The following is a 72,089-nucleotide window of genomic DNA, read 5'->3' on the forward strand; positions in this document are numbered from 1 at the left end:
GCGTATTTAAGGCAGAGATTGATCGGTATCTGAGTAGCCAGGGCATCAAAGGTTATGGTAAGAAGGCGGGGCAGTGGGACTAAATAGGATAAAATGGATCAGCTCATGATAAAATGGCGGAGCAGACTCGATGGGCCGAATGGCCTACTTCTGCTCCTTTGTCTTATGGTCTTATGGACATCTCCTCTGTACCTACTCCGAAGCACCTGAAACCTGTGCCCTCTTGTGGCAGTCATTTCAGCCCTGGGAAAAAGCCTCTGACTATCTACACAATTAATACCTCTCATCATCTTATACACCTCTATCAGGTCACCACTCATTTTCCGTCGCTCCAAGGAGAAAAAGGCCGACTACACTCAAACTGTTTTCATAAGGCATGTTCTCCAATCCAGCGAACGCCCTTGTAAATCTCCTCTGCACACTTTCTATGGTTTCCACATTTTCTCTGTTGTGAGGCGTCGAGAACTGAGCACAGTACTCCAAGTAGGGTCGGACCAGGGTCCTATATAGCTGCAAAATTACCTCTCGGCTCCTAAATTCAATTCCACGAATGATGAAGGCCAATACACCGTATGCCTTCTTAACCATAGAGTTAACCTGTGCAGCTGCTTTGAGCGTCCTATAGAGTAGGACACTACGATCAATCTGATGCTCCACACTGTCAAGAGTCTTACCATTAATACGATATTCTGCCATCATATTTGACAACCAAAATGAACCACTTCACACTTACCTGGATTGAACTCTATCTGCCGGTTCTCAGCCTAGTTTTGCATCCTATCAATGTCCCGCTGCAACCTCTGATAGCGCTCTACATTATCCACAACGCCTCCAACCTTTGTGTCATCAGCAAAGTTACTAACCCATCGCTCCACTTCCTCATCCAGGTCATTTATACGAATCACAAAGAGTAGGTGTCCCAGAGCAGATCCCCGAGCCACACCACTGGTCACCGAACTCCATGAAGAATATTACCGTCTACAACCATGCTTTGCCTTTTGTGGGCAAGCCAGTTCTGGATCCACAAAATAATGTCTCCTTGGATCCCATGCCTCCTTACTTTCTCAATAAACCTTGTATGGAGTACCTTATCAAATGCCTTGCTGAAATCCATCTACATCTACTGCTCTTCATTCATCAATGTGTTCAGTCACGTCCTCAAAAAATTCAATCAGGCTCGTAAGGCACGACCTGCCTTTGACAAAGCCATGCTGACTACTCCTAATCACTCCTAGTCATATTATACCTCTCCAAATGTTCATAAATCCTGCCTCTCAGGATCTTCTCCATCAACTCACCAAACACTAAAATAAGACTCGCTGCTCTATAATTCCCTGTGCTATCTCTACCCGCTTTCTTGAATAAGTGAACAACATCTGCAACCCTCAAATCCTCCGAAACCTCTCCCATCCCACTGATAATGCAAAAATCATCGCCAGATGCTCAGCAATCTCCTCCCTCGACTCCCACCGTGGAGTACATCCTATCCGGTCCCGGCAACTTATCCAACTCGATGCTTTCCAAAAGCTCCAGCAGATCCTCGTTCTTAATATCAAAATGCTCAAGCTTTTCAGTCCGCTGCAAGTCAGCACTACAATCACCAAAATACTTTTCCGCAGTGAATACTGAGGTAAAGTATTCATTAAGAACCTGTGCTGTTTCCTCCGGTTCCATACACACTTTCCCACTGTCACACTTGATAGGTTCTATTCTTTCACGCCTTATCGTCTTGCTCTTCACATACTTGTAGAATATCTAGTGTTTTGTCTTAATCCTGCCCGCCAAGGTCTTCTAATGACCCCTTCTGGCTCTCCTAATTTCCTTCTTAATCTCCTTCCTGTTAGCTTTATAATCTTCTAGATTTCGAATATTACCGAGCTCGCTGAACCTTTTATAAGCTTTTCTTTTCTTCTCGACTGGATTTTTACACCACGGTTCCTGTACCCTATCATAACTCCCCTACCTCATTGGAATGTACCAATGCAGACATCCACTCAAATATCCGCTGAACATTTGCCACATTTCTTCCGTACCTTTCCCTGAGAACATCTGTTCCCAATGTAACCTTCCAAGTTCCTGCCTGATTGCCTCATAATTCCGCTTACTCCAATTAAACGCTTTTCTAACTTGTCTGTTCCCATCTCTCTCCAGTTCTATTGTAAAGGAGATAGAATTATGATCACTATCTCCAAAATGCTCTCTCACTGAGAGATCTGACACCTGACCAGGTTCATTTCCCAATACCAAATCAAGTACAGCCTCTCCTCTTGTAGGCTTATCTACATATTGTGTCAAGAAACCTTCCTGAATACGCCTAACAAACTCCACCCTATCTAAACCCCTTGCTCTAGGGAGATGCCAATCGATATTTGGGAAATTAAAATCTCCCATCACGACAACTCTGTTATTATTACACATTTCCGGGATCTATTTCCTATCTGCTCCTCGAGATCCCTGTTACTGTTGGCTGGCCTATAAAAGACCCGGTAGAGTTATTGACCTCTTCCTGTTCCTAACCTCCACCCACAAGACTCCGTGGATAATCCCTCCATGACGTCCATTTTTTCTGCAGCCGTGACATTATCTCTGATCAACAGTGCCACACCCCCACCTCCTTTGTCTCCCTCACTGTTCTTTCTAAAACATCTAAAACCCGGCACTTGAAGTAACTATTTCAGTCCCTGACCCAGCCAAGTCTCTCTAATGGCCACCACATCATAGCTCCAAGTAGTGATCCACGCTCGAAGCTCATCCGGTTTGTTCACAATACTCCTTGAGTTAAAATAGACACATCGCAAACTGTCCGTCTTATTATGTTCCTTCTCTATCGCCTGCCTATCCTCCCTCACACACTGTTTCCAAGCTTCTGTATTTGTGAGCCAACCGCCTCTTCCCCAGTCTCTACAGTTCGGTACCCACCCCCCAACAATTCTGGATTCAACACTCCCCAGTAGACTTAGCAGACCTCCCCGCTAGGATATTGGTCCCCCTGGGATTAGTCATAGTCATAGTCATACATTATTGATCCCGAGAAGGAAATGCAACTCATCCTTTTTGTACAGGTCACACATGCCCCAACATCCCGGAAGTCATAGACTGGTGAGCCCCGGTTCAGTGGTGGTTTACCACTTTGTCTTGGCTGGAGATCACTCCTGATGATCCTCGCTCTTCAATAAAATTGTTCAACCACACACTTTCAGAGAATATCCTCTCTCGGATTAAACCAAAAATTGTTCCCAATTCAGCAGCATCTGTAGAAAGAACTTCACTTTTCTGATGCAGGTTAGTTTACTAACGGAGAGAAATAATAGGAGAACAAAAAGGCATAAAGGGTAATTTTATTTTGTATATATCAGTAGAATATGTAAAACCGTCGATACATATTTTTCCCAAAGTTTTCAAACATCGACTGATGATTGAAAATATACATGACCATCTCTTCAATAGAGTGTCCAGGATTATCTAATACATGCTGTCAGGATGACAGCAGTGACACGAATACATTTCTATTCAGCACTTAGTTAGTATACAAAAAAATATGAGCATAAGATTAAATAAGACAAGATAAGTATTACACTTTATTTATCCCGATGGAAAATATTGTTGCAAAGTTGCTTAGTCGGAGATATGTAATTTAAAATATGTACATTAAAAAGTAATAGTGCAAACTACCGATGTGCAATGAAACCAGGAAGTATATACTTAAGGGTTGGGGGGGGGGGGATTGTAGATTTGCATAGCCACAAGGAAAAAGGATCTCGTGTGGCGTTCAGTGGTGCAGCTCGGTGGAAACAGTCCGCTACCAACTATGCTTCTCTGTTGGTCCAGTATGTCAGGGAGGCGGTGAGAGTAATTGTTCATATTGCTCCGTAGCTTCTGCAGAATCCTCGGCTCAGACACAGCCACCAGGGAATCCAATTCCATACCCTTATCAGAAAGTATCTTCCTTACGAGCTTATTAATCTTTTTGGCGTTAGCTGTTCTCACCCTGTCGCCCCAGCAGACGACGGCGTGCAATATAATGCTGGCCACCACTGAGTCGCAGAACATCTGCAGCATAGTATCGCGGACAGTGAATGACCGGAGCCTCCTCAGGAAGCACAGCCGGCTCTGCCCCTACCCGTTCTGGTACAGAGGCTCTGTCTTTGTAATCCAGGAAAGTCATGAAGCATCCACCTGCATCTCCGTAAACTCACACCCTAGTAAAGCAGGCCGTGTGGTATTTAAACACTGGAGAAATCAAGAAGCGTGATTCTCAGTGTGGCCTGGCTCGCCTAGATCGGTGTATGCCCGTTGAAGCAGGAAAAAATGGTGTACTCGACTCCAATATGTGATTAGTAAGCAAACTGCTGGGGACGTCCAGTGATGGATTTACGATGGTCTGGATGTGTGTCAGAGGCAGCATTTCTAATGATTTCATAACATGTGAAATCAGTGCCAGTGGCCTGCAGTCCCTGGGCGTGGTGTGATATGTCTTCTTGGAGTTCTTGAACTAGGCAGAGCGTTTTCCACAGCAAAGGAATCCTCTGCAAACTGAGGCTCAGATCAGAGATGTATCGAATGACTGCACCCAGCTGAGTAGCACACACATTGCGTGCCCTTGGGCTGATATCATCCGGGCCAACAGCCTGGATTGGATGAAGCCTGCTGTTCTCGCTCTTTACCTGTTAGAAGTGACAGTCCACGTGTCTGTGATCATTGGTTCTACGGTGTCCTTGGAGAGAGACGGAGGGAAAGGGATGAGCTGCGGATTTAGTTTGGTTGTAGAGGGTGAACAGAAGCCTCCCCATCAAACCTGTTGAGAAAACAATTCAATTCGCTGGCCCTGTCCTGGACCCTTTCGATCACTTTTCTCTGGTCCTTTTGTACACTGTGATCGTTTTTGTACCAATCCACACGTCCGTTGCGTTGTTCTGTTGTAGTAATTGTCTGGGAAGCATCTGTTAAATGTCAAGTTTCTGAACGATTATTGCTGTGTACCTTTAAAGAAAACATGACTTGACAATAGGAAAACAAGACATAATGATATCAGTACTATGTGGTAAACACTTCGTGATTTAGGAGAACGGGATGATGTTATTTCAGGAAGGAACCAGTCAGGTATTGCAGGGACACCAGAGGAGTAACTGCTACAACGTCAATGCAGATACATTTTGTAAATTAAAAAAGCAAGCCAATATATGAAACATCAACAATAGTTTCGGACGAGCTGTCATTTCAATGTTAGGTCTCCGTTCGTTCCGAGGGAGTGATTTATTTGTGCGTTGGGATATAATGCATTTTATCTGAACAAAATGTACACATGACTCCACGTGTGTGTGTGGTTGCAAGTCATTCAAATTAATGACTTTGGTGGATTTATGCCAGAAGAGACAGGTAAGTTCCTGAGAATTTTTCCATGTAAAACAAGATTCGCAGTGATGATATCCAGGACTGAAATAACCCGTGAAGCGAGTCCGTGGCGTGAATCGACCGGATTCGAAATAAAAGCCGTTCCCTCATTTTACCATTCCACGTGTTGCTCTGCTAGAATGATTATGGTCACATGGGGCAAATTCCAAGTAACATTGATGAACAGAAGAACTTTATTCCAGCAACAGAAACCTCATGACTAGGACAAACCTTGCAACCCGAAATTGAACAAGTTTCACAAAGAAGTGTCCATACTCATTGAGCAATAAGATACATTTCACAATGCCACAACGAGCAAAAACAAAGTTAATTGTGTTCGTTCAGTGGGTTGTGTCTGATTGGAGTGACGAGTCGCTCCCGGATTGTCCCAGTGGATCTCCCTTCTACTATATAAAAGCTGCATAAGCATTTTGCCAGTACGCGGGGCATTTGGAACAACTTTGAACAACTGCTCGCAGCGCGTTACTGAAGATGGTATATGTAACTATTTACCACGTAGCCCGCATCTGTTATCCGATCCTTGCAGCGGCCGGAATTCCGGGTAGGGCACACATCGGTTGTTATTTGAGTGGCTTCGTCTTCCTATTGCTTGTGGCAATTACAGCAAACTGAGCTGGCTGCTGTCCAGTCACCAATTTCACCATTTTAGTTAGTGGTAATGCTGTTTATTTTCCGACTGCTAACACTGCTTGAAAATCGGAGATTTTTTGGAATGCATTCCTTCTGCCCGAGTCCGTATATTTACTTCGAAACAATTGTTTTAACGGGACAATCCTTCATTTGGAGCCGCAGCAGCTCTTCCAAACTGATTTGCCGTGAATTGCGGAGGTCTGGATATATCATCCACAACACAACGAATTTGATCGCCATCACAAAACTACGCAAGAGCGAATTACATTTCTGTTAGGTTGGCACTTTTCTTCCAAACTACCCCATTGTGGGTTCAGAATGGTCCATGGTCCATGTGCCCATCCATCTGACACAGTCCGAGCTCTCCGCTCTTTTCCTGACGAAACAACTGAGATGTGGACCGCTCTGGACACAAAACAGGATGTTCCTCTTCCCTGAAAAGCCGCAGTAAAAGATTGATTGCACCTGCACGAAGTGTCAATCTTCCACAAACATGAAGGTGACCAAAGCGACCAATCTGACTTGGTTCTCATTTTGGGTGATCAGAGCGATGAGAGTCACTCCGTTGCTTTATAAATGACAGTCAGAACAGTGCGAATGCAGACACAATGAAGAACGAGAGCAATTGAGGAAACAAATGATTTAGGAAGGAGAAAGCAGAGTTCACGACTTCAGTGAAAACAAAAGCAGACATAGCGTTTGGGATCGTAAACTCGTCATGGGCACTGGTCAAACGAGAAACTTGTTTCCCGGAGATGAAGATATATCAAACTGTATATCCGCTCTAGAAAGACACCGGGGCGACTGTAAGTGAGACTGTGTTCACCGAATCTTCGAGAGAGCGGGTAACTTTGATTTAATTACACAACATCAAGCACATTGTACAGTTCGAGAGCGAGAGCACTGTTAGATGAATGTAAAGATTGTGAGATGCAGAGCTGCATCATATGCCCCTGTCAGACCGGAGGGGAGGACTGGGTCAGGGTCACAGATGGATGACTTGTCATTGCGATCAGATGGAGAATGAGACAACTCGCTGCAGAGTAGTAACCAAAGAAAATTGGATGAGCGTTTCGAGAAGAAGCTGGATAGTAATAACCTTTTCGGTACTGTGTTCAGTCTCATTCCATTTTTGAAAATCTCCGTCTGTGGTGCCATGGCCCTTCTGAGCGAAGCTCAGCGCAAACCTGAACCACACCAACTCCTCCGCACGAGACACACTGCAGACTTCAATCATGAATATCCAGTCTCCAATTTCCGGTATTCCGCTCTTCCGACTGTACCTCACCACCCCGTACTACGACAGTGAAACCGTTTCGCTTTTCTTTATCTATCAGCACAAAGTCGGCAACAGGTGATTTGTCAGCTCTACGCCGTGAAGCTCTGGCAGTCTGCATGTCAAAATCTTGTATTCACAGCATTTTAACACATTGGGATAAAAGCAACATGTTTTAGGATTCAATTGACAGTCCATTGAATCCCCCAGACAAAGCTGTTTATCGCTACTGCACCGTAGGAGTCGCAGTGTCGAAGACGGCCCATTTCCTCTCTTTCTCACACCCCATTCCCGTTGCAACACAACAACAGCGCGTTTTCCTTCATTTCTAATTTTACTGAAGGATTTATCGACTTGCATCATCAACCGTTTATTTCCACATCTTTCGCGTGACCAGTTAAGCATTTTGCTTCTTTTTTCAATATTTCTTTTGGAACATCTGCAACATTTTCGAGAGTCCGATGCACCCCAGCATATTCCTCCACGTGCATTACATCTCCACCTTACGAAGCATTAGTCAAGTCTGATATTCGCATCCTGAATTCTTAAGCGCAAGTACGCCGATAAAGCAGATGATTGGTGTGTGCTCAGAGCAATCAGCATCTTTCTCACTTATTAATGAGGGGGAAATGATTCGTCTGAACTTCTCTAAAGTTACCCTCTGCTTTCTCTTTATATTGCAGTGAATTTAATTGCGATTGTGATCCTGTCCCGTGGAAAATGTGGACTCTCTAGGTGTGTCACTCGCTACCTGGTGGGAATGGCTGCGGCAGATCTCACTGTCGTTGTCATTGTAGTTATTGGGCAGGATATCAATAATCTCTACATGTACGCCAGATTCTTGCTGGTCACTCCGGTTTGCGCTCTGACGCTTGTGCTTACAGTTGCAAGCTTGGATTTCTCCGTTTGGCTCACAGTGGCTTTCACATTCGATCGTTTCGTTGCGATCTGCTGTCAAAGTTTTCGGAAAAGATACTGTACAGAGAGAGTAGCGACCATCGTCACAGTAATAGTAGCGTTTGTGGGCCTTGCGAGGTGCATCCCGTTTTACTTTGTAGTGGAGCCTCATGTAATAATTAATAAAGTACCGTGGCGTTGCATCTTCATACCTGAATACTTCACTTCTGCAGTGTGGAAGGCCTACGAATTGCTTGACAGCATCACCACACCGATACTACCAATTTGTTGAATCCTTCTGTGTAACGGTTTAACAGCGAGACACATTATAGCGGCAAATAGAGACCGCAAGGGACTCCGGAGTAACAGTGAAAATCAAAAAGATCTAGAAGTGGAGAACCGGAGAAAGTCTATTATCCTGTTGTTTGCTCTGTCAGGTAATTTCATTTTACTGTGGATGCCCCACATAATACAGTCTATGAATTGGCAAGCGGTGAATTATTCCTTCACAGACAAATATCTGAATACTCCGATTTTCATCTTTGAAACATGTGCTATTATGCTAACGTCTCTCAGTACCTGCACCAACACTTGCATCTATGGGCTGACGCAGAGGAAGTTCAGAGAGGAGCTGAGCAATGGAGTGAAATATGTGTTGACATTAAATGGGTTGCTATGTAAATAACAGAAATAATATCCGACTAGAACATGGTGGAAATTGCAAATAAATATCCCAAAGACTTCATTAATTTCGTCAGCATTCCATAAATCTAGTAATGTATATTGAGAGGATTCGCAGTATTGAAGGAAAAAAAACACTCTAAGCAAATGGAATAAATTGTTTCATTGTTGTAACTTTGCCACCCCAACAACATTAGTCACGGGGTTGGTTATGAATAAGAGTTTTTCATGCTGGTAACATTAACGCCCGCAGTTGCAACACGATATGTCTTATTCTCTAATTCTACGATTCATTGAACGTCGTCATTAAAATGTGCTTTTTAAGAATTCATTTTATAATAATGAGGATAGAGATTGCTATCAAATTCCTAATAATCATTATTCTCTGTGAATTCGCCCCCACTGGAGTGGCCGGTTGCTTTGCTGCATTGTTTTATGTTCAATGTGCTACGTTCAGGACTGAGCACAGTACTGTAAGTGTGATCTCTCACAATTGTTGTGTAGACCTGCAGCGTTACGTCACGGGAAATGGACTGGCTCTGGAGATAGTGCCGAGGAATTGATTGTGGAGATGACGGGGTTAACCCTATGAATCTCCTGGGAGTAAACTGACTGCAATCCAGAAGAAAGAGAGGGGATCGGTCGGAAATGTAACAAATGAACCTGTTGACTCCTCTGTAGTTGAGGCTACTTCAGTAAATACGCAGTCAGTGGCCGGGTGGTCAGGTACAGGAGTGGAAGCCCGTGCGGCCTTTTGCCGCTGCAGCCCAGCCACTTTTGGTTGGACGTGCTGTGCGTTCAGAGATGCTCTTCCGCACGCCGCTGTGGCAACGTGCGTTTATTTGATTCACTGATGTGAGTGAAAATCCCAGAAGATTAGTCGCTTGAGAAATTCTCAAATCATTCCGTCTGGCAGCAATAACTATCCCATGCTCAACGTCAGTTCAATCACATTTCTTCCCTTGTCTGACGTTTGGTCCCAACAGGAACATCTTGATCATGTCTGCATAACTGTAATGTGTTAAGGTGCTGCCGGATGATTGACTGATTCGATATTTGCATTAATGAACAGGTATACAGGTGTACCAAAGGCTGTGTGCATTTTAGACACGGGCAGATTTCTGCATAGCGGGGAATTGAAGACTTCAGGGTGAAAGGCAGGTAACGTCACTGTGGCCGCTGGCAGGACATTGGAGAAATGACAGACTTTGTCACGGCGAGCGGGGACAACGACTCAACGCAGGAGCGGGGTAATGGCAGATTCCTCTGTAGAGACAGAAACCAGAGGTCAGACAAGGGAATAAAAGCAGACAGCGGAGGCAGGACTAAGCGGCAGCGCGAGGAAAGGAATTCTCCCAAATACAAGGATCCCGCTGCAGCGCAATTAATCAATGCAGAGACCCCTTTAAATAATCGAGGTACCTGGGAAACCGGTTCAAATGTTCAAAAAAGGTTCAAAGGTTCGTTGGGAACTGGGTGGGTGGAAGCAGAGCGAGGCGGAAGTGTTGGGGAGTGTGTGGTGAGTCCTCACTCTCTCCAGACGAGGGGAACCAGACAATCGTTCCCCATGTAGTTTCCTTTCAATGCGATCAACAGCGGGTCTCCACAAAGCGGAACAAACATTTCAAGTTGGAAGTACTTGTGTCAGTGTGTGATATCGACCTCTGGAGCAGAGAGGGAAGGAGAGTCGGTGAGAGATGGGCATTCCTTCGTCGGTCCTCACCATTTCTACCACCCCTACTCGACTTCCCATATCCTCTACCCGCCTCCACAAACCTCCCCATCTCGGTCACCCTCATCCTCCCCTACGCCACACCGTCTCCGAGAACTCTCTCCTTCCCCTAAACAGTTCCCACTCTCCGTCATCTCCTCCCCTCCTGGCACGCCTTCGTGCGTTCATCACTCTCTCGCTCCCCTGAACCCCTCTCCAGTTTCCTCGTTTCTGCGCTGAAATAAGACAACAGTGATGACTGCCTTGTGGCTGTGGACGCTCGTACACTGTAGCTGTTTGCACGATATTTTTCTCTCTGCAAATTTGGTGTATGATTGTCTTTTTTTCTTTGCTTTGCAGAGAGTTTGATATTGTGCCCGAATGCCTGAACTATGGCCAGTTAGAAGATGAGGTGTTGTTCCTCCAAGTTATTTGAAGTTGTGACAGAGTTTGTATCAGACATCACCATGGAGTCCAAAATTATCTCAGCTGAAGTGTTGTCCTTGACCAACTGGCTATGCTTTGCAAACTTTTAACAGGCTGGAAAGGTGAAGGATTTGTGTACGCGAATCTCAAGTCCGTTAGTTCCGCTGTATCTGTCAGTTCACCAGCGCTTGAATGCCGCCGATCCTTGAATGTGCAGGCGGAGATGCTGGAGAAGACAGCGCCCCACTCGCTACCAGGAGAGCCCGATCACGTGCCCATGTCCGTGATCTGATTGGATACATTACCATGACGTTGATAGCAGTGTGACGTCATGCACTGGCTCTCAGTTTGGAAGGGATTCAGTCGGCCATCGCAGATACACCAACAGCTTCGCACTGGGAAGCAGCCGTTCACCTGCTCCGTGTGTGCGAAGAGTCTCATTCAGTCAACCCACCTTGTGATGCTCCGGTGAGTTCACAATAAATAGAGGCCACATTTCTGTCCGGAGTGAGCAAAGAGTTTTACTCAATCAGCCCAACTGCTGCAACACCAGCAACTTCACATCAGGGAGGAAGATCAAATCAGCTCTGTGTTAAATGTTTAACCATCACGGTGACTGAAGGCAGCTGCAGGTTCATGAGGGACTGTTACTGTCAGATTCTGCAGTTCTTGCGGCTGCTTATCGCACCCAGGACTGAACCCTTGTCACTGAGCATTGGGGGAGTCCGTTCTGCAGTCTAGTCGTTAAACTAGACTGATGTTTAATATTGTGGATCTGAGAAAGATAGATCAGTTCTGTATTAATCTCGTGTTTCAGGTACATACTGTCTCTACCACACTCACAATGTTCCATATCAGTATTTTAAAATCACTTCAGCACTGAGCGGAAAGGCAAACACCTTCCATCTGGAGACTGTGAGCAGGCGCGGAGTGATTGTTGCGTCATCCGGAGGGCGGGGCTTCGGGAACAGACGCGTAGCTGCTGCCCGTCTGCGGTTCAATGGGAGGGGCGAACGGGATCACGTGACCTGTGGGGGGCAGAGACTCCAGCTACCCGCCACTCTGTGGAAAGAAACAAACTTGTGTTATGTACCAGCAGCAATAGACCACAAACTCAGTTTTAATGTAAACTACTGTCTTTATTAGTATATAGAAAATTAAGCAAACTACTCTTCGAAACAGTTAACACTGTTATGCGTTTGTGCCTCCCCCACTGTCAAGTTTAGGAACAAGTACTTAAAGTCTCTCTCTCTCTCTCTCTCTCTCTCTCTCTCTCTCTCTGCTCCAGCAGTCGGTGTAGTGACGTCATACTCCCGCCTCCTGCAGGCTCTCTTAATGTAACACCCACAGCAAAATGAAACCTGTCATCACGTAACACTTACCGCTCACATCTCCTCTCACCTTAAATGTATTAGACATTTCAACCCCCAGGAAAAATACATCGTCTCTCCGCTCTATCTATTCCTCTCATAATCTTATAAAGGTCTATCCAGTCTCACCCCAGCCTGCGCCGCTCTGGAGAAAACAACACAAGTTTGTCCAACCTCTCGTTATAGCTCTCTTAACCACCCGATCAATCTGTGCAGTCTCTTTCAGGGAGCTGTGAACTTGGATCCAATATCCCTCTGCTCATCGACACTGTTCAGGGTCTTGCATTTAACAGTATACTGTCTCTTTACATTTCACAGTGCACTGTCTCTCTACATTCGACCTACCGAGCTGCCAAGATGATCATCACTAATCAAATCTCACTGAGATTTCTCAGGTCCTGTTGAATTTATTGCCAAGTGCACAAGTACGGGCAAGTGCAGGTACAGAGAAACACTGACTTGTGGCAACATCACAGGCAAGTACATTCAGATAACACACGGAACACAGATTATACGATTCTCTGTCGGTAACAGCCTGTAAATTTGTTGTGTCATGATCAATATTGAAATGTGCATTTTGTGTCAATAACAGATTTGAAAATGTTGAATTTGGTCCTTGTCTCCATTCCTCCTGCAGTCCACAACCAGCTCCTCTGTTTTTGTCGCAAAGAGGGAGAGATTGTTTTCTTGACACAATTGTGTCGGAGTGATGACTTCTTCTCCGTTGGCTGCCTCATTATTATTTGAGATTAGGCCAATCAATGTGGTGTCGTCAGCAAATGTAATCATCAGATTGGAGCTGTGGGTGGGGACACAAGTCATGGGAATACAGAGAGTAGAGGAGGGGGCAAGGAGACAACCCTGTGGGGTATGACTGCTGAGGGTCAGAGAGACAGAGGTGAGGGAGCCCACTCTTACCACCTGCCGGCGATCTGACAGGATGTCCAGGATCCAGCTACACAAGGCAGGGTGAAGGCCGAGGTCTCTGAGCTTCTTGTCGAAACTTCACGCCCTCGTATGGCTACTGCTCTGCCCATGACTGCCAGGAACTGCAGAAAACTTTGGAGAGCAGAGAACATCAGAGAAACAAGTCTCCCCTCCATGGACTCTTCCTACACTTCCCCTGCCTCGGAAAAGCAGGCCGTGTACTCAAAGATCCTCACAACCCGGACATTCTTGCTGCAAACCCGCTCCCCCATCGGGGAAGAGATACAAAAGCCTTAAAGCGCGTACCACCAGGCTCAAGGACGGCTTCCTGTCTGCGGTTATAAGCCAAATGAATGGTCTCCAGTTCAATAAAATGGACTCAACCTCGCAATGTAACTCGACGTGACCCTGCACCATATGTCTATCTGCACTGCACTTTCTCTGCAGCCATAATGCTTTGTTACAGTTATTGTTTTGTCATATATCAGATCAATGTACTGTTGTAATGTATTGATCTGTGTGGATGGTACATCAGGCAAGATTTTCATTGTAGCTCAGTACGTGATTAGAAGAAACAAATTCCCCATTTTAATTGTGTGGAAATATTAGACAGACTGAGCTTCTTCTTTGCAACGTCAGTGGGAAACTTAACTGAACTGAGGAACACAAATAATGGAAAAGGTTTCAATCTCACATTACGATCTGTGGTAACTGGGATCAGGTGACCCGTGGTGGGTCTCCCATACTAATGATCAGAACCTGGTTTGATAGCACCGGCATATGTCATGAAATTCGTTGTTTCTGCGGCAGCAGTAGAACCTAATTCATAATAAGGATGTTAACAATTGTGAATTACAATAATATACATATTAAGTAGTTCAATTATATAAGTGGTGCAAAAAAATCTAATAAACTCTTTTAATTGTGTGGAAATTCTGGAGCAAAGCTTAACTAAGCTGTACACATTTATGAAAAGCTCAGAAAAATAGAAAACGCTAAATTCTCATGTGAATAGGTCATATACCCAAAAATATTGGCTGCACTTTGACAGGTCAAGACAGTGGAATAGACTATAAGACCATAAAATATTGGAGCAGAAGTAGGCCATTCGGTCCATCAAGTCTGCTCCACCATTCAATCATGGGCTGATCCAATTCTTCCTGTCATCCCCACTCCCCTGCCTTCACCCCATACTCTTTGATGTGCTGGCTAATCAAGAACCTATCTATCTTTGTCTTAAATACACCTAATGACTTGGCCTCCACAGCCGCTCATGGCAACAAATTCCACAAATATACCACCCTTTGCCAAAAGTAATTTCTCCGCATCGCTGTTCTAAATAGACGTCCTTAAATCCTGAAGTCGTGCCCTCTGGTCCTAGAATCCTATACAACGGGAAATAACTTTGCCATATCTAATCTGTTCAGGCCTCTTAATATTCAGAATGTTTCTATGAAATCCCTCCTCATTCTCCTAAATTTCAGGGAATACAGTCCAAGAACTGCCAGACTTCCCTCATATGGTCACCCTTTCATTCCTGGAATCATTCTCATGAACCTTCTCTGAACCCTCTCCAATGTCAGTATATTATTTATAACCTCGCTTAGTCATAGTAATAGTTATAGTCATAGTCATACTGTATTGATCCTGAAGGAAATTGGTTTTCGTTACAGTTGCACCATAAATAATTAAATAGTAATATGTAAATTATGCCAGGAAATAAGTCCAGGACCAGCCTATTGTCTCAGGGTTTCTGACCCTCCAAGGGAGGAGTTGTAAAGTTTGGTGGCCACAGGCAGGAATGACTTCCTATGACGCTCTGTGCTGCATCTCGGTAGAATGAGTCTCTGGCTGAATGTACTCCTGTGCCCACCCAGTACATTATGTAGTGGATGGGAGACATTGTCCAAGATGCCATGCAACTTGGACAGCATCCTCTTTTCAGACACCACCGTCAGAGGGGCGCTTAGCCTAGTGGTATGATCGAGGGGTGATATCTCGTGTCCAGCCAAGCCTTAGAACTCTCGTTTGGGTGGATGCTGTGCGATGTGTCCCCTGTTTCATATCAGTACCCCGTAATAACAAGCAGTACACAGTATGCGGTTAAACAATTAAGACTTTATAACTCTGACTTGAACTATGGGGTTAGCAGAGAACCAAAATATAAAATAAAAAGGTGCCACTATATCTTTATACAGTTCGTGCACCTCGTTGGAGCTCATGCAGTATCCTTGGTCCACCATTCGATCTCCTCTGAACTCTGCCAGGTGCTGAGTCCCCGCTCAGGGTTCGCTTCAATTGCCAGGTCACAACATCTCTTCGGGTGCGTCTTCTCTCTTCTTTCCCATGGCGCGTTCTGGCCAAATCCCACGCAAACAACAGCTTCAGATACACAAAAAAGAATAATATCTCTCCCATTGGATAGCAAATGAATACAAGTCCCGATATCACTAATTATAACCCAAACATGCTGCTACAGAGAACCCCTTACCTCAGCAGTTAACATGACAGAGGAGCCATTTTATTATAACACTACAGAAAGGCCATTTTATTAGTCTTAGCAAATAACATGAAAGAAGAAACCCCTTACACTTTTCTAAAATAAGGATTCCAATACTTCACACAATCGTCTGTGTGATCTCACGAGTCCCTTATAGAGCCTCACCATCACATCCCTGCTCTTATATTCTATACCTCTAGAAATAAATATGCCTTTTTCACCACCAACTCAACCTGGAAGTTAACCTTTAGGGTATCCTGCACAAGGAATCCCAAGTCCATTTGCATCTCTGCATTTTGAATTTTCTCCTCATATAAATAGTAGTCTGCCCATTAATTTCTTCCATCAAAATGCATGACCATACACTTTCCAACTTTGTATTTCATTCGCCACTTCTTTGTCCATTCTCCTAAACTATCTAAGTCTCTCTGCAGGCTCTCTGTTTCCTTAACACTACCCGCTCCTCCAGCTATCTTTGTATCATCGGCAAATTTAGCCACAAATCTATTAATTCCATAGTCCAAATCATTGACATGCATCGTAAAAAGCAGCGGTCCCGCCTATAGAACTTCACTGGTAACCGGCAGCCAGCCAGAAAAGGATCCCTTTATTCCCACTCTCTGTTTTCTGCCGACTAGCAATGCTCCACCCACGCTAGTAGCTTCCCTGTAATTCCACGGCCTCTTATCCTGCTAAGCAGCCTCATGTGCGGCACCTTGTCAAAGGATTTCTGAAAATCTAAGTACATTATATCTACTGCATCTTTTTGTCTACTCGGCTTGTAATTTTCTCGAAAAATTGCAGTAGATTTCTCAGGCAGGACTTCCCTTTCAGGAATCCATGCTGGCTTTGACATATCTTGTCATGTGTCTCAGGTACTCCATAATCTCATCCCGAGCAATCGATTCCAACAACTTCCCAACCACTGACGCCAAGCTAACAGGGCTATAGCTTCCTTTCTTCTGCCTCCCACCCTCCTTAAATTGCGGATAACATTTGCAATTTACCAGTCATCCGGTACAATGCCGGAGTCTATCGTGTCTTGAAAGATCATCACTAATGCCTCCACAATCTCCCCAGTTACTTCCTTCAGAACCCGAGGGTGCATTCCATCAGGTCCAGGAGATTGATACACACTCAGACCATTAAGCTTCCTGAGCATCCTCTAAGTCGTAATTTTCACTGCACAAACTTCACTTCCCTGACACTCTTGAATGACTGATATACTGCAGATGTCTTCCACTGTGAAGACTGATGCAAACAACTCATTCAGTTCCACTGCCATCTCTGCATCTCTCATTACAATATCTCCAGCGTCATTTTGTATTGGTCCTATATCTAACCTTGACTATTTTTTTTTACCCTTTCTATACTTAAAAAAGATTTCAGTATCTTCTTTGATATTATTCTTTGTTACCTCTCACAATTCTTCTTTTCCTTCCAAATGACCTTCCTAGATTTCTTCTGCAAGTTTTTAAAAGCTCTCCAATCCTCTATCTTCCCACTAGCTCTGGCTTCCTTGTATGCCATCTCTTTTGCTTTTACTTTGGCTCTGACTTCACTTGTCAGCCACGGTAGTGTCCTTCTTCGCTTTGAAAATTTCTTCTTATTTGGAAAAAAAATCTGACTTGCACTTCACTCATTTTTTGCAGAATCTCCAGCCATTGCTGCACTGTTGTTCTTCCTGCAAATGTCCCTTTCCAGTCAACTTCGTCCAGTTCCCCTCTCATGCCATTGTAATTTCCTTTATTCCACTGAAATACCGACACATTGGATTTTATTTTTCTAAATTTCAATGTGAACTCGATCATATTGTGATCACTGTTCCCCAAGTGTTCGTTGACCTTACGCTCTCATCACCTCCAGATCATTGTACAACACCCAATCCAACAGAGCCGATCTCCTGGTGGGTTCAACAGCAGGCAATGCTAAAAAACCATCCTTTAGACAGTCAAGAAATCCTCTCTCTTCAGGTCCAGAACTGAACTGGTTTTCCCAATCCACTTTCTTGTTAAAATCCCCAAAGATTATCATGACATTACTTTTCTGACACGCCTTTTCTATCTCTTGCCAAATTTGTAATCCACATCCCGGCTGCTGCTTAGGGGTCTGTGTTGGCAACGTTTCTTAGAAGTCGAATATTGAAAGGACTAGATAGAGAGGTCGTGGAGGGCGATAGAATCTGGTTATCACAATGCCATAAATACAATTTAAATATGCAGACGATAGGCTTTCGCCACGGCTTGAGATTCTAAATTGGAGAATGGCGCTTTATTCACAAAATCCTCACAGACCACAGTGACGGTATGCTGATTCCAGCAATGGAACCCGTCACTACCGTCAAATGCCAGGAGGGACATAATAATCAGAAAGTCTCTAGTCGCAGCCGTGTAAATAAAATGTGATCTTAGTTGGTGTGTGGCGTATGCTCAGAATGCGAAGGAGACAGACAAACTGAGCCAAGTAACAGATTGATGAAGGGGAGGAATGACCCATTTTGATATAGAGAGGGAAGCAGAGAGTTTGATATTGTGCCGATGCCAGAACAGAAGCCAGTTAGAAGATGAAGTCTTGTTCCTCAAAATTGTTTTGAGCTGTGACAGTGTTTTTATCACAAGAAACCATGGAGACTAAAATTATCTGAGTTGAAATGTTGTCCTTAACTCACTGACGTGTTTTGTAAACATTTAACAGTGTAGAAGGGTCAAAGGATTTGTGCATGGGAATCACAAACACAACAGCCCGTTAGTTCCGCTGTATCTGTCAGTTCACCAGCGCTTGAATGCCGCCGATCCTTGAATGTGGACGCGGAGATGCTGGAGAAGACAGCGCCCCACTCGCTACAAGGAGACCCCGATCACGTGTCCATGTCCGTGATCTGATTGGATACATTGCCATGACGTTGATAGCAGTGTGATGTCATTCACTGACTCACTTTGGAAGGGATTCAGTCGGACATCGCAGATCCATCCTCCCGCCACCCCACTAGGAATAGGATTCCCCCTGTCCTTACTTACCACCCCACCAGCCTCCGGGTCCAAAATATAATTCTCCTTAAGTTCCGCCACCTCCAACGGGATCCCTCCACTAAACACATCCTCCCCTTCCCCCTCTCTCTGCTTTCCGCAGGGATCGCTCCCTACGCGACTTCCTTCTCCATTCGTCCCCACATCCCTCCCCACCGATCTCCCTCCTGGCACTTATCCTTGTAAGCGGAACAAGTGTTACACATGCCCTTACACTTCCTCCCTCACTACCATTCAGGGCCCCAGACATTCCTTCCAGGTGAGGCGACACTTCACCTGTGAGTCGGCTGGGGTGATATACTGCGTCCAGTGCTCCCGATACAGCCTTCTATATATTGGCGAGACCCGACGCAGACTGGAACACCATTTCAATGAACACCTACCCACTGTCCCCCAGAGAAAGCAGGATCTCCCAATGGCCACACATTTTAATTCCATGTCCCATTCCCATTCTGATTTGTCTATCCACAATCTCCTCTACTGTCAAGAAGAAGCCACACTCAGGTTGGAGGAACAACACCTTTCATTCCGTCTGGGTAGCCTCCAACCTGATGGCATGATCATTGACTTCTCTAACTTCCGCTAATACCCCACCTCCCCTCCCTGCACCCCATCCGTTATTTATTTATTTAAATACTCACATTCTTTTTCTCTCTCTCCTTTTTCTCCCTCTGTTCCTCTAACTACACTCCTTCCCCATCCTCCTGGTTCCCCGCCCCCCCCCACCCGTCCCCCTTTCTTTCTCCCTGGGCCTCCTGTACCATGATCCTCTCATATCCCTTTTGCCAATCACCTGTCCAGCTCTTGGCTCCATCCCTCCCCCTCCTATCTTCTCCTAACATTTGTGATCTCCCCCTCCCCCTCCCACTTCCAAATCTCTTATTAGCTTTTCTTTCAGTTAGTCATGATGAAGGGTCTTGGCCTGAAACGTCGACTGTACCTCTTCCCAGAGATGTTACCTGGCCTGCTGCGTTCACCAGCAACTTTCATGTGTGTTGCTTGAAATTCCAGCATCTTCAGATTTCTTCATGTTTGCAGATACACCAACAGCTTCGCACTGGGAAGCGGCCATTCACCTGATCCGTGTGAACGAAGAGACTCATTCAGTTAACCTACCTTGTGATGCTCCGGTGAGTTCACTATAAGCAGAGACCACATTTCTGTCCGGAGTGAGCAAAGAGTTTTACTGAATCATCCCAGCTGCTGCAACACCAGCAACTTCACATCAGGGAGGAAGTTCAAATCAGCTCTGTGTCAAATGTTTAACCATCACGGTGACTGAAGGCAGCTGCAGGTTCATGAGGGACTGTTACTGTCAGATTCTGCAGTTCTTGCGGCTGCTCATCGCACCCAGGACTGAACCCTGGTCACTGAGCATTGGAGGAGTCCGTTCTGTCGCTGTTAGCCTTAAACTAGACGAGTGTTTAATATTCTGGATCTGTGAAAGATAAATCAGTTCTGTATCAAATCCCGTGTCTCAGGTACTTACTGTCTCTGCCACACTCACAATGTAAACTAGGGAGGCCACTCGGCCCATCTGGTCCCTGCCCATATTTCCGTTCCATATCAGTATATCAATATCTATCTCTGCCGTTCTCCTCTCACTCTCCCTGTGATGACAGGTTGTAACTAGTCACCACTCGGTGGGAGAAGAGATTTCCCTTGAATTTCATAGAATCATAGAAATCTACAGCACATTACAGACCCTTTGGCCCACAGCCTCGTGTCGACCATGTAACTTACTTTAGAAACTGTCTAGAATTACCCTACTGCATAGCCCTCTATTTTCCTAATCTCCATGTACCTATCTAAGAGTCTCTTAAAAAACCCTGTTGTATCCGCCTCTACCACCGTCGATGGCAGTGCATTCCACACACACACTACTCCTTATTTAAAAAAAAAACTTAGCTCTGACATCTCCTCTGTGCCTACTTTCAAGCAGCTTAAATATATGCCCCCCACCCCCCGTGTTAGCCGTTTCAGTCCTGGAAAAAGCCTCTGGCGATCCACACGACCAATGCCTCTCATCATCCTATACACCTGCATGAATCTCCTGCATGATTGTCTCCAGGCTGAATAAGACGATGAGCTCGCTGTGGTTTTGACGTTCTTCAAGGCTCTGGACGAAGTTGGTTAAACTCCTTCCCCGCTCTTTCTAACGTTTTGTGTCATTTTCACTAATTTCAAAGGACTGTGCTTCAGGCAGCTGGATTGTTGCAATGCGCCTCTCAAGCCTGACAGCAGACTAGCGAATGAATTTTCGATAGAGCGGAGTCAGAAAGAGTTGGCAGTATGATTCAGTGCTTTGGGGCTCCAGAGAATGATGGGGTCTAGAGTTTACGAGGAGGAGGAGAAATCAGACCAGCAGGATATGGCTACAAATTAAAGATCAGAAACATCTGGAAATTGGTTGAATGAAAAAAAAAGATGGTTAATTTCTGCAAATTACTGGTGAAAATCAACAGCAAATGTGGAGAGGAATAAATACACAACGTTTAGGCCGAGCTCCCTTCAATATGCTTAGCCTGTGAACTCTTCTGCTTATTTGCTGCCTGAACTGCAGAGTTCCTCCAGCATTGTGTGTGTGTGGGTCTTTGTATTTCCAGCAACTGCAGAATCTGTTACATTTGTAAGAGGATTGTACTTTGGCATTAGATACACGGAATACCTGTTGATATTGAGCAAATCGTTTATGGGATCCGCTTTCTGTGTTAAAACAGCTACTGGGTATTCTACACAAAAAAAAACTGAGGTCTGGACATGGAACCGAAGCTTGCCGGAACTTTTAATGGCACCGTGATTACCCAGAAAGCTCGGCATAACAATTTTCGCCGTCGCGGAAGCACCGATCAAATGCGCAGGCGTCAGGGTTGATGTTTGTTCCCGAATATCGCGCATGCGCGCAGTGCAGTAAAGGCCTCGGAAAATCGGCTCCAGGTAAGAGACAGTTTGCTGGTGGGGTTTTCAACACCGAATTCGGGATAATTATTGTGAGCTCCGGATACCGTGACCCGTAATCCCGGGACAGTCCTGTTCTCTTCCCTCTCTCTCTCAGCCCCACGACCCGTACACGGGCCCCGGGGAGCTTCCGGCTGGTGAGGGAATGGGAACCGATGGATCTCCCAGACAGAGCTGGGCTCCAGCTGTCTAAATGCAAGGATTGGGAACTCGGAGAAAGGGAACAAATCTTTTAAATCACCTTTGTTCTACCTCCTATCACAAACGAGAGAAAATCTGCAGATGCTGGAAATCCAAGCAACACACACGAATTGCCGGAGGAATTCAGCATTAGTACTCTTCCTTGGATGCTGCCTGGCCTGCTGAGTTCCTCCAGCATTTTGTGTGCGTGTTGTTTCTTCTACCTGCTCTTGTTCTGGACTTTTCTACTCGTGAGAACACGGTTTGACCCACTCTCTCTGGGTACATAATTATATCAAACACTTTTGTCCTGGGCAACAAGTAGCTTTCACATCACAAATGTGCCGGACAGACTACTGCCTTTCCCTTCATATTCATTGGCATTGCCATCAATAAGCTCAGCACCGACAGTCACCTGGGAGGAGGGTTCAGGGGAAATATTTATGTACAATACAGAAACTGTGTGTATTGTGGTGATGCAAAAGTTGCTGGAGAATTTGCAAGTGGGAGGAAGTGGAGTGATATTTGGAAATCTGACTTTTAAAAGTGTCATTTAGCAAGCAAATCAGATATGGATGGTGTGCAAAAGCTGGAGTGAGAAAATTCTTCCTCACCCTGTACAGGCCTGCTATGTAGGTTGTGTGAGAGTGCAGATGAACTTGATCAAACCCAGAGGATAACAAAGTTCTTATTGACAGTGATTTACTAGCTGTTAAAATGAGTACCTCTATTTAAAGTTCAGTGTGCACATATTGTTGTCACTGGGTAAAAATTGCACAGCACAAGATTTTTTGGCACACCGCTCATTACAAATTAGATGGGACATTGGTGGGAAGGTGGGGAGACTTCAAGTGTCCTTGACACGCTCACCTGCTAGGTGTGCGTCCAGCTGCAGCTTGTAACCCTGCACGTTAGGGAGTTTGAGCTGGAAATGGATGAATTCCAGATCATTTGGGAGTTGGAGGCCGTGATGGATATGACATGAGGAGAGGTGAGTTACACCCAAGGTGCAAGACACAGGAAACTGGGTGAGAGTCAGGAAGGGGAATGAGGTTAAATAGCCATTGCAGAGTACTCTTGTTGCTATCCCGCACAACAACAGGTGGACCACTTTCGGAACTGTTAGGGGGGATTACCTAGCAGAGGAATTTCAAAGGGCTGATAGGGGCTTTGTTAGTTAGGGAATTAAAACTAGCAGAGGTCTAATATCCTAGTGGTGAGGCTTGCTAGCTAGTGCTAGTGTGTGGCAGGGGTTGGTGGTTAAATTAAAGTTGCAGGCGGGATTGGAGCCAGAATGGCAGAACAGATGGGTGGAAAGGGTGAATTGAAATGACTTATATCCTTAATATACATGAAGAGTAGAAATATTTACATTAATTCTCCATCTAAATGTGCAATGTGTAATTTCTAGTAATCTATAATAAATAGTACAGTCATTATAACATAGTAATACAATTTCATCAGTATGAATTAATCAGTCTGATGGCCTGGTGGAAGTAGCTGTCCAGGAGCCTGTTGGGCCTGGCTTTTATGCTGCAGTACCACTTCCTGGAGGGTAGCAGCTGGAACAGTTTGTGGTTGGGTAAATCGGATCCCCAATGATCCTTCGGGCCTTTATACGCACCTGTCTTTGTAAATGTCCTAAATAGTGGAAAGTTCGCATCTACAGATGCTCTGGGCTGTCTGCACCACTCTCTGCAGAGTCCTGCGATTGAGGGAAGTACAGTTCCCATACCAGGCAGTGATGCAGCCAGTCAGGATGCTCTCAATTGTGTCCCTGTAGAAAGTTCTTAGGATTTGGGACCCCATCCCAAACTTCTTCAAGCTTCTGATGTGGAAGAGGTAGACAGCCACATACCACACAGCCGGTGTGCACAGACCAGATGAGATCCTCGGTGATGTTCATGCCGAGGAACTTAAAGCTGCTTCCTCTCTCAACTCCAGATCCATTGATGTCTCCATTCCTTCTGTAGTCCACAACCAGTTCCTTTGTTTTTGTGACATTGAGGGAGAGGTTGCTTTCTTGACACCCAGACAGATGTTGTTCAGACAAAGTCAGCAATCAAAAGGTTGAGCATGGTATGATGAATGTGCAGAGCTGTGTTTTTCACAATGCAAGAAGCATCGTAGGAAAGTCAGATGAGTACAGGTCATGGAATCATGATATTGTAGCCATTACTGGGACTTGGTTGCATCCAACAGTCTGAGGGATTTAGAGGAACAAATTTGTAGAGAGATTGCAGACTATGCCAAGAAACATATGTTGATATCGTAAGTGATTTTTAACTTTCCAAATATTGACTGGGCCTCCCATACTGAAAAAGGACTAGCTGAGGTAGAGTTTGTCAAATGTGTCCTTCATCAATACGTAGAATTCCCAATGTAGAACTGTGCAAAATGCTATTCGGAAATGATCCAGGGCTAGTGACAGAAATTAGTGTATGGGAACACTTTGTATCCGGTGATCATAATACCATGAGATTCCAAGTAAATATGGAAAAAGAGAGGTCTGAACCACAGGTTGAGATTCTAAATTGGGGAAAGGTCAATTTTGATGGCATCAGAAAGGATCTGACAAGTGTGTTTTGGGAAAGGCTGTTTTCTATCAAAGGTGTACTTGGTAAGTGGGAGGCCTTCAGAAGTGGAATATTGAATGTGTAGAGTTTATATGAGCATGCCAAATTGAAAGTTGAAAGGTAACTGGTGCAGGGATCCTTGGTGTTCAAGAGATATTAAGGACCCGGAGATCTTGTTCCTCTAAATGCCTCGGACTGTTGGGTGCTACCAAGACTCATTAATGACTGCAAATCATAAATCAATGTCCTGAGCATATCTGATTTTCTTTTTAGTTGTCTTCTGTTGGTTTTAAAAACTTTCCAATAGCTTTTGTTGTATTATTTGCCCTCTCTTTGGCCTTTATGTTGACGTTGGCTTTGTCTTCTCATTTCAGCCACGGTTGTGTCCTCCTGCCTTTCCAATGCTTCTACTTCTTTGGGATGTATCTATCACTCAGCTCCCGAATTGCTCCCAGAAACTCCAGCCATTGCTGCTCCATCGTTATTCCTACCAGTTTCCCCTTCCAGTCAAGTTTGGCCAGCTTCTCTGTCATAGAAGCATGGAGAAATTCTGTGCAGAAACAGGCCGTTTGTCCCCTCTAGACAATGATGATAATATTTAAGATGTCAAATGCAACCACCTGCACCAGGACCATCGCCCTCCATACCCCTACCATCAAGATACCTATCCCAGCTTCTTTTAAATGGTGAAATTCAGCTGGCATGAACCACTTGTGCTGGCATCTCATTCCACACTGTCACAACCATTTCAGTGAAGAGTTTTCCCACATATTCCCCTTAAATTTTCACCTTCACCACTTACCCATGACCTCTGGTTATAGTCCCACCCAACCTCAGTGGAAAAAGCCTGTTTGCACTTACCCTCATAATTGTGTATACCTTGAACAAATCCTCAAAGCAATGTATAATTTCCTTGTTTATGTTCAGAGCCGTTTTTACGTGTATAAGATGATGAGAGGCATTGATCGTGTGGATAGCCAGAGACTTTTTCCCAGGGCTGAAATGGCTAACACGAGGGGGCACAGTTTTAAGGTGCTTGAAAATGTGTATCAAGGGGATGTCAGAGGTAAGTTTTTCCACACAGAGAGTGGCGGGTAAGTGGAATGCACTGCCAGCAATGGTGGTAGAGACGGATACAATAGGGTCTTTTAAGAGACTCTTCGATAGGTACATGGAGCTTAGGAAAACAGAGGGCTATGCGTTAGGGAAATTCTAGGCAGTTTCTAGAGTAGGTTACATGGTCGGCACAACTTTGTGGCCTGAGGGCTCTGTAATATGTTGCAGATTTCTATGTTCTATGTTAAACAGTGAAACAACATTGGCTGTTCTCCAATCCTCTGGTTCCTCCCCCTGTCACCAAGGATGATTTAATTATCTCTGCTAGGGGCCCCGACAATTTCTGCACTTACCTCCGGTAGAGTCCGAGGGAGCACCTTGTCATGCCCTGGAGATTTATCCACCCTAATCTGCCTCAGGATAGCGAACATCCTCTCTTCTTTAATCTGTACAGGGTCCACGATGTTAATGCCACTTTCCCACACTTCCATAGACTCTGTGCCCATCTCCTGAGTAAATAGAGATGATCTTCCCCATCTGCTTTGGTTCCAAACATGGATTACCATTCTGGTCTTTCAGAGAACCAACTTTGTCCCTTGCAATACTTTTGATCTTAATGTATCTCCAGAATCCCTTAGGATTATCCTTCATTTTTTCTGTGAGGGCAATCTCATGCCTTCTTTTAGCCATTCTGATTTATTTCTTATTTGTTCTCTTGCATTTCTTATACTCCAGGAGAACCTGCCTGCCTATCCCTGTTATGCAACTCCGTTTTGTGCTCCACCAGGGTCTCAATATCTCTTGAAATACAGTTTCTATCTTTACCTTTTATTCTGACAAGCACATACCTGCTTTGTACTTCCAAAACTTCACTTTGAAGGCCTCCCATTTACCAAGCACACCTTTGCCACAAAGCAGCCTGTCCCAGTCCACAGTTGCCAGGTCCTAGTGTCATAATTCCAGGTGTTGATCCATGCCCTGAACACATCCGCCTTTCCTACGCTGCTGCTTGTATTGAAATATACAGGGCTCAGCATATTCACTGCACCATGCTCAACGTTTTCATTCCTGACTTTGTTTGAGGACAGAACAACATCTGTCTCCACAACCTCTCTACTATCTGTTCTGTTATTCAGGCTCCCATTCACCCTACAACTTTAGTTTAAATGTCCCCCCCCACTACCCCCACCTCTCGACATGCAGCTCTATCACCCCTTTGGCTTTCATCTCCCAGATCAATAAAAAGGAGGTGCATACCAGGTACAGGAAAATAGGAACAAATGGGGTACTTATGAAGTTTGAGCCTCAGCTGTGGCAGCGTGTTTGTGTCTTTGAGCAAGGCACTTAGCCACACATTGCTCTAGTGTCTGTGCGAGGAGTGGCGCCCCACACAGACTTCCAACCTGCACCTTGTAAGGCATGAAAATGCCCGACGCGGGCCTCTCATGGCCTGAGTCGATGTTCCTTCCTTCCTTCCTATGAAGTACAGGAAATTCAAGTGAACACTTATGAAAGAAATAAAAGAAGGCATGGTTGCCCCAGCAGACAAGGTTTAGGAGACTCCTCAGGGATTCTGCAGACATGTTAAGAGCAAAAAGGTTGCAGGGAAAATATTAATCCTCTGGAAGATCAGAATGATAATCCATATGAGGAGACAAAATAGATGGGGGAGATATTTTTTTGCATCCATACTTACACAGGAGATGGACACAGAGTCTACAGAAGTGAGGCAAAGCAGCATCAACTTCATGGACCCTGTACAGATTACAGAGGTGGAGGTGTTTGCTGTCTTAAGGAAAATAAGCGTGGATAAATCACCAGGGCCTGACAAGTTGTTCCCTGGGACCCTGCGGAAGACAAGTGCAGAAATTGTCAGGGCCCAAGCACGGATACTTAAATCATCCTCAGTGACAGGTGAGGGACTGGAGGATTGGAGGACAGCCAATGTTATTCCGCTGTTCAAGAAAGGCTCTTAAAAATAAACTCAGAAATTGTACGTTGGTGAGCTTAACACCTGCAGTGGGAAAGTTATTGGAACGTATGTGCAGGAACCAGATATATAAGTATTTGGATGGATGTGGACTGATTAAGGATAGACAGCATGGCTCTGTGCATGGTTGGTCATGTCTAGCCAATCTTATCGAGTCTCACGAGGAAGTTATCAGGAAAGTGGATGAACTCAAAGCACTTGACAAAGTCTCATATGGGCGTTTGGTCAAGAAGGTTCAGTCACTCAGCATTCAAGATCAGATAGTAAATTGGATGAGACACTGTCTTTGGGAGAAGCCAGACTGTGGTAGCAGATGGTTGCCTCTCTGACCGGAGGCCTGTGACTAGTGGTGTGCCACAGGGATCAGTGTTGGATCTGTTGTTGTTTGTCATTTATATCAGTAATCTGGATGATAGTGTGGTTAACTGGATCAGCAAATTTGTGGCTGACACCAAGATTGGTGGTGTAGTGGACAGCAAGGAAGACTATCGTGGCTTGCAGTGGGATCTGGACCAGCTGGGAAAATGGTTTGAGAAATGGGAAATGGAATTTAATGAGACAAGTGCGAGGTGTTGCACTTTGGTAGGACCTAGAATTACACAGTGAGTGGTCGGGCGGTGAGGAGTGCTGTAGAAGCAACGGATCTGGGAATACAGGTCTATAATTCACTGAAAGTGGTGTCAGAGTTGAATAGGGATGGAAAGAAAGATTTTGACACATTGGCCTTCATAAACCAAAGTACTGAGAACAGGAGATGGATGTTATGTTGACATTGTACAAGACAATGTTGCAGCCTAATTTGGAGTATTGTGTGCAGTTTTGGTCACCAACCTACAGGGAAGATGTAAAAGAGGTTGAAAGAGTTCAGAGAAAATTCAGAAGGATGTTGCCACATCTGAAGGACTTGGGTTATAAGGAAAGAGTGAACAGGTCAGGACTTTATTCCTTGGAACATAGAAGATTGAGGAGCGATTTGATGGAGGTATACCACAATTAAGAGGGGTATAGATAGGGTAAATGCAAGCTGGATTTTACCACTGAGATTGGGTGGGACTATAACCAGAGGCCATGGGTTAAGGATGAAAGGTGAAATGCTAAGGGGAAAATGAGGGGAAACTTCTTAACACAGACGGTCATCTGGGTGTGGAGTGAGCAGCCAGCACAAATGGTGTATGCGAGTTCGATTGCAACATGTTAGGGGTTTGTATAGGTACCTGGATGGTAGGGGTATGGGAGTAGAAAGTTTAAATAGCTCGACAGCAACTAGATGGGCCAAAGGGTCTGCTTCTGTGTTGTACTTTTCTATGACTCTGACAAGAACCTTAAATAATACTAACATTCACTCTATAATTCCTTTTAACAGCTGTGCAGACTAACCATACATCTGAGTAGGAGATATTTACTAAAATATTTGCTAAAACTGTGGCACTTTAAATTAACAGTACATACAAGAAAATCCCAGCTGCACGTCAACAAAGGCTATTTGTGTGAGAGTGTTTCAGTTACTGTGGGGCCAGGAACCCATGCAGCTCAGTGTGAACAGGGAATAATACCAAGGGAGAGAGTCAAGCTGAAACAGGTGACAGATTGGAGATGGCAGAAATGCCCCATTCCTATCGAGACAGGAAGAACATCAGAGAGTTTGATGGTCATTTCAGATACCAGCACTGTGCCCAGTTAGAAGAAGATTTCTCTCTCCAACTTTGGTTGAACCTCACTGTAACAATGTGATGTCAGTTCACGTCTTAGCGACTGAAGTGATCTCATCTGAAATGTTGTCCTTCAGCCATTGATGGATTTTGTAAATCTTTTTACAGGTTAAAAATGACAAGAAATTTGTCTCTGGGAATCTCGAACACAGCACGCCAGTTTTGCTGTCTTTGGCCAGATATTTAAGAAGTGGAGCAAGGGATTCACTCAGTCATCCTACCTGCTCAGACTGTGGGAATGGATTCACTCGTTCATCTCAACTGAAGGTACATCAGTAAGTTCACACTGGGCAAGGCCATTTGCCTGTTATGTGCGTGAGAAGGGATTCAGTCGGTCTTCCAACCTGTGGACATACCAGTCAGTTCTAACTGGGCAAAGGCAGGTCATCTGCTGAATTTGTGGGGAAGGATTCACTCGGTCATCTGACCAAATGGCACACGAGCGAGTTCACACCGGGGAGCGGCCGTTCACCTGCTCAGACTGTGGAAAGGGATTCACTAAGTCATCCACCCTACAGAGTCATCAGCGAGTTCACACTGGAGAGAGGCCGTTTACCTGCTCAGACTGTGGAAAGGGATTCACTCAGTCATCCGGACTATTGGTACACCAGCGTGTTCACACTGGGGAGAGACCGTTCACCTGCTCGGACTGTGGAAAGGGATTCATTCAGTCATCCGGACTATTGGCACACCAGCGAGTTCACACTGGGGAGAGACCGTTCACCTGCTCGGACTGTGGGAAGGGATTCACTCAGTCATCCGGACTATTGGTACACCAGCGAGTACACACTGGTGAGAGACCGTTCACCTGCTCGGACTGTGGGAAGGGATTCCATGGATCATCCGACCTTCATAGACACCAGCGATTTCACACTGGGGAGAAGCTGTTCACCTGCTCAGACTGTGGGAAGGGATTCACTTTATTACATCACCTACAGAGTCACCAGCGAGTTCATACTGGAAAGAGGCCGTTCACCTGCTCAGACTGTGGGAAGGGATTCACTCAGTCATCGGGACTGCTGGCACACCAGCGAGTTCACACTGGGGAGAAGCCGTTCACCTGCTCAGACTGTGGGAAGGGATTCACTCGTTCATCTGATCTGCTGGCACACCAGCGAGTTCACACAGGGGAGAGACCGTTCACCTGCTCAGACTGTGGGAAGGGATTCAGTCGATCATGTGATGCTCTTAGGCACCAGCGATTTCACACTGGGGAGAAGCCAATCACCTGCCCAGACTGTGGGAAAGGATTCACTTTATTACCTGATCTATGGAGACACCAGTCGGTTCACACCGGGGAGAGGCCGTTTACCTGCTCAGTCTGTGGGAAGACATTCGCCCAGTCATCCGACCTACAGAGTCACCAGAGAGTTCACACTGGGGAGAAGCCGTTCACCTGCTCAGTCTGTAGGAAAGGATTCACTCAGTCATCCACCCTACAGAGACACCAGCGAGTTCACACTGGGGAGAGGCCGTTCACCTGCTCAGAATGTGGGAAGGGATTCACGCAGTCAACCCACCTACAGAGTCACCAGAGAGTTCACACTGGGGAGAAGCCGTTCACCTGCTCTCAGTGTGGGAAGGGATTCACTCAGTCATCTAACCTTGTGACACACTACCGGGTTCACACTGGGAGAAAATTTCAATAAGCTTCATGCTGGATATTTGTCCATCAACGTTGCTGAATGCAATTTTGAGAGTGACTGTCAGTGCTGAACTCTGCAATTATTGCTGCTGCTCACCACACCCAGTTCTGCACCCTGGTCACTGGGCATGGGAGGAGTTTCTTCTGCTGCATATTCACCTTTAATGGGACTGGAGTTTAATATTCTGGATTTGTGACATATAAATCAGTTCTATTTTAAACTCTGTCTCCGGTGAATTTATGACACACCTAGTGTACAGTAGAGAGTCGACTCAGGCTGGCTCGACCTGACCAGTGATTCTGTTCCACGACAGTCCTTTTCAATCCTCCCCTGTTGTTCCCCTCTCGCTCTCCCTGTGCTGATGGGTTCCAATCAGTCACCACTCTGTGGGTGAAGAGGTTTCTCTTGAATTCTCTGCAGACTGAAGAAGTCGAGCTGACTGCAGTTCTGTCTGAGATGTTCTTCGCCCCTCTAATCTCTGGACTGAGGAAGAATGACATTGGTAGTTAACCTCCTTAATCATGACTCACTTCCACATTACGGGTCATTTTCTCTGCTTCTAAAGGGTTGTTAGGAAACACCCCTGGCCTCTAAAGACTGAAAGCAGAATGGGAAACCATCAGTTGGATGTTCAAGGGAGCAGGGTCAGGAACCAGAGGCAGGTCTGCACAGGGCAGAGTTTGGGTCTGTGGACGATAGTCGGGGTAAGAAAGTATGATGAGGAGAAGGGAATCAGCAGCAGGACGTGGCAACAAATGTCAAGAGTAGCAACATTTGGAAGCTGATTGACAGAGAAAATTTTTCTGTTTTCTGACTGATGACACAAACAATATCTGTGGTGAGGTGCTCCACTGGTCGAGGAAAACGTGTTGAGAATGGTTATATCTAGTGTGGGAGCCATTCCTGCTTGTTTATCCTGTAATATTATATTTGAATGGTTATTATGGATTGTCCTATCTGAAATAATGTATTGATTATCATATAATTTGTAAGATTTGACTCTAAAACTGGATCAGGCTTGAATTTATGGTGCCTTAATGAAGTGATGGAGGGCATTGATGAGTTTGTATTTTAAAGCAAGATTTTGGTGAATGATATTTGCCACTTGATTGTACCTTTGTAATTAATCAGATTGAGTTAAACTGCTGCAGGATCCTGAGACGTGTTGGATTGTGTCTGGTTTGTCTTGGCATTTTCTGCATTTACTGCCTTGTTTGTTTGTATTTCATGTACTTTTGATTTTTTTTCCCTTTTGTTAACCACCTTATCCTGTATTTCTGCAAGGAACCCCTCTGTTTCTGGGAAGAGGTCTCCAACTCTCAGTCAGGTGCTCGATGCTTCCTTGTCACCATCTGGTCTGCTCAGATCATTGGGATGTCTCCCAAGGAGGGTCATACTCGTTCCACTGGTTAATGTTTTCTTCCATAGTGATGATTCATTTTTCTGAGTTGTCCTCTCATTGAAGTTTTCTGGTCTGTATTTCTTATCACGATGGCATAGACACACCTGGAGTGCTGAATCCTGTTCATTTCTGATGAAAATATATACTTAGAAATTTTATACTGTTGTGTGATTTCTTTTTCATGTGTGTTACTCCTCTAGCTCCCGTCCAAGGTAGTGTTAATCTAAGTGGGTTTGAGCGTAAATAGTCTTTTCTAAAGTTCTTACTTATCTTTGTAAATTTTACTGATTGAAGTGGCAGCAAGATATTTTTATTAAAAAAAGTCAATGTCGGTTTTGATGGAAGTGTTTATTGCCTTTGTTGTATTTGTTAACAACTGAGCTCTGTTTGGCAGGTTTTTTTAAGCCTTGAACTAAATTTTGTCAAAGGTTTTCACAATTTCACACTACTTTCTATTTTCTTTGCTTGTTGATATTCCAGATACGTGGGTGTCAAGAGTCCCGATGAAGGGTCTTGGCCTGAAATGGTGATTCCCATCCATAGATGCTGCCTGACATGCTGAGCTCGTCCAGCAATTTGTGTGTAGTTCTCCAGATTTCTCGCATCTGCAGGTCCTCTTGTTTCCAGATACTTATACATTTCTTGAAAGAACAAGCTGGTACTGGGGTTGTGTGGCTTTTTTACTAAAATATTAAACAAGATCATTAGAAAGAGGTGGCATAAAGTTGGAAGGTGCAGAATCTGTGGGTAGAATTAAGGAATAGCAAATGTACAAAAAAAATCCCTGATGGGAATTGTATAGAGACCCCCAAGCAGTAGTGAGTATGTGGTCCACAAATTACAATGGGAGATAGAAAGTGCGTGACAAAAGGGCAACGTTACAATAGTCATGGGGGATTGTCATGCAGGTGATTAGGAAAATTAGGACGGTGTTGGTCTCAAGAGGAGGAATTCCTAGAATGTCTACAAGATGCTTTTTTAGAGCAGCTGGTGGTTGAGCCCACTTGGGGATCAGCTATTCTGGATTGTGTGTTGTAATGAAGCGGAATTGATTCGGTCACTTAAGTTCAAAGAACCCTTAGGGGCAGTGATCTTAATATGATCAAATTCACCCTGACATTAGAGAAGGAAGAAGCTAAAGTCCGATGTGGAATAAAGAGAATTACAGAGGCATGAGAGCAGAATTGGTCAAAATTGATTTGAAAAGAACATGGGCAGGGATGAAAACAGAGCAGAGATAGCTGCAATTTCTGGAAGCAATTCGGAAGGCACAGGATATACAAATCACAAAGAGGAAGCAGTATTCTAAAGGTGAGGTGACAAAACCGTGGCTGATCAGAGAAACCAAAGACAACATATAAACCAAAGAGAGAGCATGGAGCAAAAATTACCAGGAAGTTAGAGGATTGGGAAGCTTTTAAAAACCAACAGAATGCAACTAAAATAAATAAGGGAAAAGATGGAATACATAGGTGAGCTAGGCAGTAATATCAAAGAGGATACTAAATTTTTCTTCAGGTACATACAGTGTAAAAGAGAGGTGGAAGTGGATTTCAAACCACTGGGAAATGATGCTGGAGAGGTATTAATGGGGTGGGGGTGCAAGGTGATGGCAGATGAACTGAATAAGTATTGTACATCACTCTTATCTGTCGAAGACACTGGCAGGAATATGAAAGTCCCAGATGTCAGTGGTCAGAATGTGTAAAGTTACGTTACTCGGGAGAAGTTTCTTGGGAAACAGAGATGGTCTGAAGGTAAATAGATCACCTGGACCAGATGGTGAACACCCCAGAGATCTGAAAGAGGTGGCTGAAGGGATGTGGAGGCATTAGCAATGATCTTTCGAGATCTTACCCCCACTACCCGAAATGTCCTCTCCTCACCCACCCTCCCAACTCCAGTCCTGTCCCCGCTTGCAGGGCAACAGTCTGCCGGTGTTTGCCCCCCAATGTGGTGAATCGCCACCACCGTGGGCTCAGACATTTCCACAGATGAGCCCCTCCTGTCCCCACCGGGACAAACATCCTGTCCGCCCCCTCTCTCACCGTCTTCATCCTCTCCCTCCCCGGGGAACCGGCATCAAACCGACGGGCCAAGCGGTCTCCTCCTACCTCTCAGCGATACATCAGACTCCGGCCGCAGGAGACGCTTCACAAACGCCCCAACTTCCCTCGGAGGGAAATGGAAATAAATCAGAAAGCGGACATTTACTTTCAGGTTTATCCCGCTTTGACGGAGAGATCGGACACGGGGTCAGCGGGGGTAACGCCCTCTCGGCCGGTCCGCCTTCGCGACTGGGTGTAACCAATGATTGACATCGGTTCGCACCAATGGGAATAGCCTGACGTCACACATGGGCCCTTTTCCCTTCCAAACAAGTTTGGCCAGCTTCTCTGTCATAGAAACATGGAGAATTTCAGTATGGAAACAGGCCATTTGGCCCATCTAGTCAATGCTGAAAAAACATTTAAGCTGTCTAATCCACTGGGACCATCGCCCTCCATACCCCTACCATCCAGGTACCTATCAAACTTCTTCGAAATGGTGAAACTGAGCTCATATTGACCACTTGTGCTGGCATCTCATTCCACACTCTCACAACCATTTCAATAAAGAGCTTTTCCACATGTTCCCATTAAATTTTCACCTTTCCCATTTACCCATGACCTCTGGTTGGCATCCCACCCAACCTCAATGGAAAAAGCCTGCTTGCATTTACCTTATCTATATTCTCATAATTTTGTATACTTCTAACAAATCCTCAAAGCAGTGTATAATTTCCTTGTTTATGTTTAGAGCCTTTTTCAGGTGTATAAGATGATGAGGGGCATTGATCGTGTGGCTAGCCAGAGGTTTTTTCCCAGGGCGGAGATGGCTAACACGAGGGGGCATAGTTGTAAGCTGCTTGGAAATAGATACCGAGTGGATGTCAGGGGTACGTTTTTTTACACAGAGAGTGGTGGGTGCGTGGGATGCACTGCCGGCTATTTGCGTGAGAATGTTTCAGTTACTGTGGGGCCGGGAACCCATGCAGCTCAGTGGGAACAGGGAATAATACCAATGGACAGAGTCAAACTGAGCCAGGTCACAGATTGGAGATGACAGAAATGGCCCATTCTTATTGAGACAGAAAGAGCATCAGAAAGTTTGATGGTCATTCCAGATACCAGCACTGTGCCCAGTTAGAAGATGGTTTCTCTCTCCAACTTGAGTTGAACTTCACTGTAACAGTGTGATGCCAGATCACACCTTGACAACTCAAGTGATCTCATCTGAAATGTTTTCCTTCACCCATTGATGGATTTTGTAAATCTTTTCACAGGTTAAGAATGACAAGGAATTTGTCTATGGGAATCTCGAACACAACACATCAGTTTTTCTGTCTCTGTCCAGATATTTAAGAAGTGGAGCAAGGGATTCACTTGATCATCCTTCCTGCTCAGATGTGGGGAGGGATTCACTCGATCATCTGACCGACTGACATGCCTGTCATTTTACGTTGGGGGGAACCCGTTCATCTGCTCAGACAGTGGGAATGGATTCAGTCGGTCATTTCAACTGAAGGTACATCAACAAGTTCACACTGGGACAAGGCCATTCACCTCTTCTGTGTGTGAGAACGGATTCAGTCGGTCTTCTCGCCTGTGGACACACCAGTCAGTTCACACTGGGCAGTGGCTGGTCATTTGCTGAATTTTTGGGGAAGAATTCACTCAGTCATCTGACCTAATGGCTCACCAGCGAGTTCACACCAGGGAGCGACCATTCAACAGGTTTCTGTTCCATATTATTATATGAAAATCTATCCCTGCCGTTCCCCTCTCACTCTCCCTGTGATGACAGGTTGCAACTAGTTACTACTCCGTGGGATAGGAGATTTCCCTTGAATTTCAGAGAATCATAGAAATCTACAGCACATTACAGACCCTTTGGCCCACAATGTTATGACGACCATGTAACTTACTCTAGAAACTGCCTAGAATTACACTACCGCATAGGCCTCTATTTTCCTAATCTCCATGTACCTATCTAAGAGTCTCTTAAAAGACCCTATTGTATCCGCTTCTACCACCGTTGCTGGCAGTGCATTCCACACACACACCTCACTTTGTTCAAAAAACTTAGCTCTGACGTCTCCTCTGTACCGACTACCAAGCAGCTTAAACCTATGCCCCCTCGTGTTAGCCGTTTCAGCCCTGGGAAAAAGCCTCTGGCTATCCACACGACCAATGCCTCTCATCATCCTACACACCTGCATGAATCTCCTGCATGCTTCTCTCCAGACTGAATAAGACGATGAGCACTCTGTGGTTTTAATGTTCTTCAGGGCTCTGGTCTAAGGTGTTTAAGCTCCTTCTTCCCTGATCTTTTCAACATTTTGTGTCACTCTCACTCATTTCAAAGGACTGTGCCTCTGACAGCTGGGTTGTTGCAATGCACCTCTAAAGTCTGACAGCAGACCAGCGAGTGAATGTTCGATGGAACAGAGTCAGAAACCAAATAATTACCAGCCTGAGTCAGGGCTTTTGGGCTCCGAGAAGAGATGGCCCATAGAGATTACAAGGAGGAGGAGAAAGAGAAATTAGACCAGCAGGATGTGGCTACAAGTGAGAGATCAGAAACATTTTGAAAATGTTTGATTGAAAAAAAAGGTGGTTAATTTCTGCAAATTACTGGAGGAAATCAACATATCAGGCAGCAAATGTGGAGAGGAATAAATGGAGAACGTTTAGGCCGAGTCCCTTCAGCATGCCTAGACTGTGTACTCCTCTGCTTAGTTGCTGCCAGCATTTTGTGTGTGGGCGTCTCTGTATTTCCAGCAACTTTTGTATTTCATATCTGCATTTGTAAGAGGATTATACCTTGGCATTAAATACATGGAATACCTGTTGATATTGAGTCCAGAACAAGGGGCCACAGTTTGAGGATAGAGGGGAAGCCTTTTAGGACCGAGATTAGGAAAAACTTCTTCACACAGAGAGTGGTGAATCTGTGGAATTCTCTGCCACAGGAAACAGTTGAGGCCAGTTCATTGACTATATTTAAGAGGGAGTTAGATATGGCCCTTGTGGCTATGGGGGTCAGGGGGTATGGAGGGAAGGCTGGGGCGGGGTTCTGAGTTGGATGATCAGCCATGATCATAATAAATGGTGGTGCAGGCTCGAAGGGCCGAACGGCCTACTCCTGCACCTATTTTCTATGTATGTTTCTATGTATATTGTTTGTGGGAGCCGCCAACACAAAAAAAAACTGAGCTGTGGATATCGAACTAGCGCTTGCAGAAACTTTTAATGGCATCGTGATTACGCATAAATCCTTGCGATAAAAATGTCGCCGTCGCCGAAGCACCGATCAAATGCGCAGGCGTCAGGGTTGTTGCTGTTAGCGAATATCACGCTTGCGCAAAGTATACAAAAGGCCTCTGATTATTCGGTGAAGGTTAGAGCGGGTTTGCGGGAGGGACAGTCGCTGTGACCCGCAATCCCGGGACAGTCCAGCTCTCTCGTCCCTCTCTCTCTGCCCCACGATCCGTACACGGGTCCCGGGGAGCTTCCGGCTGATGAGGGAATGGGAACCGATGGATCTCTCAGACAGAGCTGAGCTCCAGCTGTCTAAATGCAAGGATTAGGAACTCGGAGAAACGGAACAAAATCTTTTACATCACCGGTTGAGAAAATCACCTTTGTTCTACCTCCAATCACAAACCAGAGAAAAATTGTAGATGTTGGAAATCCATGCAACAGACACAAAACGCTGGAGGAATTCAACATTAGTACTCTTTTCCATAGATGCTGCCTGGCCTGCTGATTTCCTCCAGCATTTTTTGTGTGCTCCTTGTTCTACCTCCTCTGGTGAGAAAATCCTTCATTACCCGCTACAGGCCTGCTACATAGGTTGTGTGAGAGTGCAGATGAACTCGATCAAACCCAGATGAGATCAAAGTTCTTATCGCCAGTGATTTGGTTGCTGTTGAAATGAATACCTCTGTATATAAAGTTCAGTTTTCACATGTTGTCACTGGGCAAGAATTGTACAGCACAAGATTTTTGCAGACACTGGTCATTACAAATTAGAGGGGACATTAGTGGGAAGGTGGGGAGACCTCCAGTGTCCCTGATACCCTCACATACCTGACTCCCTGTAACCCTGCACGTTAGGGAGTTGGAGCTGGAAATGGATGAATTCCGGATCATTCAGAAATCAGAGGGGATGACACGAAGAGAGGTGAGTTACACCCAAGGTGCAGGACACAGGAAACTGGATGCGAGTCAGGAAGGAGAATGAGGTTAAATAGCCATCACAGAGTACTCTTGTGGCCATCCCCCAGGACAACAGGTAGACCACGTTAGGAACTGTTGGCAGGGAATTAGCTAGCACAGGAAAGTCAAAGGGGATTTGTTAGTTAGGGGAACAGAACTAGAAGGGGACTAATATCCTAGTGGTCATGCTTGCTAGTGCTAGTGGATGTTAAACTGAAGTTGCAGGGTGGATGGGAGCCTGAATACCAGAACAGATAGTGGAGTCATTGAAGTGAATTGACTTTATTACTTACATCCTTCATATACATGTGGAGTAGAAATCTTTATGTTCCGTCTCCATCTAAATGTGCAATTTGTAGTAATTTGTAATAAACAGTATGTACATCAGAATGGTCAATATAATATAGAAATACAATTGTATCAGCATAAATATATGAGTCTGATGACCTGGTGGAAGGAGCTGTCCCAGAGCCTGTTGGTTCTGGCTTTCATGCTGTGGTACCATTTCCCGGATGGTAGCAGCTGGAATAGTTTGTAGTTGGGGGTGAATCAGGTCTCCAGTGATCCATCAGGCCCTTTTTTACACATCTGTCAGTGTAAGTGTCATGAATAGTGGAAAGTTCACATCTACAAATGCACTGGGCTGTCCGCACCACTCTCTGCAGAGTCCAGCGATTGAGGGAGGTACAGATCCCATACCAGGCAGTAATGCAGCCAGCCAGGATGCTCTCTATTCTGCCCCTGTAGAAAGTTCTTTACATTTGGGGGCACATTCCAAACTTCTTCAGCCTTCTGAGGTGAAACTGGCATGCTTGTGCCTTTTTCACCACACAGCCGGGATGTACAGACCACGTGAGATCCTCGACGATGTTTGTGCCGAGGAACTTAAATCTGTTTACCCTCTCAACTCCAGATCCATTGATGTCAATAGGGGTTAGCCTGTCTCCATTCCTTCTGTAATCCACAACCAGCGCCTTTGTTTCTGTGACATCGAGGAAGTGGTTGTTTTCTTGACACCAGTCAGATGTTGTTCAAACTTCAGACAAAGTCAGCAATCAAAAGGTTGAGCATGGTGCTTCGAATGTACTGAGCTGTGTAAATCAAATGCAAGAAACATCATGGGAAAACCAGATGAGCTCAGTGCATTGAATTCTGATATTGTTACCATTACTGGGACTTGGTTGAAACCAAAAGTCTGAGGGATTGAGAGGAACAAATTTACAGAGAGATCACAGACTATGCCAGAAACAAAGACTGATACAGTAAGTGATTTTAACTTTCCATATATTGACTGGGCGTCCCATACTGTAAAAGGACTAGATGGGGCAGAGTTTGTCAAATGTGCTCTCAACCAGTAGAATTCTCAAAGTAGAAGTGTGCAATAAGCTATTAGGAAATGATCCAGTGCTAGTGACAGAAATTAGTGTATGGGAAGACTTTGTACCTAGTGATCATAATACCATGAGATTCCAAGTAAATATGGAAAGAGAGAGGTCTCGACCACAGGTTGAGATTCTAACTTGGGAAAGGTCAATTTTGGTGGTATCAGAAAGGATCTGACAAGTGTGAATTGGGACAGGATGTTTCTGGCAAAGGAGCACTTGGTAAGTGGGAGTTCTTCAGAAGTGAAGTTTCGAGGGTTGTATGTGCCTGTCAAAATAAAAGTTTGGTAACTGGTGCAGGGAACCTTGGTTTTCCAGAGATATTGAGGCCCCGGATATTTTGTTTCTCTAAATGCCTCAGGCTGTTGGGTGCTACCAAGACTCATTAGTGACTACAATATTATAATTCCACGCCCTGAGCTCAGCTGACTTTTTTTGAAGTCATCTTCTGTTGGTTTCTAAAAGCTTCCCAATAGTTTTTGCTCTTTTGTTTGCCCTCTCTTTGGTTTTTACATTGGCTTTGGCTTCTCATTTCAGCCATGGTTCTGCCCTCCAGACTTTACAATGCTTCCAGTTCTTTGGGATGTATCTATCACTCACCTCCCAAATTGCTCCCAGAAACTCCAGCCATTGCTGCTCTGTTGTCAGTTTCTACCAGTTTCCCCTTCCAATCAAGTTTGGCCAGCTTCTCTGTCATAGAAACATGGAGAAGGTCAGTGCAGAAACGTGCCCACTCTGGACGATCAGTGAATGGTAATCTATACTGTGAATGGTATCTATAATGTGAAAAAGACTAAGGAGCTGGTGGTAGACCTGAGGAGAGCTAAGGTACTGGTGACCCCTGTGTCCATCCAGGGGGTCAGTGTGGACATGTGGTGGCCAGTGCTATCATGTTTGCTGTTGTGTGCTGGGGCAGCAGGCTGAGGGTAGCAGACACCAACAGAATCAACAACTCATTCGTAAGGCCAGTGATGTTGTGGGGATGGAACTGGACTCTCTCACGGTGGTGTCTGAAAACAGGATGCTGCCTAAGTTGCATGCCATCTTGGTCAATGTCTCCCATCCACTACATAATGTACTGGGTGGGCACAGGAGTACATTCAGCCAGAGACTCATTCCACCGAGATGCAGCACTGAGCGTCATAGGAAGTCATTCCTGCCTGTGGCCATCAAACTTTATAACTCCTCCCTTGGAGGGTCAGACACTCTGAGCCAATAGGCTGGTCCTGGACTTATTTCATAATTTACTGGCATAATTTACATATTACTATTTAACTATTTATAGTTCTATTACTAGTAATTATTTATGGTGCAACTGTAACAAAAAACAATTTCCCCCAGGATCAATAAAGCATGACTATGAATATACGAGGAGGCAAAATAGATAGGGTAGATTTTACATAGCATTCTTGCAGCTGTATTTACTCAGGACACAGATACCCATTCAAACTTCTCATCAATGGTGGAATCGAGCTCACATGCATCACTTGTGCTGGCATCTCATTCCACACTCTCAACCATTTCACTGAGAGGTTTTCCACATATTCCCCTTAAATTTTCACCTTCCCCACTTACCCATGACCTCTGGTTGTCGTTCCACCCAAACTCAGTGGTAAAAGCCTGATTGCATTAACCCTATCCATACCCTCATAATTTTGTATACTTCTAACAAATCCTCAAATCATGTATAATTTCCTTGTTTATGTTTAAAGCCTTTTTTAGGGGTCTAAGATGATGAGGGGCATTGATCATGTGGATAGTCAGAGGCTTTTCCCAGGGCTGAAATGGCTAACATGAGGAGCCTGAATAACAGAACATATAGTGCAGAGTTGTGGAGACAGATGTTGTTCAGACTTCAGATAAAGTCAGGAATGAAAAGTTTCAGCAACTTTAGTTTAATCCCCCACACACAAACACAAACCCACCTTCCACCATGCAGCTCTATCACCCCTTTGGCTTTCATCTCCCAGATCAATAAAAAGGAGGTGCATACCAGGTACAGGTAAATAGGAACAAATGGGGTACTTATGAAGTACAGGATATTCAAGTGAACACTTACGAAAGAAATAAAAGAAGGCATGAGGTTGCCCAGCAGACAAGGTGAAGGAGAATCTTCAGGGATTCTGCAGATATGTTCAGAGTGAAAAGATTGCAAGGGAGAAAATTAATCCTCTGAAAGATCAGAATGGTAATCCATATGAGGAGACAAAATAGATGGGGGAGATTTTTTTGCCATCTGTATTTACTCAGGAGATGGTCACAGGGTCTATAGAAGTGAGGCAAAGCAGCATCAACTTCATGGACCCTGTACAGATTACAGAGGTGGAGGTGTTTGCTGTCTTAAGGCAGATTACCATGGAAAAATCACCAGGGCCTGACAAGTTGTTCCCTATGACCCTGTGGAAGACAAGTGCAGAAATTGGTGGGGCCCAAGCACAGGTATTTAAATCATTCACAGTGACAGGTGAGGTACTGGAGGTTTGGAGCCAATGTTATTCCGCTGTTCAAGAAAGGCTCCAAATATAAACTAGGAAATTATACGTTGGTGAGCTTGACATCAGTAGTGGAAAAGTTATTGGAACGTATGTGCAGGAACTGGATATATAATTATTTGGATAGATGTGGACTGATTAAGGATAGACAGCATTGCTTTGTGCATGGTAGGTCATGTCTAACCAATCTTATAGAGACTCTCGAGGAAGTTATCAGGAAAGTGGATGAAGGCAAGGCAGTGGATGTTGTCTACATGGATTTTAGCAGGGCACTTGACAGAGTCTCATATGGGGGGTTGGTCAAGAAGGTTCAGTCACTCAGCATTCAAGATGAGATAGTAAATTGGATGAGACACTGTCTTTGGGAGAAGCCAGACTGTGGTAGCAGATGGTTGCCTCTCTGACTGGAGACCTGTGACTAGTGGTGTGCCACAGGGATCAGTGCTGGATCTGTTGCTGTTTGTCATCTATGTCAGATATCTGGATGATAACATGGTTAGCTGTATCAGCAAATTTGTGGCTGACACCAAGGCTGGGGGTGTAGTGGACAGTGAGGAAGACTATCATGGCTTGCAGAGCAATCTGGACACACTGGAAAAAATGCGTTGAGAAACAGAAAATGGAATTTAATGCAGACAGGTGTGAAGTGTTGCACGTTAGTAGGAACAAGGTCTTACACAGTGACTGGTCGGGCTCTGAGGAGTGATGTAGAAGGAAGGGATCTGGGAACGCAGGTCCATAGTTCACTAAAAGTGGTGCCCCAGTTAGATAGGGACGGAAAGAAAGATTGTGGCACATTGGCCTTCATAAACCAAAGTACTGAGTACAGGAGATGGATGTTATGTTGACGTTGTATAAGAAATTGGTGAGGCCTAATTTGCACTGTTGTGTGCAGTTTTGGTCACCTACCTACAGGAAAGATGTTAGAGGTTGAAAGAGTTCAGAGAAAATTTGCAAGGATGTTGCCACGTCTGGAGAATTTGATTATAAGGAAAGATTGAACAGATCAGGCCTTTATTTGTTGGAACGTAGAAGATTGAGGGGAGATTTGATGGAGGAGTACCAAAATTATGAGGGGTATAGATAGGGTCAATGCAAGCTGGCTTTTACCACTGAGATTGGGTGGGACCACAACCAGAGGCCATGGGTTAAGAGTGAAAGGTGAAACGTTAAGGGGAAAATGAGGGGAAACTTCTTCACACAGTTGGTCATTCGGGTGTGGAATGAGCAGTTAGCACAAATGGTGAATGTGAGCTCAATCTCGACACTTAAGAGGTATGAGTAGGTACCTGGATGGTAGAGATATGGGAGTAGAAAGTTTAGTTCAGCACAAACTAGATAGGCTGAAGAGTCTCTTTCTGTGTTGTACTTTTCTATGACTGTGACAAGAACCTTAAATAATACTAATATTCACTTTAATTCCTTTTAACAGACCAACCATTCATCTCAGCAGCAAATTTTTATACGGTGTTTAAACTGTGGCACTTTAAATTAACAGTACATAAAAGAAAATCCCAGCTGCAGGTCAACAAAGGCTATTTGTGTGAGAGTGTTTCAGTTACTGTGGAGCCAGAGACCTATGTAGCTCAGTGGGAACAGGGAATAATACCAGTGGAGAGAGTCAAACTGATCCAAGTCACATATTTGAGACGGCAGAAATGCCCCATTCGTATAGAGACAGGAAGAGCAACAGAGAGTTTAATTCCAGATACCAGATACCATTTAATTCCATATACCAGCACTCTGCACAGTTAGAAGATGATTTCTCCTTCCAACTTGGGTTGACTGTCACTGTAACAGTGTGATGTCAGATCACACCTTGGTGACTAAAGTAATCTCATCTGAAATGTTGTCCTTCACCCATTGATGGATTTTGTAAATCTTTTTACAGGTTAAAAACTACAAGGATTTTTTCTATGGGAATCTTGAACACAACACACCAGTTTTGCTGTCTCTGTCCAGATATTTAAGAAGTGGAGCAAGAGAACCACTCGATCATCCTTCCTCCTCAGACTGTGGGGAGGGATTTACTCGATCATCTGACTGACTGGCACGCCCATCATTTTACACATGGGGAGAGGCCATTCACTTGCTCAGACTGTTGGAATGGATTCCCTCAGTCATCTCAGCTGAAGGTACATCAGTAAGTTCACACTGGTCAAGGCCATTCACCTGTTCTGTTGGTGAGAAGGGATTCAGTCGGTCTTCCCACCTGTGGACACACCAGACAGTTCACACTGGGCAGAGGCTAGTCATCTGGTGAATTTGTGGGAAGGATTCACTTGGTCATCTGACCTCATGGCTCACCAGCGAGTCCACACTGGGGAGAAGCCATTCACCTGCTCAGAATGTGGGAAGGGATTCACTCGTTCATCCACCCTACAGAGTCACCAGCGAGTTCACACAGGGGACAGGCCATTCACCTGCTCAGACTGTGGGAAGGGATTCACTTTGTCATCTCAGCTACTGAGCCACCAGTCAGTTCACACCGGGGAGTGGCCATTCAACTGTTCAGACTGTGGGAAGGGTTTCACTTGGTCACCCGACCTACTGGTGCACCAGCGAGTTCACACCGGAGAGAGGCCGTTTACCTGTTCAGTCTGTGGGAAGAGATTCACTCGGTCATCCGACCTACAGAGTCATCAGCGAGTTCACACTGGGGAGAAGCCGTTCACCTGCTCAGAATGTGGAAAGGGATTCACTCAGTCATCCAACCTACAGAGTCATAAGCGAGTTCACACTGGGGAGAAGCCCTTTACCTGCTCAGACTGTGGGAAGAGATTCTCTCATTCATTTCACGTACTGACCCACCAGCGAGTTCACACTGGGGAGAAGCCGTTCACCTGCTCAGAATGTGGGAAGGGATTCAATCAGTCATCCACCCTACTGAGTCACCAGCGACTTCACACTGGGGAGAGGCCGTTCACCTGCTCAGAATGTGGGAAGAGATTCACTCGATCATCCGACCTACTGAGTCACCAACGAGTTCACACTGGAGAGAAGCCTTTCACCTGTTCAGAATGTGCAAAGAGATTCAGTCGATCATCTGACTTACAGAGTCATCAGCGAGTTCACACTGGAGAGAAGCCGTTTACCTGCTCAGAATGTGGGAAGAGATTCACTCGATCATCCACCCTACAGCGTCACCTGCGAGTTCACACTGGGGAGAAGCCGTTCATCTGCTCAGTCTGTGGGAAGAGATTCACTCGATCATCCACCCTACAGAGTCATCAGCGAGTTCACACTGGGGAGGGGCCGTTCACCTGCTCAGACTGTGGGAAAGGATTCACTCAGTCATCCCAACTACTGGCACACCAGTCAGTTCACATTGGGGAGCGGGCGTTGATATGAATCTCGAGGTTTCATTTCCTGTGGACTGTCATTTTAGGGGAGAGAGAGAGAGAGAGAGAGATTGAGAAGGTGAATCAGTCTGACTTGTAGCTTGTTTACATCACTCGCAGCTTGTTTAGTTTTAACCGAGGACACAGACACTCAGAGTCAGACAGAGACAAAGGAGAAAAAATGGAAGGATCGAAAGAAGGGAACTAGTGGCCAAGGGTCACTGTTTAGAACTTTCCTATGCCCACAAGGGTGGGTTAATTATTGATTCAGTGAACATCGAATGTCTGGTTATCACCTCATTTGATCCATTGGAGTGGATCGGATTTGTGAAGACCACTTATGTCTTATGTGCCTGGGTATGGTCTGGTAATTCACTTGAAGATGATACCCCTTGTGACAAGTCCCTTTCGGTGATAATTCGTACGTGGATTTAGAACGACAAGGATAAAATCTACAGCGACTGTTCTCTTGTTTTACCACCGTGGAACCTATGGAATTTGACATAATTGCCTTGTCTCGACATTTACCCTGGATTACAAATATCTCTCTCTCATCAACTATTCCATGGATGAACTGAACTTTCATACTTTACCATCTCAAGACCCTATCTCAATAGTTTGGGAGTTATATTTAAATATATATATATATATACACACACACACACACACACGTAACACTGTTCAATTTTGTTTATCTTGTTTTAGTTACTATCTTATAAGTAGATACTAATAAAGATAGTGATTTTAACATCAAAACCAGACTCCAGGTGTAGTCTATTGCTACTGGTTTGTTTCTAAAGCATTACGGTTTGTAACAAAATTGGGGCCTGCGTCCGGGATATGAACAAATTTGGGGGCATATTGATTATCAGTTTCATTGGGGAAATCCCTTTTGATTTATTTGTGTGTGAAAAATCAGCAGCAATGGATGTTGATAGATTTCTGCAAGCGCCAACCTCTGAAGCATTAGAGGATGCCAGAAGGATTGAGTTGTTGAGTCTTGCTAAAAAGTTAAAACTTGGAAAGGTGAAATTGACAATGAGGTCACAGATGCAGAGGATAATAACTGAGCATTGTTTATCCAAGGGTGTGTTTAAAGTGGAGGAGTTGGAGGTGTTTCCTGAAAGTAAACCCACTGAGTTTGCGCTCCTGTACAAGTTAGAAAAATTAAAGATGGAGGCTGCAGAATGGCAGAGGCAGCTTGAGGCTAGAGAGGCAGAAAAACAGAGGGAGGAAGCAAAACGACAGAGGCTGTATGAGCTGGAAAAGATAGATTGCTGCAAAGGGGTCTAATGTTACACTCTGGTGATAAGTTTGAGTCCAGTCAGGAAGTTAAATTAGTACCTCCATTTGATGAGGCAGAGGTTGATAAATACTTCCAGCATTTTGAGAAGTTTGCTCAGAGTTTAAAGTGACCAAAAGCGGGTTGGCCAATTCTCTGACAAAGTGTAATTAAGGGGAAGGTTCAGCGAGCCTATTCTGCCTTGACAGTTGATGAAGCAGCTGATTATGACATTGTGAAACAGGCTGTGCTGAAAGCTTACAAGTTGGTCCCAGAAGCATACAGGCAAAGGTTTAGAAATTTAAGAAAATTGTTGTATGAAATTTGCTTATGAGAAGTTTGTGTGTTTTGAATGCCGGCGCACATATGAAAATGTAAATGATGATTTTAACAGCTTGAAAGAGTTGGTTTTAATTGAAGAATTCAAAAGGTGCATCCCTGATGACATAAAGACATGCTTAGATGAAAAGGATGCTGCCACTTTGCAATAGTCTGCTAGATTAGCAGATGAGTTTGCTTTAACTCATAAGGTTCAGTTTACCCGGAATAAGAGCTTCCAAAAGAGTAGCAGGAATAACCAGGGTAAACCAGAAGTTAAAGCTGGGATTAGTAACAAGAGTAAGGATGAAGGGAAGCAGTTGAAGGAGAAATATTCTGATCTTTCTTGTTACTATTGTAAGAAAGCTGGTCATATGATAGCTAATTATTCTATCCCGAAGAAGAAAAAGGAAAAGGAGGCCGTCCGAAATGCCTGTGATCTGTATGTTGAAGCACCTATAAACCCACAGGGTTCTGAACATTCTGTTGAGGCTTAGTTAAGGACTGAGAGGTCTGACTGAGTTAAGAAGGGATTCGATCATTTTATGTCAGATGGGTTTGTATTAGTAAAGGAAGGGTCAACCCCGATACCAATGAAAATTCTTCGAGATACTGGGCTTCTCAGTCAGTTACGTTAGACAGTGTTCTAAAGTTTGGTGATGAGACTAACATTGGTGAGGTAAATCTTATTAAAGGCATTGGGGGTGGCATGGTTTCTGTGCCATTGCACAGGGTAACTTTATAGTCAGGGTTGGTTTTTGGACCTGTTAAAATCAGATTATGCTCCAGTTTACCGGTGGAAGATGTTACTTTGCTGTGAGGGAATGACCTGGCAGATGGTAAAGTTGTTCCTGCAGTGTAGTTGACAACTAAGCCAACCACTGATGACCCACAGATGGATTTTAATATTTATCCTTCCTGCGCAGTAACTCAAAGTATGGCTAAAAAGTCTGCCAATGGAGACGGTTCTGTGCAGCATGATTCTGGTACCTATGACAGCCAAAATCGGGATCAGGTTATGATGACTTGTAAGGGTCTTTTCTGCCTTCATTGTTTCAACAGGATTCAGGTACTAAGTCTGATGAGAAAGATTTATCCGTGTCTAGGAAGGAGTTTATAGCAGAACAGAATTGAGACCCTGAGACTGAACCTTTAAAAAAAAACAGCTGTCTCAGATGATGCGAATAAGAAAGTGCCAGTAGGGTATTATCTCAAGGATGGAGTGTTAATGAGGAAGTGGAGGCCACTTGCTATACCTGCGAGTGAGGAATGGGCAGTTGTTCACCAAGTTGTAGTCCCTAAAGTTTATAGGACTGAAATTTTAACTTTCCCCCACAGTATGCCCTTAGGTGGCCATTGAGAACCTAGAACAGTTCAGGCCCTATGGCCCACAATGTTGTGCTGACCCTTAAACCCTGCCTCCCATATAACCCCCCCACCTTAAATTCCTCCATGTACCTGTCTAGTAGTCCCTTAAACATCACTAGTGTATCTGCCTCCACCACTGACTCAGGCAGAGCATTCCACGCACCAACCACTCTCTGAGTAAAAAACCTTCCTCTAATATCCCCCTTGAACTTCCCACCCCTTACCTTAAAGCCATGTCCTCTTGTATTGAGCAGTGGTGCCCTGGGGAAGAGGCGCTGGCTATCCACTCTATCTACTCCTCTTAATATCTTGTATATTTTGGAGTGAATAAAACTGTAAGCAGGATTATGAAATAATTTTACTGGCCTAATTTGAGGAAAGATGTTGTGACCTATTGCAGAACCTGTCGCACTTGTCAAGCTGTGGGTAAACCCAATCAGTTCACCCCAGTGGCCCCACTCCGGCCTATACCTGCTTTCAGTGAACCTTTTTCCAAAGCTATAGTAGATTGTGTTGGCCCATTGCCAAAGACTAAAGCTGGCCATCAGTATTTGCTAACTATTATGTGCACTGCATCCAGATTCTCAGAAGCAATACCTCTCAGAAATATTAAAGCTAAAACTGTGGGGAGGGCTCTTATCAGTTTTTTTTTACTTTATTTGGTTTGCCTAGAGAAATCCAGTCTGATCAATGAAGTAATTTTACATCTGGATTGTTCCAGCAGGTAGTTTATGAACTGGGAACTAAAAAAATTACATCGTCTGCATACCATCCAGAATTACAAAGGGCTTTAGAAAGATTTCATTCTACCCTCAAAACAAAGATTAAGACATACTGTGTAGAAAATGGAAAAGACTTGGATGAAGGCAAACTGTCTTTTTTGCTTTTGTTCGCAGTAAGTGTCTCGGTACAGGAAAGACTGGGCTTTAGTCCATTTGAACTTATATTTGGTCATAGAGTGAGGGGAACTTTGACCTTGTTAAAGGAACAATGGACTGATGGGGATGTACATGTTAACCTGTTAGACTATGTTTTGAAGTTCAAAAATAAACTACACCAAGCCTGTAGTCCAGCGAGACAAAACTTAAAGATTTCTCAAAACAAAATGAAGTGTTAATTTGATGAGTGGGCTTGCAAAAGAAAATGTCAGATGGGGGATAACGTGCTTGCCTTATTTCCAATGTTGACGAATCCACTTCAGGCGAAATTCAATGGACCCTATGAAATAGTCTCTCCAAGTAATGATGTGAATTATGTTATTAAAACACCTGACCGACGTAAACTAACACAGGTGGTACACATAAATATGATAAAGCCTTATTTTGACAAGCAAACCACGTTCACAGTACATGACGTAGATATTGGTCAAGCCAAACCAATTAAGCAACAGCCGTATTGCATGAACGTAGAAAAGCATAAATTGGCTGAGCAAGAAATTGAATATATGCTGAAAATGGTATTATTAGGCCTTCAACATCAGATTGGAGCTCACCCTGTGTTATTGTGCCCAAACCTGATGGTAGTGTTAGATTTTCCACTGATTATAGGAAGGTAAATGCAGTAACATAAACAGATGCCTATTCTATCTCTAGGGTGGATGATTGCATGGATAAGGTTGGAAGAGGTAAATTTCTTACAAAGATTGATCTGTTGAAAGGGTATTGGTGTGTTCCATTGATGGACAGAGGTAGAGAAATTTCTGCGTTTGTGACACCTTCTGGGTGGTATGAATACAATGTTTTGCCATTTGGAATGAAAAATGCTCCAGGAACATTCCAGAGAATGATTGATTGTGTAATTCGAGGGTTAGAACACGCAGTTGCCTATATTGATGACTTAGTCACAGGGAGTGACACTTGGGAAGAGCATATCTCTGCAGTAGAAAAGCTGTTTGACAGGCTTTCCCAGGCCAACCTTACAGTTAACTTAGCTGAGAGTGAATTTGGCCATGCCACTGTGACCTATCTTGGCTATGTAGTAGGTCGAGGCAAGTTGTCACCTGTTCAGGCAATTTCTGAAGTTCCTATTCCAACTGGTAAGAAGCCTCTTAGAAGGTTCCTGGGAATGGTTGGATATTATCATAAGTTCTGTAAGAACTTTGCAGATATCGCTCTTCCTCTGACTAATCTCCTGAAGAAGGGTGAAAAGTTTGTCTGGACCGAGCCGTGTCAGGAGGCATTTGATCGATTGAAAGTTATTATTTGACATTAGGCCAATCAATGTAGTGTCATCAGCAAATTTAATTAGCAGATTGGAGCTGTGGGTGGCGACACAAGTCATGGGTATAAAGAGAGAAAAGGAGGGGGCCAAGGAGACAACCCTGCGGGGTATGTGTGCTGAGGGTCAGAGAGACAGAGGTGAGGGAGCCCACTCTTACCACCTGCCGGCGATCTGACAGGAAGTCCAGGATCCAGCTACACAAGGTCGGGTGAAGGCCGAGGTCTCTGAGTTTCTTGTCGATACTTCACGCTTTCGTATGGCTACCGCTCTGCCCATGACTGCAAGGAACTTCAGAGAACTTTGGAGAGCAGAGAACATCAGAGAAACAAGCCTCCCCTCCATGGACTCTTCCTACACTTCCCCTGCCTCGGAAAAGCTGGCCATGTACTCAAAGATCCTCACAACCCGGACATTCTTGCCGCAAACCCGCTCCCCCATCGGGGAAGAGATACAAAAGCCTTAAAGCGCGTACCACCAGGCTCAAGGACGGCTTCCTGTCTGCGGTTATAAGCCAAATGAATGGTCTCCAGTCCGATAAAATGGACTCGACCTCACAATGTAACTCACCGTGACCCTGCACCATATGTCTATCTGCACTGCACTTTCTCTGAAGCCATAATGCTTTGTTACAGTTACTGTTTTGTCGTATATCAGATCAATGTACTGTCGTAATGTATCGATCTGTGTGGATGGTACGTCAGGCAAGAATTTCACTGTAGCTCAGTACGTGATGATAACAAACAAATTCCCCATATTAATTGTGTGGAAATATTAGACAGACTGAGTTACTTTGGAACCACAGAAGGAAATTTAATTGTCATTTCTGAAGAATGCAAACAAATGGAAAAGGCTTCAATCTCGCATTATGATCTGCGGTAACTGGGATCAGGTGACCGGTGGTGAGTCTCCCATATCAATATCAGAATCAGGTTTAATAGCACCGGCAAATGTCATGAAATTGGTTGTCTCTGCGGCAGTAATAGAACCTAATTCATAACAATAGATTTTAACAATTGTGATATAAAATAAGAACATACATATTAAACAGTTAAATGATGTAAGTAGTACAACATAAAAATAAACTATTTTAATTGTGTGGAACTATTTGACTGACTGGGTTGTTGTATTGCAAATTCTGGAGTGAAGCTTAACTAAACTACACATTTATGAGAAGCTCAGATAAATAGAAAAGGCTAAATTCTCACATAAATGGGTCATAGATCCAGAAACATTGGCTGCACTTCAGCAGGTAAAAACAGTGGAATGAAACATGTTGTCCACCCACAACGAGAGGACGTGACAGATCCGGATCTCACTGCCTTGTCTGAATGGGCAGAAGATGAAGCTACACGGACACGTTGAGCAGTGACCGGAAGATGCTGCAGATCTGCGGGAAAACGTGAACAGCGAACGGGATCAGGTGACGGGTGGAGGGTCTCCCACCTGAACAGGTGACTCTGCTCCTCACTCCTCACACGCTGTCCGGCCCATCCGCCGCATTTCCCATATTATTGCATAGTTACATTTCCCTCTATACCTTTCCCGTCCCTTTCCCTCCACCTCCAGGTCACAGAGTTACGGGGTCGATTCCCATCCCGATCTGACAAACTTTTCAGACACAAACTGGAAATGTGCAGGTTTCATTTAAATCAGTCTGTGTTTATAAACACTAATTTCTATTCACATTCCTCCAGCCTCACTGGACAGGAACACGGAAACACCAAGTGAGAAACAGCAGGAGGTGGCCATTCAGCCCCTCTAACCATCAACAAGATGGCGGCTGCTCTCCCATCTCAGCCACATGTTTCTGCCTGATCCTCATTTCCTCGATCCCTTCAGTCTCCACACATCTGCCGGCCTCTGTTTTATGTGAGGACGATCACTGAGTCCTCACCGCCCTCTGTGGTGGGGATTTACAGACATTCACCACCTTCGGAGTGGAGACATTTCCCCTCATCTCAGTCCCGGACAGTCCACCCCCTTTTTCAGAGACTGGGATCCCTGGTTCAACCGGTAATGATGTTGTGCATTTCAATGTGTTCACCCCTCGGTCCTCGATTCTCCAAATGAAAGGGTTATCACATTTGATCTTTCTTCATATGATGACCCACCACTCCAGGGATCAGTCTGGTGAATCTTCATTGCACTCTCTATAACAAATACTCTCTAACCTCTTTGTTAACCCTCTATGGAATTAATTTCCATCTTCTGCAGCCCCGTGTTGCCCCAACCACTCACCTCCCACCCCTGTCACTATTTCCACCTTCCCACCTCCCCCTCACCTGGACCCACCTCTCACTCCCCAGCTCTTGCCCCATCCCCACCCCTCACCTCTTTTCTCGGACTATTTCCCGTCCACTCTCAGTCCAGAGGGAGGGTCTCGGCCCGAAATGTTGACGGTCCATTTCCCTCCACAGATGCTGCCCGACCCACTGAGTTCCTCCGGCAGTTTGTTCTTTGGTCTGTATAACCCGTGTTAGTGTGGGGAGCGGGATTTTACACCATATTCCCGGTACAATCTCAACAAAACACAAATAATTGTCACTTTGCCCGGACCATCGGCCCCGCTCGCAGGGCAACAGTCTGCCGGTGTTTGCCCCCAATGTGGTGAATCGCCACCACCGTGGGCTCAGACATTTCCACAGATGAGCCCCTCCTGTCCCCACCGGGACAAACATCCTGTCCGCCCCCTCTCTCACCGTCTTCATCCTCTCCCTCCCCGGGGAACCGGCATCAAACCGACGGGCCGAGCGGTCTCCTCCTACCTCTCAGCGATACATCAGACTCCGGCCGCAGGAGACGCTTCACAAACGCCCCAACTTCCCTCGGAGGGAAATGGAAATAAATCAGAAAGCGGACATTTACTTTGGGATTTGCTTTAAGGATTTCGGAGCTGCGGGCGACGGAGTCAGCGGGGGTAACGCCCTCTTGGGCGGTCCGCCTCCGCGACTGGGTGTAACCAGTGATTGACATCGCTTCGCACCAATGGGAATAGCGCGGCTTCAGAATCCTCTGTTGACAGCGGTGGGGGAGGGGGAAGAGGCTGGTCACGTGATTAGTAGCCCTGCCGTTAAACCAAGCTCGAGCTCTCCAGCGCGTGGGTGACGTAAGACACCACAGACGTGGGCGCAGATCCCGCTGTGGGGGACCCATGTGTGACGTCAGTCACTTGGGGGGTGTGACGTCACCTGTGGGGGGCGCTTGTATTTAAAAGCACCTTAATGGACGTTTCTTATGATTTCAGTGGGACAACAACATTAATCACGGGTTTCATCACTGAATCCAGTGTTGTGAGATGTAAAGTCCCTGTTATGTGTCCGGCTGTGCCGTGTTGTTGGTGGAGTGGGCAGCGTGGTGTTTGTCTCGATTCGGGTCACAACACCAGAATTGCCAGCGGGGTCCACACACAGTGTATTAGTGACCAGAAAACCTCCCGTCCCTGCAGTCTCTGTCTCCTGGTAAACTCAACACCCTGACAATGTGGATCATAGACACCCCTTCCTCTCAGAGTCAGGGGATCATTCAGACAGTGATCAAAGAGAGGAATTATATTTATTGGTCATTAAAGTTCACCCAGATTCGTGTGTATGAATTTGATGCGGAGTTCGGGAGTGTCACAGTGAAAGGGCGGCAAGGCTGAACTCTCTCCCTTGTCCAAACAGTCTTTCCAGCTGAGGCAGCAATTCACAATTTACTTCCTCTGACCTTTCATTCCTCTGACCTGCTTTTCACTTCTCCCTGGGACCACCCTCCATCCCTTTCTCCTCCTGTCTAATCTCCTCTGCTATTAGATATTTTTCCCCTCCTGCTTTTGAGGTTTCCCACCGACCTGGCTTCAACTATCACCTTCGAGCGAGCCTTTTCCTCACCGCTCCGTTTTTATTCAGATATTTCCCCCGTTCCTTCTCAGTCCTGAAGAAGGATCTGAATCGTAATCGTATTTTTCTGTGAGGGAGGAGACCCGGAGGTGAGCTGGTCACACACGGTATCAGGAGAGTGACAGTAATGTGATTTCCTGTGTCACGGGTAGAGACAGAAGTCTCATGTGAGCAGTTGGTGAAGGTACAATTATCAGTTGTTTAGCAGAACTCGTTTGGTGTTTGTATTGTCCAGGTGATCTAAGGCCGTGTGGAGAGCCATTGTGATCACATCTGCCATAGACCTATCGTGGTGAGGGAGGAGTTCATTCTCACCATGACCAACCCTTCAACATCTCATCACCAGAGGTGTGAGAGCCACTGGATGATAGTCATTAAAGCAGCTCACTCTGCTCTTCGTGTTACTTGTCATCTGTAATCAGTAATTTGATTGAGAATGTACAATGGATAGTAAGTTTGCAGCAAGTAAGTTCAAACTACTATGTTTTCGAAAAACAGCACGTATAAACACTGCCCTCCCTTTCCTTGACCCCAATCAGCCTCTCCCCTTCCTTACTGCCTTCCATCTCCACCCCATCTTCCCTCTTACCCCCACTTTGGACATAAGTTCAGGGTGAAAGCTGAAATATTTGAGGGGAATCTGAAGGGGAATTCTTCACTCAGAGTTTGGTGAGAGTGTGGAATGAGAGTTAGGTGAGAATGCCAGCAGAAGTTGTGGATGTGGGTTCTATTTAGACACTAAAGAGAAATTAGGGTGACGACATGGATGGGAGGTGTATGGAGGCTATGGTGCAGGTAGTTGGAACTGGGCAGTGAAAACAGAAACAGGTCAGCATTGACTAAATGGGCCGAAGGGCCTGTTTCAGTGCTGCTGGGCTCTGTGACTTCAATAATATTGTAATTTGCAATTTCCAGTCAGTGCTTTGCTGCTAATGACTGAGCCTGGAAATTTACAGTGTGGGTGAAGAGGCTGCCCAGTGACTGTTCCTGTGCTCAAAGTCACTGGGACATCCCATCACTGAGCAGATATTGTCATCTCCATTCTCTTTCACTCAGTCTGTCATTCAACACGTTCACTGTTCACAGGAAATCACAGAACTCACAGAGAAGGGAACCCCGACAGAGGGTTCCCCGCTCTTCCTCTGTCTGGTGATGGGGAAAGGCTCCCAGTCCCAGGGAGTGATGTGGGAATCCTTTGTGGAAATGAGGAATGGGTTGGCAAAGTTGGACACAATGCTGAAAGACGTTCTGGAGGTTGGTATGTTAAAACAAGACACTGAACTGAAAATCACATTGACACATTGCAGACTGCACAATATTACAGAACATAGACAGTACAGCACAGGGACAGGCCAAAATATTGTGCTGGATTGAATAAATTAGTAACCAAATGGCCAACTAAACTACACCCTCAATGTGCTCATATAACATGTGAATGGTTTTATGGTACATTTCAGGAGCTGATGCTATTCCAAATGGATGCCGAAGAAAATGGTATCTGGCAAAAGGAGTGTTAAAGGTACACAACTTTGAACTCGGTTCATCTCGTTTAAGTTGCCAGAATCCAGAGGATGCATCTAATTTACTAAAGTACTTTGCATTAGCAAGCTGTGACATAATTTCTTCACGAGTAGGCAATTTGAAATGCTCTCTTTCAAAGGTCCAATTCAAGTCTCTCTGGTCTAAGCAAATCCTCAGTTTTCTATTTTTCTTATCAACCATGACAAGCAAATTGACCCTTTTAGTCAGTTCATCAATATTTGTTATGACTCCGAGCCATTCCATTCTGTCAACCTCTGTTTCAGTTGATGACGTAATGCAAAAGGTACCCTTCTACATGGATGTACTACGGGTGGCTCTGTGTTGTCAATTTTAATTGTGTGCTCTCCTGGAAGACAAATAAGCCCTTTGAACAAGTCCTCATACTCTTTCATCAAGTCACTGTATTCTGACTCTGTGCCACTGTCCACGACTAATTCTCTTTTCACCAAATTCAGTCTCTCACTGGCAAATAAACCCCAGTATTGACTGTACATTCTTTGGCACCACCATAAATGAAGCGTGTGCACAATATTTTTGTGTGATACTTTTGTGGCACTTGAATACCCAGTCACTTTTATATTTGTCTTATGTAACTTTGGTCTTGGCTTTCATGCATTAAACTCAGATTCTGCAAGAACATTTACTTATGCTCCAGTATCAAGTTTAAACAGAATATTGTTTTGGTTCACTTGCAATGGAATAGTCCAGTCATTTTTACTTTGATTGTTTTCACAAAGCACATCTATATAAAACTGAAGTTCATTTTCAAGCACTGCATTTACTTGTTTTAATTTCTTTCTACTTCTGCAACAGTGTGAAAAATGATTACTCTTACTGCAGCTGTTGCACATTTTCCCGGATGCTGGACACTGTTTTGGCCTATGCCGCTGCCCACAGCGAGCACATAGCTTTTTTCTCTCATATGACATCTTGCTCTCTGTCGGTTTTGTTGTCCTTTTATTATTTTTTCTAATTTGTTCACTGTTCCTCACTGCGTCTATGCTGGAGCTCTCAATGAAAAGTTCTTTAGCATGTGACATCACGGTTTTGGAAGCTTTGCAGAGCACCAAGGCTTTTTCCTAGTCTATGTCTTGTTCTCTTAACAGTCTTTCTCTCAGACCATTATCCAGAATGCCACAAACAATTCTGTCTTTAATGAGAGAGTCTGTCAGTTCTCCAAACTCACATGTTTTACCCCGGTGCCTCAACTCAGGAACATATTGATCAATATGTTTACATGTAAAAAGTTTATACCGCTCATACATCACATTACGCTTCAGTATACAAAATGCTTCAAATTTGTCCATTATCAATTTAACTTTAAATTGTCTCCATTTTCAAAAATAAAATGATTATATACATCAGTTGCATCATCGCCTATTACATGGAGTAGAAGGGCAGCTTTTGTTTTTTCCTGTTTTTTATCTGCTTCGATCGCCGATAAAAACAGTTCAAAACATTGTTTAAATCTTCTCCAGTTGTTAGCTACGTTCCCAGACAATTGAAGTGTTGGTGGGGGCTGCAACCTTCCATTTGTAAAACTGTTAGCAAACACCAAAACAGTCCAAACTCTTTTTTTATCTTCGATTCTCCCATGTTAGGAAATGTATTATTCTTCAAGAGCGACTTCTGACACCATAATATAAAAATTGCTGGTGAACGCAGCAGGCCAGGCAGCATCTCTAGGAAGAGGTGCAGTCGACGTTTCAGGCCGAGACCCTTCGTCAGGACTAACTGAAGGAAGAGTAAGGGATGCCCCACCTCCCCCTCATACCCAATCTGTTACTTATTTTTATGCACACATTCTTTCTCTCACTCTCCTTTTTCTCCCTCTGTCCCTCTGAATATACCTCTTGCCCATCCTCTGGGTCCTTCCCCCCCCCCCCGTCTTTCTTCCCGGACCTCCTGTCCCATGATCCTCTCATATCCCTTTTGCCTATCACCTGTCCAGCTCTTGGCTCTATCCCTCCCCCTCCTGTCTTCTCCTATCATTTTGGATCTCCCCCTCCAACTTTCAAATTCCTTACTCACTCTTCCTTCAGTTAGTCCTGACGAAGGGTCTCGGCCTGAAATGTCGACTGCACCTCTTCCCAGAGATGCTGCCTGGCCTGCTGCGTTCACCAGCAACTTTTATGTGTGTTGCTTGAATTTCCAGCATCTGCAGAATTCCTCTTGTTTCTGAGACCATGTTGTGTTCTTTATATTAATACAGTACGTATCCTGGGTTATTAATAAAGAACCATATTCTGAAAGAAATAGAACTTTTATTTCACAAGCACCACGCTTTTACAAAGCCACGTTCATGATCATTCTATCATTCCTGCACAAGCTCAGAACTCTCCCCAATCATGTTCTTACACATCATATCACCACAATTGCAAACAAGAGAAAATCTGCAGATGCTGGAAATCCAAGCAACACACACAAAATGCTGGAGGAACTCAGCATTAGTACTTTTTTCCATAGATGCTGCCTGGCCTGCTGAGTTCCTCCAGCATTTTGTGTGTGTTGCTTGTTCTACCTCCTCTTGTTTTGGACCTTTCTACCCGTGGGAACATGTTTTGACCCATTCTCTCTGGGTACATAATGATATCAAACACCTTTGTCCTGGGCAACAAATAGCTTTCACATCACAAATGTGCCGGATTCCAATGAGACAGACTACTGCCCTTCCCTTCATATTCATTGGCATTGCCATCACTGACTTCACCACCGTCAATCACCTGGGGGAGGGTTCAGGGGAAATATTTATATACAATATAGAAACTGGTCTTACCCGTGTGTAATGTGGTGATGCAAAAGTTGCTGGAGAATTTGCAAGTGAGCAGAAGTGGAGTGATATTTGGAAATCTGACTTTTTTAAGTGTCACTTGGAAATCTGACTTTTTTAAGTGTCATTTGGCAAGTAAATCACATATGGATGGTGTGAAAAAGCTCTGGCGAGAAAATCCTCCATTATCCATTACAGTCCTGCTACAGAGGTTGTGTGAGAGTGCAGATGAACTTGATCAAACCCAGAGGAGATCAAAGTTCTTATTGACAGTGTTTGCTAGCAATTAAAATGAATACCTCTCTACATAAAATTCACAGTGCACATTTTGTCACTCTGTAAAAGGATGTACAGTACAAGATTTATGTGCACACTAGTCATTACAAATTAGAGGGGACATTGGTGGGAAGGTGGGGAGACCTCCAGTGTCCCTGACGCCCTCACCTACAAGATGTGCATCCAGCTGCAGCTTGTAACCCTGCACTCAAGGAGTGGGAACTTGAAATGGATGAATTCCAGATTATCCAGGAGTTGGAGGGGGTGATGGATATGACATGAAGAGAGGTGAGTTACACCCAAGGTGCAGGACACAGGAAACTGGGTGAGAGGAAGAGGAATGAGGTTAAATAGCCATCGCAGAGTACTCTTGTTGCTATCCCACACAACAACAGGTAGACAACAGGAATTCTGCAGATACTGGAAATTCAAGCAACACACATCAAAGTTGCTGGTGAACGCAAAAGGCCAGGCAGCATCTCTAGGAAGAGGTGCAGTCGACGTTTCAGGCCGAGACCCTTCGTCAGGACTCAACAACAGGTAGACCACTTTAGAAACTGTTGAGGGGGATTTCCTGGCAGAGGGAAGTCAAAGGGGCGATAGGGGATTCGTTAGTTATTCATTATTGTCCCACTGGGAAAATACACTATAGTTTCAGCCTTCAAAAGGGGTAGAAACTTGAAAGACATACTAGTCAGAACCAAATTACGAGCAGCACCAAACTGTGAGGTGGGAAACTGCAGAGTATGCACATACCTGCGAATTTCAAAAAGCATACACAACAGAGCTACAGGAAAGTGGGCTGCAATAGAGCAGAGGATAACTTGTGAACAAAAGAATGCAGTATATGCAATCCAGTGTCAACAATGCCATATTATACACAAAGGGGAGACAGGCAACAGCTTGAGAACCAGACTCACAGGGCACCTCCGTAATATCACAACAGGAAACCAAAACAGACCAGTTAGTAGGCACTTCCTGAAGCACGGAATGTACTCCTTGGCAATCCTGGGCCTGGAAACTCACATAAACTGGTCAAAGCTCCGAAGAAAAAGAGGATATGGATTGAAAAACTACAGACATATTTCCCAAATGGCCCAAACGAGGCCTAAAAAGCTCGGCCAGCAAAATAAAATATACCCACTGGAGGGCCAAAACTACACCCAATAATTAAGAAAATTATTGAGAAAACCAGAGTAGGGAGGAAGAGGATGATTCCCTTCAGTCACCCACCCAGAAACAAAATTAAGACAGGTGTCCATTAAATAGGAAAAGTATGTCTTATTTTGGAAATAGAGCCTAACAACTAGGCCTCAGAACAGAACCTAACTCCCCAAATAGTAACATCTAAACAGAATAGAGAGAGATAAAGGTAGAAATTATAACTCTACAAGGGACAACCACTAGGAAGGATAGACTCGTAACGACCAGTTTGATCCAGACTCAGCACTCACTCTAACCTCCCAGCTTCCCCCCATGGGGAAGAATGCGTACCCATCACATGGCCCTGCCCTGAAACCTAACATCTTCAAACCCCCATAAACACAAGTCCTCTTCTCGCCAGGGTGCCTAACTCACCCCACACCACTAATTCTACCTCCCGCCACCCAGCGGACATCTCTCGACCCTACCCCCCCCCCAACCTAATCCTAACATCCAAAGGACCACACACCCTAACTAAACCGGACAACATCCCAGTTAACCCTGGCCACACCCCCACAAAGGGGCTTACTTAACACTGGGACCCATGCCCCTTTCTTCCCCCCACCCCATGGGGAGGCCTGCATCCACATTCCTCAGCCATAGCCCTAAACATAACAACTTCACCCATCCTACACACCCCCATCGACCTGAGCCCTCTCTCTACCGGGAGGCCAGGTTTACCCCACTTCACCATTGGTTTGGGTGCTCTTTCAACTCCTCCCACCACCGCAAGGTCCCGTGGCCCCACCACCCAGCCATACACCTGAGTCTAACACTTCCAACCCCCCTACACACCCCCATAAACCTGTGCCTTCTCCCCACCAGGGAGCCAAGTTCACCTCACAAACATTCCCAACCCTACCCTTCACCCTAATCCTAACTTCCAACTGACCGTGCACCCGAACTAAACTGGACAGTGCTCCAAATAATCCAAGCCACATCCCATAAAAGGGCTTACATAACAGCCCTTTGCCCTGCCCCTAAACCTAACATCTCCAACCCTCCTACACACCCCCATAAACCCAAGACCTCAACCCACCAAGGGGCCAAATTCACCCAATATCACCAGCAGTTCAGTTCCTGTTTCAGCCCTCCCCCCTACTGCAAGGTCCTCCAGAAACCCCACCCCCAGCAATGCCAATTGCCACCCCACCCCACCCCCCTTCGCTGTGAATCCTCCACCCCCATTACCTAACTCTACCTCCGGGCCTGTCCCTGCCCACAGCACCCCTCAATAAGCTACTGCACAACCCCCAGATTACAGCACTCAGTTCCTATAAAGCCCACCACCCACAAAACATTATCCATAAGCAATAACTCCACCATTTTAGCAAACTTCAAAATGGAGGTTAACGAGGAGCGAGATCCCAAGAAAGGCAAGTCGGGGACCAAGATGATGACAATCTGGGCCAAAAACAAAGTGGCAGGGTGAAGTGATACTCATCTCCAGTACGAGATGTACAAACACCAGAGGGATATTTTGCCCACTACCCGCACACTCACATCCTAACTCTGTGGACAGTGTTTGATGGTTGTAATGGTTATAAATGGTTATATAATAAACCCCACGGTTCCAGAATGTTCTTGCCATTTTCAGTTTCAATAAAATATATTTAAATCATTATGGCTGTTATGTCTGCATGTCAAGGGTAAAATAGGACATGATATTGTGTGATAGTAGATGTTTTTTCTCCATGAACGAGTGGTGTAAAACCTAAAAAAATACTCTCCCTGCTCTCTGAAACATTAATTAAGGATTAATCACCCATTTATTAATGTCAGATAGGCTGTTTTAGCATTCTGAATAGATCTGTGGTTAAAACTTTGGTCTAGACACTTGTTATGAGGGGATTCTTGGGCCAGGTCAAAATTGACCCAGACCGTACTGTGAAGGTATAGAATAGGAACAGTATTGAAGGGTTAAAGATATATGTGTTCATGCCATTGGGTTGTAAACTACCCGGATGTAATATGTGTTGTTCCTCCAACCTGAGAGTGAACTCATCGTGTTAGTTAAACAATGAACTGGAAGGGAGAGTGGGTTCATAGTTTTCCCCTGGGATCCCTATTAAATCAATCCTCTCTCACCTTAAACCAGTGCCGTCAGGTTGTTGATTCCACAAAGGAGGGGAAAGGACTGCGCACATTCCCCATTTCTGTTGTTACATACCCTGTAACGGATTAAAGAACCAGCCGAAATGGAACACACCTGGAGTCTGGTTTTGCTGTTAACTATTTCTATTTTTATGAGTAACTGCACAAAACAGTAATATATAACCAGAGAAATCAAACAGGTTAGCAGAACTTATGCATATACAGGTGTGTAAATACAGAACCCAAACTTCTTCAAGTTTAGGTGGTGAGGGACACAGTCTTACGATGGATTGTTCAGTTCAATGCTCACGTTAATTAATGCAAGGTGTTTGTAGTCCAAAAGGTGAATGCTGTGAGAAGGCAATTCTGTCGAAATTCCACAGATTCCATGACAGCAATACAAGATAACAATAGTAGTAGGTTTCATCTCCGAAGTTGTTCCACTCCACACATGAAGTATCACCGACAGTGATCTTCAACAAATATCCTTTCAACACAAGCGGTACCACACTCAAATTCAGCTACGGGTCATCCCAAAGTGGTGGCCACAGGATACTCAAACCAAATCGGCGTATGGATTATCTTCAACAGTAGCTTATCACAAAGGGAACCCTCTTCAAGGGAACCACCACCCAGCCAAGGGTAGACACACCAGTAGATTCCACAAGGTTACCCCAAACACACAATGTGATAGCCACTTATCCAGCTCCACGACATACGAAATAACTCCAACGGTGATTTGCCACAGGGGTGTCTTTCTTCAGTGAACTACCACACCCAGACAAGGGTAACACACAAGTGGTATTCACAAAGGTTTCCCCCTCACCAGAGAATCCTCTCTTGTGGATTAACTACGTGACAATCACACCTTCGTATTCAAATGGAACTCAAACTCACCCCTTACGGGCTACAGAGGAGAGAGTCCAAACAGTGACCTCTTTGTCACTCGGTTTCTTCTGTTTCAAACCTTCCTCTCCTCTCTTCTCTTCCTGCAAACTTGTTCTAGTTGCAGAAAACTTGTGAGTCATTCATCAATACCAGGATCCATCTCAACTCAGCCCTTTTGGGCTGCTGACCGACTCACTGGTGTCTTCCATTGACCAAATCCATCTTGACTCTGAGCACGCGCTTCTCTGTGTCCGTAACTGTTCTTGTAGAAAGTAAACACGCTGCAGAGAAACCATAACATCAAATGTCCATCAAATAACTCCACCTCTCTCTCTCTTTCTCTTTCCATGGCAACCCACAAGCTGACAGCAATAGTCGGTGTCCTTGTAAAAGTGTAAACACGAGCTAAAGGCAGTTCCGCCCCTCTCTCTCTCTCAACAGAAATCCAAAAGTTAGTCTCAGTTCTCTGTTGTTCCTTAAAGTGACAGTCCACAGCAAAAAATAACCTTAGGGGTTCATAACACTGTACATTCATGGTTTGGAACACCTGCATCATGTCAGCCTCAATCTCCTGCACTTCAAGGTGTGAAGTCCCAACCTGCCCAGCCTCTCTCCAGACCTCAGTCCCTCGAGTACCGGCACCATTCTCGTAAATCTCCTCTGCACTCATTCCAGCTTGATGTCCTCTCCCCTGCAGAATGACCAAAACTGAATACAATAATCCAGGTGCTGATACCCTAACAAACACTAATGCAACCTCACTGGCTTCTTCTTCAGGCCTTGAGCCATGAGACATGAAACAGAGGCTGCTCAGCCAATCGAGTCTGCTCCATCATTCCTTCGTGTCCAGTTGATTCTCTCTCTCAACCCCATTCTCCTGCCTTCTCCCCATAATCTTTCAACATCATTTAAAATACATTCAATGACTTGGCATCTACTCAGTCCGTGGCAATGAATTCCACAGATTTACCGCTCCCTGACTACAGGAATTGCTCCTCATCTCTGCCCTCAGTGGATGCCCTGTATGTTGAGGCCGTGGCCTCTGCTCCCAGACTGACACAGTGTAGCGTGCATCTTCTTCATAGCCACTCTGTCCAGGCCTTTCAGTATTCAATAGGTTTCAATGAGATCCCCTCTCTTTCTTCTGGACCAGCGAGTACAGGGTCAAAGCTGTTCAACGCTCCTCACACGTTAACCCTTTCATTCCTGGAATCATTCTGGTGAACCTTCTCCCGACCCGCTCCAATACGAGCACATTTTTTCCTCAGTTAAACTGCTCACAATACAGCAAGAGTGATCTGACCAATGAGTTATAAAGCTACAGTGTCACATCCTTGCTCTTATATGCTAACGTTACAGTTGTTATCCTTAATCAACTCAATCTGCAAGCAAATGTTTAGGGCCTCCTGCTCAAGCACTCACAAGTACCCATACGCCTCTGATTTTTGAATTTTCTCCCATTTAATTTTTTTTCTACACCCTTATTCTTTCTACCAATTGTACGTGACCGTACACTTGCAGACACTGTATTTCATCTGATACTTCGTTGTCTGTTCTCCAAACCTATCAAAGTCCTTCTGCAGACTCCCGCTTTGCTCCAAACTACCTATCCCATACCTATCTTTGTATCAACTGCAAAGTTTGTCACCAAGGTATCGATTTAACATTAAAAGATGCAGTCTCAATACTGACCCCCACGGAACACCATTAGTTACCGACAGCATAACGGAATTCTCCACATTATTCTGACTCTTTCTCCCTTGTCAGTCAGCCAATCTTCCATCCATACAAGCATCTTTCCTGTAAATCCATGAGCTGTGATCTTGTTAAGCAACCTCACGTGCAGCACCTTAGAGACATAGAAAACCTACAACACAGTACAGGCCCTTCGGCCCACAAGGCTGTGCTGAACATGTCCTTACCATAGAACTACCTAGGCTTATCCATACTCCTCTATTTTTCCAAGCTCCATGTACCTATCCAGGAGACTCCTAAAAGACCTCATCGTTTCCACCTCAACACCGCCACTGGCAGCCCATTCCACTCACTTACTGCTCTCTGCGTAAAAAATTCACCCGATATCTCCTCTGTACCTACATCCACGCACCTTAAAACAGTGCCGGCTCGTGTTAGCCATTTCACCCTGGGAAAAAAAAACCTGTCTGTCAACATGATCAGTGCCTCTCCTCATCTTATACACGTCTATCAGATCACCTTTCATCCTCCCTCACTCCAAGGAGAAAAGGCTGAGTTCACTCAACCTATTCTCATAAGCAGTGCTCCCCAATCCAGGCAACATCCTTGTATATCCCCTGTGCATTGCCCTTTCGGCGTGCATTTCCTATCCCCCATTGTAATTTGTCGACCACATACTCACCACTGTTTGGAGGTCTCTCGACAATTCCCATAAGGGATTTATTTTTTTTAACATTTGCTATCCCTTAATTCTACCCACAGATTCGACACCTTCCAACCCTATGCCACCTCTTTCTAATGATTTTATTTAATATTTTACTAACAGGGCCACACAACCCCACTACCAGCTTGTTCTTAGCTTGTTCTTTCAAGAAACATACAAGTATCTGGGAAACAAGAGGACCTGCAGATGCTGGAAATTTAGAGAACTATACACAGTGCAGGAGGAGCTCAGCATGTCAGGCAGCATCTATGGATGGGAATCAACATTTTGGGCCAAGACCCTTCATCGGGACTCTTGATAGCCACGTATCTGGAATATCAACAAGCAAAGAAAATAGAAAGTAGTGTGAAATAGGGAAAACCTTTGACAAAATTTAGTTCAAGGCTTAAAAAACCTGCCAAACAGTTCAATAGTTAACAAATACAACAAAGGCAGTAAATACTTTCATCAGTACCAACATTGACTTTTTTAATGAAAATATCTTGCTCCCACTTCAATCAGTAAAATTTACAAAGATCAATAAGAACTGAAATGACAACTTTAGAAAAGACTATTTACACTCAAACCCACTTAGATTAACACTACCTTGGACAGAAGGAGGAAGAGAAATAACACACATGAAAAAAAAATCACACAACAGTCAGGTAAAACATCTAAGTATATATTTTCATCAAAAATCAACAGGATTCAGCACTCCAGGTGTGTATATGCAATCGTGATAAGAAATACAGACCAGAAAACTTCAATGAGAGGACAACTCAGAAAAATGAATCATCACTATGGAAGAAAACATTAACCAGTGGAACGAGTACGACCCTCCATGGGAGACATCCCAATGATCTGAGCAGACGAGATGGTGACAAGGAAGCATGGAGCACCTGACTGAGAGTTGGAGACCTCTTCCCAGAAACAGAGGGGTTCCTTGCAGAAATACAGGACAAGGTGTTTAAACAAAGGAAAAAAAAAATCAAAAATACATACAATACAAACAAACAAGGCAATAAATCCAGCAAATGCCGAGAAACCAGACACAATCCAACACATTCCAGGATCCAGCAGTTTGAATCAATCTGATTACTTATGAAGGCACAATGAAATGGCAAATATCAGTCACCAAAATCTTGCTTTAAAATACAAACTCATGAATGACCACCATAACTTCATTAAGGCACCATAAATTCAAACCTGATCCAGTTCGGGACAGAATCTCACATTTCATATGATAATCAATAAATTATTACAGACAGGACAATCTCAAATAACCATCTGGATATAATATCACAGGATAAACAAGCAGGAACAACTCCCTCAATAGATAAAACTATTCCCAACACACACATGTTCCTCGAAGTGGAGCACCTCACCACGGGCATTGTTTGTGTCATCAGTCAGACAACCGAATTATATTCCCTGTCAATCAGCTTCCAAATGTTTTTACTCTGTCATTCGTTACCACACCCCGCTGCTGATTCCCTTCTCCTCATCATACATTCTTACCCTGACCATCGTCCAGAGCCCCAAACTCTGCCCTGTGCAGACCCGCCTCTGGTTTCTGACTCTGCTCCGTTGAACATCCAACTGATAGTTTCCCATTCTGCTTTCAGTCTTTAGAGGACAGTGGTGTTTTCTAACAACCCTATACAAGCAGGGAAAGTGACCCATAGTGTGGAAATGAGCCATCAATAAGGAGGTTAACTACCAATGTCATTCTTCCTCAGCCCAGAGATTAGAGGGGCGAAGAACATCTCAGACAGAACTGCAGTCAGCTCGACGACTTCAGTCTGCAGAGAATTCAAGCAAAACCTCTTCACCCACAGAGTGGTGACTGTTTGGAACCCATCACCACAGGGAGAGCGAGAGATGAACAACAGGGCAGGATTTCAAAGGACTGTTGTGGAACTGAATCACTGGCAGGGTCCAGCCGGCCTGAGTTGACTCTCTACTGTACACTAGGTGCGTTATAAATTCACTAAGTACTGGAGACAGAGTTTAAAATAGAACTGATTTATTTGTCTCAGATCCAGAATATTAAACTCCAGTCCCATTAAAGGTGAATGTGCAGCAGAAGAAACTCCTCCCATGCCCAGTGACCAGGGTGCAGAACTGGGTGTGGTGAGCAGCAGCAATAATTGCAGAGTTCAGCACCGACAGTCACTCTCGAAATTGCATTCAGCACGGTGATGGACAAATATCCAGCAAGCAGCTTAATCAAACTTTCTCCCCAGTGTGAACCCGGCAGTGTGTCACAAGTGTAACACACTGTAAGGTTCCACTGCTAATGTAACGGCCTCTGTGCAGTGTTTCACTGCTGAGGTAATGGTTTCTCTGTAGCAGCAATGTTTAGGTTGTGACCGGAGATAACAGGGTTTTGGAGTGCGGGGTCATCCAGTGAGAGAAATGTTCTTTCTTGTGAGTCTGGAAGAGGGATTTTCGTGTTCTTTTGTTGGGGAGAAATGAGAAGATGCGAATGGAGAGAGTGGGCCCTTTTCTTTTTGTTTACTTCACTAACCATATAGAACCATAGAACACTACCACACAGAATCAGGCCTTTTGGCCCTTCTTGGCTCTGCTGAACCATTTTTCTGCCTAGTCCCACTGACCTGCACCCGGACCAATTTACCACATTATCATCCAGATCATTGATGTAGATGACAAATAACAATGGACCCAGCACTGATCCCTGTGGCACACCACTAGTCACAGGCCTCCACTCAGAGAGCATTCCTCTACTACCACTCTTCGACTTCTTCCATTGAGCCAATGTTTAATCTAATTTACCACCTCTCCATGTATACCTAGCGACTGAATTTTCCTAACTAACCTCCCATGTGGGACCTCGCCAAAGGCCTTACTGAAGTCCATGTTGACAATATCCACTGCCTTCCCTTCATCCACTTTCCTGGTAACCTCCTCGAAAAACAGATTGGTTAAACATGACCTACCACGCACAAAGCCATGTTGACTCTCCATATTATGTCCCTGTGTATCCAAATACTTGTAGATCCTATCTTTTAGTACTCCTTCCAATAACTTACCTACTACCGACGTCAAACTTACCGGCCTATAATTTTCCAGATTACTTTTAGATCCTTTTTTAAACAACGGAACAACATGAGCCATCCTCCAATCCTCCAGCACCTCACCCGTAGATACCGACATTTTAAATATATCTGCCAGGGCCCCTGCAATTTCAACACTAGTCTCCTTCAAGATCTGAGGGAATACCCTGTCAGGTTCTGGGGATTTATCCACTCTAATTTGCCTCAAGATAGCAAGCACCTCCTCCTTTTCAATCTGTACAGTTTCCATGATCTCACTACTTGTTTCCCTTAATTCCATAGACTTCATGCCAGTTTCCTTAGTAAATACAGACGCAAAAAAACCATTTAAGATCTCTCCCATTTCTTTTGGCTTCACACATAGCCGACCACTCTGATCTTCAAGAGGACCAATTTCATCCCTTACAATCCTTTCACTCTTAATATACCTGTAAAAGCTCTTTGGATTATCCTTCACCTTGACTGCCAAGGCAACCTCATGTCTTCTTTTAGCCCTCCTGATTTCTTTCTTAAGTTTTTTTTCGCACTTTTTATACTCCTCTAGCACCTTATTTGCTCCCTGTTTCCTATACATGTCATACAACTCTCTCTTCTTCTTTATCAGAGCTCCAATATCCCTTGAGAACCAAGGTTCCTTATTCCTATTCACTTTGCCTTTAATCCTGACAGGAACATACAAACTCTGCACTCTCAAAACTTTCTCCTTTGAAGGCTTCCCACCTACCGATCACACCTTTGCCAGAGAACAACCTGTCCCAATCCACGCTCTTTAGATCCTTTCTCATTTCTTCAAATTTGCCCCTCTTCCAGTTCAGAACCTCAACCCTGGGACCAGATCTATCCTTGTCCATGATCAAGTTGAAACTAATAGTGTTATGATCACTGGAACCAAAGTGCTCCCCTACACAGACTTCCGTCACTTGTCCTAACTCGTTTCCTAACAGGAGATCCAATATTGCACCCCCTCCAGTTGGTGCCTCCATATACTGATTTAGTAAACTTTCCTGAACACATTTTACAAACTCTAAACCGTCTAGACACCTAACAGTATGGGAGTCCCAATCAATGTATGGAAAATTAAAATCCCCTACCACCACAACTTTATGTTTCCTGCAGTTGCCTGCTATCTCTCTGTAGATTTGCTCTTCCAAGTCTCGTTGACTATTGGGTGGGCTGTAATACAATCCCACTAATGTGGCCATACCTTTCCTGTTTCTCAGCTCCACCCAGAAGGACTCAGTAGACAAGCCCTCTAATCCTCAGTCCTGCCTGAGCACTGCTGTAATATTTTCCCTAACAAGCAATGCTACTCCCCCACCTTTCATTCCTCTGCCTCGATCACATCTGAAACATCGGAACACTGGAATATTAAGCTGCCAGTCCTGCCCCTCCTGTAGCCAAGTTTCACTAATTGCTATAACGTCATAATTCCACGTGTCAACCCACACCCTCAACTCATCCGCCTTCCCCGCAATACTCCTAGCATTGAAATGTATGCACCTCAGAAGATTTTTACAACCACTCACAACCTTTCTATCAGCGGATTTGCTTAAACTTTCAACATCATTTATTTTCACCGCAGCCACACTGTCAGCTCTGGCACTCTGGTTCCCATCCCCCTGCAAATCTAGTTTAAAGCCTCCCCAATAGTACTAACAAACCTCCCTGAAACGATATTGGTCCCCTTATAGTTCAGGTATAACCCATCTCTCTTGTACAGGTCCCACCTGCTCCAGAAGAGATCCCAATGATCCTGAAATCTGAAACCCTGCCCCCTACACCAGTTCCTCAGCCTCAGTCAAAGTAAGAATTATAAAGCTCAATCGTTTAATCATATATTGTGTACTGTTTATTATTTCCGGGTACTGATTTGTAACAGGGGACACATCACGCAGCATCCACCCAAACGAGATTTCTTAAGTTTGGCCGGGCAGGGGGGCTATCACCCCCTATATTAAGCTGCTAGCTGAAGCGAGAGTTACATAAGGTTAGATGACTGAGTGAATCCTTTCCCACATTCACAGCAGGGGAACGGCCTCTCCCCAGGGTGAACTCAGTCATGCACATTTGGTTGATTTGGCTGAGAGAATCTCTTCCCAATGTCTGAACAGGTGAACGGCCTCTCCCCAGTGTGAAGTCGCTGGTGTCTCAGTAGGTGGAATGACCGAGTGAATCCCTTCCCACATTCTGAGCAGGTGAATGGCCTCTCCCCAGTGTGAACTGACTGGTGTCCCTTCAGTTGAGATGACTGAGTGAATCCCTTACCACACACTGAGCAGGTGAACGGCCTCTCCCCAGTGTGAACTGACTGGTGTCCCTTCAGATGAGATGACCGAGTGAATCCCTTCCCACAGTCTGAGCAGGTGAACGGCCTCTCCCCTGTGTGAACTTGCTGATGTCCCTTCAGATGAGATGAGTATGTGAATCCCTTCCCACAGTCTGAGCAGGTGAACGGCAGCTCCCCTGTGTGAACTCGCTGGTGTGCCTTTAGGTTGGATGACCAAGTGAACCCCTTCCCACACACTGAGCAGGTGAATGGCCTCTCCCCAGTGTGAACTCTCTGATGTACCTTCAGTTTAGATGACTGAGTGAATCCCTTCCCACAGTCTGAGCATTTGAACGGCCTCTCCCCAGTATGAACTGACGTGTGTACCAGTAGGTCAGATGACCGAGTGAATCCCTTCCCACAGTCTGAGCAGGTGAACGGCTTCTCACCGGTGTGAAATCGCTGATGTCCCTTCAGTTCAGATGACGAAGTGAATCCCTTCCCACAGTCCGAGCAGGTGAACGGCCGCTCCCCAGTGTGAAATCGCTGATGTATCTTCAGTTGAGATGACGAACTGAATCCCTTCCCACAGTCTGAGCAAGTGAATGGCCTCTCTCCAGTGTGAACCCTCTGATGTAGCTTCAGTTTAGATGAG

At 44.8% G+C, this 72,089-nt stretch overlaps 1 protein-coding gene and 1 long non-coding RNA gene across 3 annotated transcripts; both read left to right on the plus strand.

The window, feature by feature from the left end:
• The first annotated feature begins 11,400 nt into the window (after positions 1 to 11,400).
• LOC140206831 (uncharacterized) lies at positions 11,401 to 13,549 on the plus strand. Its single transcript, XR_011888404.1, has 3 exons — positions 11,401 to 11,501; positions 12,722 to 12,879; positions 13,041 to 13,549. It is a non-coding gene; the product is annotated as an uncharacterized lncRNA (long non-coding RNA).
• Positions 13,550 to 21,719: 8,170 nt separating this feature from the next.
• On the plus strand, positions 21,720 to 46,934 carry LOC140206827 (uncharacterized). Of its 2 annotated transcripts, XM_072275069.1 has the most exons (5): positions 21,720 to 21,793; positions 29,434 to 29,592; positions 32,854 to 32,984; positions 35,699 to 36,149; positions 44,402 to 46,934. In XM_072275069.1, exon 5 carries the CDS (start codon positions 44,809 to 44,811, stop codon positions 45,859 to 45,861), a length of 1,053 nt encoding a protein of 350 aa, XP_072131170.1. In that variant the 5' UTR covers positions 21,720 to 21,793; positions 29,434 to 29,592; positions 32,854 to 32,984; positions 35,699 to 36,149; positions 44,402 to 44,808; the 3' UTR covers positions 45,862 to 46,934. The 2 variants fall into 2 exon arrangements, with proteins under 2 accessions (XP_072131170.1, XP_072131171.1); XM_072275070.1 differs by lacking the exon at positions 32,854 to 32,984 and having other exon boundaries at positions 29,434 to 30,965; positions 35,887 to 36,004; positions 44,786 to 46,934.
• The last annotated feature ends 25,155 nt before the right edge of the window (positions 46,935 to 72,089 follow it).

Source organism: Mobula birostris, chromosome 13 (genome assembly GCF_030028105.1).
Source record: "Mobula birostris isolate sMobBir1 chromosome 13, sMobBir1.hap1, whole genome shotgun sequence".
In the NCBI taxonomy this organism is placed as follows: Eukaryota; Metazoa; Chordata; class Chondrichthyes; order Myliobatiformes; family Myliobatidae; genus Mobula; species Mobula birostris.

Excerpts from the sequence above, each read along its gene's own strand:
- LOC140206827 (XM_072275070.1), top strand. The coding sequence starts at position 29,757 with ATGGCACACGAGCGAGTTCACACCGGGGAGCGGCCGTTCACCTGCTCA. Across the intron at positions 30,966-35,886 it reads GGGTTCACACTGGGAGAAAA|CCGTTCATCTGCTCAGACAG; the intron begins TTTCAATAAGCT and ends GTTGGGGGGAAC. Across the intron at positions 36,005-44,785 it reads TGTGTGTGAGAACGGATTCA|GATTCACTTGGTCATCTGAC; the intron begins GTCGGTCTTCTC and ends ATTTGTGGGAAG.